At 38.9% G+C, this 72,089-nt stretch overlaps 4 pseudogenes; 1 reads left to right on the top strand and 3 right to left on the bottom strand.

The window, feature by feature from the left end:
- Positions 1-13,648: 13,648 nt before the first annotated feature.
- On the bottom strand, positions 13,649-25,286 carry LOC116116999 (annotated as a pseudogene).
- Positions 25,287-33,690: 8,404 nt separating this feature from the next.
- Positions 33,691-35,186, top strand: LOC116116998 (annotated as a pseudogene).
- A 238-nt stretch (positions 35,187-35,424) lies between these two features.
- LOC116116997 lies at positions 35,425-67,985 on the bottom strand (annotated as a pseudogene).
- A 2,732-nt stretch (positions 67,986-70,717) lies between these two features.
- LOC116117004 overlaps positions 70,718-72,089 on the bottom strand; it is a 3,592-nt pseudogene continuing 2,220 nt past the window's right edge.

Below are 72,089 nucleotides of genomic sequence, written 5' to 3'. Positions count from 1 at the left end.
TCATATTATCTATCTCATGACATTTAAATTAATTGTTTTTCTTTTCATAAAATCTAATAATCTTTTATCTTATTCTGATAATCTAATAATCTTTCATGAAAGAACACTGTGTACATCTGCATCTTTTCTTTTGGGCTTTGGCCCAAGCTTCACACATATATTGGACTTTGCTTTCTTTTCATAGGTTGGCTCATTTGGTTGTGAGGCCCATTAAGAAATGGGCTTAGTTCTTTTAGTTTATAAAATGCCTCTCACTTGGCCATCCATCCAATCAACTAATCTATGATTACATACATATTCTATTATCATTTAAAATTAGGGATGGATGCGGGCCGGGGACCCCATTCCCCGTCTCCGTTGGCCACTCCCATGATCGTCCTCGACCCGTCCATGGGTGGGGATTTTTTTCATGACCATCCCCGACCCGATGAACGAGGCTTCACGGGGATTTATCCTCCGAACAGATAAGTTAAAATGTTGGATTGCTAGAGTACTTGACAACACCAACAAGAATTAATACAGTAATTATATTCAATCTTAACATAATTTATTAGGTAAATTGTTGAACTATTCAATTTTATGGAGGCTTAGGTTTAGTTAGCCATGTTAATTAATTAATTTTTCATAAAATTAATATAACTAAATTCAATCTTAACATAATGTACTAGGTAAATTGATGAATTAATTCATAAAACACTATCTCCACTACAACTAATAAAATTAGTCCATTTGTGAAAGGGACAAATTCCATTATTTGATTAAGTTTAACATCATATTTAATTGATCAATTAATTAATTACAAGGATAATTGAATTTGTGTAATTTGTAAGTCGTTAAGTAATTGTATATATTCTTATATTGATTTGTAAATTGTAATAATCTAATCAAATGTATTTTTGGGTCATGTATTATTATTTTGTGAAATTCACAAAATAATAATACATATATTTAATTATTAGACTCTCTCGTTTAAATTATTTTTCTATAAATTTAATACAAATATTAGAAAGTATTATAAAAGTAAATATCATAAATTTAGATATATTACTTAAAACCATGATTTAAACGCTAACTTTATATATAATCTCGTAAAGAGAACAAAAAAAAAAAACAAAAAATTCTCAAAAAGCGGGGCGGGGCTGGGCTCCATGGGGTCGGGGCAGGGATTGTACTATCCCCTCCCCTGGCCCATCCCCGGATGCGAGGATTTTTCTAAGGACCATCCCCGGCCCTATCCCCGATTTTTTTCTGGGATTCCCCGCCCCATTCAGGCCGAGTCGGGGCGGATCCCCGCAGGGCCGGGGCAAACGCCCATCTCTATTTAAAATCAACCAATGTACCAACAAATACCGTGATGTAGCATCAACTTAATAAATACAAAAATGAGGTTGAATGACAAAGTAATATAAGATCGAATTACTTGTTAAGAGATCGTGTAACGGAAAACATACATTCGAGATGAATAACATAAGATTAAAATCACACAACATGAAGAGACATGATATTTATGTGGTTCAGTATAATTGATATACAAGAATACACAATATTAGAAACTCGATACATAAAACTGAGCATAAATAATCCTAGTTTCTAACCACGCTACCTAGAGTGAAAATGATCCAGTTTCTAAGATACTCTCCCCATAGTTTTTAATAATCTTTTACACCAAATACCTTGTGTTCTCACGTTCTTTCATAATTTTGAATTAGTTCTCACCCCTAATACGAGACATTATAGTTCTAATAGGATTAATATTTAATAAGACTCCTATAATTCTATTCATATTTATAATTGTATTTTTATTAAAGATATACAATATTACATAGGAGCAAATAGGAAAATGAACCACAATATCCTAACATTATTTTGTATTAATGTTCATAGATTTAACTGCATTAATCTACTTTTTCTCCTATTTTATATTATATTATATTATTTTGGACTTGCCTCGTGAGGCTACCACTTCATGTAGTAAAGCAATAGTATGGCTAAATCTGAAAAATTCAATAATATATCCTCTAGACAAAAATTGAGTTGACATTGTTCCCAACAAAAATAACTCATTCAAAACAAAAAAGAAAATTGGTGGGAGGGACTATTTTGGTTGTGAAACAGGAGTCATAAATGGCATAAAGTTAGTGCTTTTCGGTTACGCTTACTTGTAAAACACTATTTTCTACAAAGAAAAGAATAAGAAGAATAGAAGCAACAAGTCACATCACATGATGAGGTGATCCCAATTATCTCTGTCCCCACCTCTATATATCTCCTTCAATCCACTCACCACCACTACGCAAGCCTTCAACCTTTCATTCTTCTTTCTCACTACTCATGTCTCTTTCATTATCTTGAATCCTATTAATCTGATTTCTTCATCAAACTTTATTAGTTTTTTTTTTTTTTTATCTAAACACCAAGAACTGGTTAAACTCCTCCCTATCTTTCTCACAAATCCCCAAACAAAACCCAAACAACAAATATTCTGTTTTTTTAGATCATGTTTTATTCCTACCTCTATTCTTTGCCCCTTTCTCTCTCTTTCTATTCTTTTTCTTCTCGCCCCTCAAAATTCTCCCTCCCAAACACTCCCAATCCATCCCCCCCCTCTCTGACGACCTCGACGACTCTCCCTCTTCCGCAACGCCGTCGCCGCCCAACAAAAAACCTCCGCACGCTCCGCCGTCTCCTCCAAATCTCCCATTTGCTTGTCAAATTCCAAGCCCAAAATCGCTCTCTTCCTCACCAACTCCGATCTCGTCTTCGCTCCCCTCTGGGCCGCTTTCTTCTCCGGCAACAAAAACAAAAACCTTCAACATCTACGTCCATGCCGACCCCTCCGTCAAAACTCAGCCACCCTCCAGCCTCTTAACCACCGCTTCATTCGGCCAAAAAAACCAACAGCGCATCGCCGACACTGATCTCCGCCGCCCGGAGACTCCTGCCAACGCGCTCATCGACGATCCGTTGAATCTCTACTTCGCGCTTTGTCTCAAAGCTGCATCCCTCTCCATTCTTTTCAATATATTTACCATTCCCTCTTCGGAAATTCTTTAAATCTCTTCGCGCTTTCGCCACTCAATATAAACACAAAAGCTTCATCGAAATTCTCGATGACGATCCCAACTTGCGGAGAGCGTTACATTGCCCGAGGAGAGAACGCGATGTTACCGGAAGTCGTACGAGCAGTTTCGCGTCGGATCTCAGTTCTTTTTTATCGAAACGCCACGCGTTTATTGTGTAAAAGAGAAGAGAGGTGGCGGAAGTTTAAACTTCGTGTTGAATTGAATTCTTGTTATCCGGAGGAGCATTATTTTCCGACATGTTGTCGATGGAAGATCCGGCGGGTTGCAGCGGACACGCTTACGAAGAGTGAATTGGACTGAGAGTGTCGACGGGCATCCGCATACGTACCAAGCGGCGGAGGTGTCACCGGAGCTTATTGACACGTTGAGGAGTCGAATTCGAATTCGTATTTTTTCGCGCGGAAATTCCCGGCGGAGTGTTGAAGCCGGTTGTGAAGATTGCAAATGATGTCATCTTCAAGGATTGATGGAGAAATAAACTAAGGTATGTTGATTGTCTAGATGGTGTTATAAGTTCTCACTTTCTCATTTTCTCTTTTACCCGTCCGTCTGGTAAGTGTACCGAAGCCTTAACGAAACCATTAGAGATTAGACCAGCACCGCATTGAGATTAGATTACGAATTGTTTTTTTTTTTGTTTTTTTTTTTTTTAAATTGGTAGATATATTAATGGTTTATTTAGATTCCAATTTCTTAAAAAAAAAAAAAAAAAAATAGTTTGGGCAATTAGTCTTTTCACTGCGAGAAAAACCCTGTAACATTATTATCGGATGATTTTAGGGTTTATTTTCATAGCTTATATGAGATAATCGGTTTGAAGATGGAGTTGGGGGTAATTTATTTTTCGATATTATAAAGATATCTATGTGAAAATGTTTGTTTTATTACTTCAATCTTATATTTTGTTTGGGACATATCACATGCTTATGATAAAAATTAGTTTGGTGTTACACTAGATATACTTTGTAATTAGGTTCATGGATTGTTTGCACACGTTGAATTAATTTTCAAATCTTTAAGTAAGATTTAGGTCAAATGAGTTTGACCACTGCTGTTTTTGCATGATTTCGTCAATTAATGTATGGCACGCGCGTCCCTCATATTTTACTAATATCCCCTTTGTCGGTGTTTGGGCCTTGTTTGTTCTCAGATATTAAAAACACTTTTGTATAAATATATTTAGAAGATTATTATTGAGTACAAGAGTTTGCATATATAATATACTTTAAATATATTATTATTTGGATTTTTTTTTTTTTCCTTTGAAGTTTGTATTTTAATGATTTCAAAAGTGTTTCATGGAACACACTAAAAAAATTGATTAAATAATAAGTTTTCTAATTTTTTGAAATATATAACTCTTTTTACTATTAGTAAACCATAGCATGCTATTAAAGTTTGATAAAGTTAGATGTATAAAAACTCTTTCAAAGAGTTATGAGTTGATAAACATTACTTGCTTGTCTTATTGACATTTATTTTATACACAAAAATATAACGATAAAAGAATTTTCATATCTATTTTATTTTTTGGCCTTTTTCAGGATGAAGAAAGAGATGAACTTGAGGTGTTGGAGGGTGATGTTTAGGGGAGAAGTCATCCCAAAAACACAAAATAATGTTGGTGTTGGGTAGATAGAAATAGTGTAATTTTGTTATATATGGAAGAGGGTGGGGGGTTAGCGTGGAGTGTGAAAAGCAATGCAAAGCAAAGGCCCATTGCTTTCTGTTTCTGTTTCTCTCTGTTTTTCTTGTTACTTCTCTCCCATTGCTCCTCCTTCCACTTCCAGTTCTACCAAAGGTGCTTGATATTGATTTGTAGCAAACAACAACATTATTAATTAAATGCTATGGGAATTGTAATTATTAGAAAACTCACTCTCTCTAAGTCTGCCTTCACGTCACGTGTGGAGTTTATATTATAATGCAAGACAGGGGAGTTGGATTCCAAATATAACAAGTTAGCATAATATAAATAATTTTAAACCGAATCTGAGTAGCTTGTCTTTGTCTCTGCTTATCAACAATTCATCACAAGAGTGTCAATCAATTTGAATAGAAAAATCATTAGGGATTAAATAAAAAAAAAAATAAAAAACAAGGTCAATTTGATAAGGTGAACTTGGCTTGTAAAAGTTGGCACGAATTTACCAACTTAGGTCCATGTTCGATGGCCACATGCCCAGCCAAGTGGGCCGAAGGATTATTTATCAAGTCAGTACGGAAACAATAAGTGGATGGCTCTGATACCAGCTTGATCTTTTCATCACGGATTACTGCGTGTGCGGAGGATTACCTCCCCTCGAATATGTTTCTTAAGTTACTTATTGGTTCCAATTTCTGCGTGGCGGAGGTTACTCCCCCGGATATTGGCTCCTCTAATTTGGTATGTTAACTTCTCTATTTCAAGTTATGTTTTGTTTCACTGTTATTACTTGTGTTTCTATGTAATTTTCGGGTCTTGTGTTATCTTTACCGTTTGAGGTGATATTACACATCCAAGAGGTTGAACTTACGTCATGGAATCCTCTTCAGCTTATCTACATTTACTGCTCCATAAATACTAGTTTATCTAGATCTTCTTCTAAAGTAGACAGTCTGTGTGAAATATCTATATCCCAGAAAATCAAAAAATCCAAGACACTATTCCTATTGTAATCCTTACACGCTTTTCCAAGTTCACGTCTTCTTTGTCTAAAACCTTTAAAACTCTTGTACGTCCTTCCAGAAAGCCAGTCAAAGAGTATGTCCAGACTAGTACATTTGACAAGTGTCAAATTCAGCCACATCCAAGAACAATATGTTACTTTAGAAATCCCTCAAGAATCCATTACTCAATGGATCCGTGAAGGATACTCTCATGTGCACTTTGGCGCCTATCCGGCTCGCTCTCTCTTATCATGGCAAAAAAGGACTTCGGTCCAGTTCGAATTGCTTTATTGGAACCAGATTTGTCCAATATCAACATGCTTGTACGGGCGAAAAGACAACTTTGAATGCTGGGACAGTCATCATGACAATGTTTCCCAATTTCAATATGTCTCTCTCTGATGTTCATTGCATAGGCTCTTAAAGTTCAATTACAGATTGTTGGTGCAGATTTAAATCAGGAAGTATTGCAGCTACTTTGCATTACAAATGGTTTGGCGAATCCAAGACCATGCTCTGATCTCGCTAATCCCTACGACTACTGATGCACTACTTCTCACTGTTGACTCTCAGAATACTCTACTGCATCAATATCCCAGGCAAATTTCCAGAGATGATTTTTTAGAGAACAACATCGCACTTGAAATATTCTTCTCTGACTTGGTTCTCATAAAGATGAGATAACACAGAACTCATCATACAGGAGATACAGGGCTTGGTTGATATCTGCATTTGGATGAACAAATTTTGTCTACTCCTGAAGACTATCACCCATCATGGAGAATGCCTCCAATCTAGCTGTAAACTGCATAAGTACAGTAGAGACTTGGGCATTAGGTTTTAGCATTTCAGCTTGTAAACAGGCCTGAAATATACATTCGAGCTCTCCTGTGTGGAGGAAATCATCGACAGTAAAAGTGTGGAGCTTTGCTGAAGTTGTATAAGAGTCACGTTCAGCCGGAGTATGACGAGATTGTCGATACATAGGCGGAGAGTCTGGAATGGAGTCATCACCTTCAGCATTCATCATCGATCTCAGAAACAACAGGTGGTTGGACGATTCAGGTTGATGGGTCATCAGTTGGGATAAACATGAGGATGTGATCAGAAGTATCACTGCAGAGTCAAATTCACTTTCAAATGATTCATCAGGTGAAGGTATAGTGGGCTTCTGATTCTGATTCTGTTTGGAAGGTTGATAGAGAATCTCAGAAAAGAACCGAAGCGGCAAGACGTTGCCTTTCTGCCATGTCTCGCAAAAAAGAGCTCATAAAATTGGAGGAGACGGGATTTTCGGAAGAGTCAGGATTTGCAGAAGGTTGGCGGTTTCCATCATCATTATGTGCATTGGAGCCTTATCCTTAGATAAGAACGCTGAGGGTTAGGAGATGGAGGATCTGAGAGTGACGGAAGAGAAAGAGTCAGGAATATCAGCGGATGGGATCCGCGGTTTAGCAGAATACTTTTTCTTTCTTTGTTCTCGTTCCAGCTTGATCTTTTCATCACGTTCTTTACGGAGCTTGGCATATAATTGTTCAGTGTTGCCAAAAGCTTGAACAGCACCAGAAGGGATATGAGGTGAGACTAACGGTTGGCTAATTTTTTGGGAAGGGGAAAAAGAGGGTGTGGTGGCATGTGTTGTGGAATCAAAGGGTTTGGTACCAATGACATTTCAGGGGAAGTCTGTGGTTGTCTGAGTTTTGCTTAAGATTTCGCTGAAGCGATGCCATTTGGGTTTTTAATGACTTCATTTAACAAGACTGGTCATCAATTATCAGCCCTTGAATTTCTTCCTTCGTGATGATAATTTCTCTGCCTTCCAGACAAGTTCTTTTTGCAAATCTCCATAATGCAAGATGTTTTCAAAATTTGACCTCAAGCTGGCTTTTGGCAACTTGAATTCATCCTGATGATCGTCATAAGACTGCTTTCTGTATACCCAATCACCACTACCAGTGGACAGTCATGCCTTTTGGACTAAAAGTCGCTCCTTCCCTGTTCCAGAAAGCCATGACGAAGATTTTTGCTCCCCTTTGCATACAGTTCTCATTTATATCGATGATATCCTTCTCTTTTCAAAAGACGAGGAATCTCATATACGTCTTCTTGTGACTTGCTGGATATCTCCAACCTATGGTTCATGCTCTCTGAGAAGAAAATGCAATGGGGCAAACAAAGATTGATTTTCTCGGTATGGGGATGATTGACGGCAAGTATGATCTTCAGCTCATATTGCTAATGAATTGCAAAAATTCCAGTGTTCTCCACAACCAAGAAAGAAATACAAACAATTCGGGAATTGCCAATTACATGCGCTGTTTCATCCAACATTTTCGTTTCACTACCTACTTTCCCAGAAGCTTAAGAAGAATCCTCCAGAATGGTCTGAAAAGCAGACAAATGCAGTCAGAGTCTCAAGCGCTCATCCTTCCATACACAGCCATTGAAGATTCCTTCTTCGGGGAAACGCATTCTTCAGACGGATGTCTGTGACATCATTGGGGTGCAGTACTTTTGGAACAAGATGACGACAAGGTACGACATCTGTGCGGATACCAGGTGGACAATTAACCACACCCCAGCAGCATTATCATTTACTTTCAAGGAAGATTAGCAGTCAAAAATGCCATTGAAAGGTTTGAATTCCACCTTGTTGGACATCATTTCTTCTGTTAAACGGATATGAAGTCTTTGATCAAATGCTACGTTTCCACAAGAAAAAAGTTCACATCAACAGTATTTCGCTGGGCAGAATGGTTCAGTAAATCCTTCACCGTCCAGCATATCAAAGGTCACACCAACACCATTGCTATTATTTATCCAGACCTAACTAAAAAAGTTGGTTTCCTAAACCTAGACCAAACCTCTTCCATGTTTTATGTTCCAACCATAACCAGTTAGTTCCTGTTCATATCCTCTTCACCAAACCGTCTCCGATGTACCTCCTGAATTTGATGACTTGTTAACTCGTACCATTGATGAAAATGCTACCACTCTCATGTTTTTCTTACCAACTTCAATGCATTGAAAAATGTGGTCAATCCATGTATGATATGTTGGGGTCCATCCAGATTACCTTTTTCAAAAATTTTGTTTACCTCCAGGTCTTGATATCTATTTCCAGCAGAATTATTATGGTTCTTTTGGTATATGTTACATCAATACCACATTGTATTCAATTCCCGATCCATCATAGTGTGAAAATAATTTCCCAATACCAGTCAACCTCAACCCCTAAATTGCACTCTTTGATCTTTTTTCCGATGGTTCAAAACCCTCGACAAAGGAAATCTGTGTTTGCTCACAACTTGCCGATACAAAGGTCCATGTCTACCAAAATGGCATGGTCTATAATGTTTTTTCACAGACATCACTCTATCCGATCTGATGGCATATATTTTTCTCACCATAAAGCCACTTTTCATCGGTCTTATCCATAGCTTTGTCCATATATGTTTGATCTCCTATTGAGACTAGATCAATTCAAAAAATCCTTTTTGAAAAAATCAGATCATTCCAGATGCACTATGGCCATCCTTTCACGATTATGCTCCGTGGGAATTCTTTCCTCTGGACTACACTGAGAAATTGCTCCAAGCAACAAACATGCATACGTCCATCAATGCTCAATCCGATGACAATTCATCTTATCCCGAATGGTGGTACCAGACTCACAGCCAGATACTGTGCAGAAGAAGAGCTTCAGCAGGCTCGTGATTACTATCTCCATAAATCCAGGCGACAACAAAAGTGAATGCACACGACACTGCAGCGCAACATCTCAGATTCCAGACATTCTTCGGATACTCATCCAGACAAATCTCCCGACAAATCCGCCTGACTGGATTCAATCAATGGGTTGTCTCGACTTCCAGGATGAAGAATCGTGGCACGTTACCAATTTGTCAGACGACTAAAGATCTGCGCGCCTTTAATTAAATTAAATGCTGGTGTCCTTTACGTAAAATAGAGGGGACTAAATGGCAATTTGTCTTTTCATTGTAATTTCTCCCGTAGCCTTTGTAAAAAAGTCAAGGTTTGTAAGCTTTAGCTTTGTCACAATTGTAGGCTACTTAATGTAAAAAAAAAAAAAAAAAAAAAAAAAAAAAAAAAAAAAAAAAAAAAAAAAACCAAAGTCAAAAAGGTTTGTCTTGTACTTAATGCCTCATTTATGAGAGCTTGTCTCCTTGTATCTATAAATAAAGGCTTTCCCTTCCGGAGGAGGGGGGAACTTGTTGTAAAACTTTGCAAAAACTTTTATTTCTCTCATCTTCTTTTCCATACATTCCATACTTTCTCTACACATCTTCACTTACATTCTTCCATGTTTCTTTCATATTTCTAAGTTTCCCTCAACCTCAAGGGTGTTGTAATACTCTGAAAATGTTATAGATAGCAAAAGATCCGATATATGTTTTAATTTATGTGTTAATTTATGTTCTTTAACATGTTTAATATTTATGTTTTCATTTATGTTCTTGTTCTTCATTTATGTACATGTTCTTCATTTATATTTATGTTCTCTATTTATGTGGTTGTTTAATATTCACTAGCCCTTTTAGATGGTGTTAGAATCTGTGTGGGTGTACGTGTGTGTGGGATAAAAGGAGGGCCTTGACCATTTTTAGACCGATCGTTGTGTTGATTGGTTCCGCTTAGGTCGGCTATCATAGTTTCCCACATGCATAAACTCCATGATTATAAAATAATGCAACACTTATCAACTTTATTTTTTTTTTTTTCACTTTTTTGTGATTCGGGTGTTCGAGCCAGTTTGTGTTCATCTTAACTAATCCTTGAGACCTTGAAGTTAATGGTCGAATAAACCTCCAGTGACTACCCCTATTAACAATCGAGGTGAATCGAACTCAGAACCTCTTAGGTAATACCCTAAGAGTTCTTATTCAACTACTCAACCACCCAATGATGGTTAACAGTTATCAACTTCATTAGATTTTTTTTGAATTTTCCTTCTCAATATATATATATATAGTAAAATCTCTCTATAGTGATACTCTATATAAGAATAAACTTTACATAGTCATAAAAAATTCTAGTCTCAATTTGGGATAGTTACAGTAAAACCTCTCTATAGTCATAATGGTGGGACTAACTAATTTTATTACTATAAGGAGGTTATAACTTAATAGAAGTGTAGTTACAAAAATTATAGTTTTGATTTCTTATTTTAAAATTTATGTTTTAGTAGTACAATATTAGGATTTCAATTCATATTTTAATAATATTAGGATTTCAATTCAGCGCTTTAATTGCCTACTTTTGAAACGGATAAAAGATCATTTCTTAGAACCAGCAAAAATAAGTGTCATTGATGGAATTGTAAATGCAGTTGATGTATGGTCAATTGATGTGAAGCCACAGACAATTGTCAATGGTTTTAAGCGCTGCAAAATTAGGACCACTAATGTCAATGAATTGTAAGTTACAAATGAAGTGGATGAGGAGAATAAAAGAGTCATTATAAAATTGAGTGATCAGATTCGACAACTTCATTACACTAATCAAATGAATATTAATGTCTTCTTCGATTATCCAATTGAGCAACAAATTGTGTATGCTTTAACTAAATAAGAAATCATTGTTGCAATTAGACAAGAAGAGAAAGGAAATAATCCTAAGGATAATAGTATGGAAATACAAAAAGTCTTGTGCCATGAAACTCTAAACATGCTTGAGAAACTAAAAATATTTTGGCTTCAACAAGAAGGTATCCATGCTAACGAGCTATTACGTACTCCTAAGGTAAAAAATATGATAACAACTATAAAGCATAAATCATTGTCCCAAACAATTTTAAATAAATATTTTATTTCATTTTAAACCTTTAATTTTACATAACATATATTTTTTTGTAATATACAGATAATTATTACTATATAGAGGCAACTTTCCTTAAGGCAGAAATTAGAAAAATTATAACTTATTATAATGTAGAGTTTATTCTTATTTAAAACTATCCTAAATTGGGACTATAATTTTTTATGACTATGTAGAGTTTATTCTTATATAGAGTATCACTATAGAGAGGTTTTACTGTATAACTAAGAATAAACTTTCTATTGTAATAAGTTATAACGTTTCTAATTCCCGTCTTAAGAAAAGTTACCTCTACATAGTAATAATTATTTGTATATTGCAAAAAAAAAAATGCTGTATTACATTAAAAGTTTCAAATGAAATAAAATATTGATCTAAAGTTATTTGGGAGAATGATTTATGCTTTAGAGTTGTTTGAGACATCTTTTATCTTGTGAGTACATAATAATTCGCTAGCATGGAAACTTTTTTGTTGCGCCAAAATATTGCTAACTTCTCAAACATATTTAGAGCTTTTTGGCGCAAAACTTCTTGTATTTTCATACTATCATCCTTGGGACTATTTCTTTTATCTTCTTGTCTAATTATAGCAATGATTTCTTCTTAAGTTAAAGCATACATGACTTGTTACTCATTTGAATGATTGAGGAAGACATTAATATTCATTCGATTAGTGTAGTGAAATTGTCAAATCTCATCACTCAATTCTGTAATGACTTTTTGATTCTCCTCATCCACTTCATTTATAACTTGCAATTCATCGACATCGGAGATCATAATTTTGCAGTGCTTAAAACATTGGCAATTGTATGGCTTCATATCAATTGATCATGCAACAACTGCATGTACAATTCCATCAAAGACACTTATTTTTGCTTGTTCCAAGAAATGATCTTCTATCTATTTGAAAAGTAGAAAATTGTAGCGTTGAATTAAAATCCTAATACTGTTATATTAAAACATGAATTATAAAATAAGAAATCAAAATAATAATTTTTGTAACTATACCTCTATTAAGTTATAACCTCCTCATAGTAATAAAATTATTTTATCTCACTATTATGACTATAGAAAGGTTTTACTGTATATATATATCGAGCATATGTTCAATAATAAAATCCCAAACCAAAAAAAAGAAAAAATTATTTGATAATTTCAGTAAATTAAATCAATATGAAAACAGAAAAATTTGTTGGAAAGTTAATGAAACTTAAAATTATTGATAATACTTTAATGATGTGTGTGTACATTATTAGATAGTATTATGATGTATTTTTTAATTATTCAATTAATTTTTCATGATCCCAGTATCGATGAAGAGATTATTTCCAAGTAATTAAAAAAAAAAAAAAAAAAAAGTTTATACATCTAAATTGATGTGACATTATCCTTTCTATTCATATTGTTGATCTTCATTTAACAAATTAATTTAATTTTTTGTTTACTTCGTTATCCATTTTTTACTATATTAATTATTTGTATATACAATATTTTGGAAGCAAAAACTTGTATTGGAAATTCTTGATAAATATTGCTGGTATGAATAGGAAAAGGATAAAAAAAGTGCAAGTGCAGTAGGAGAGAAACAAATTCAGAAAGTAAAAAGATAACGTCGTCCCTACCGTATCTACAGAGGGGCCAAAGGATCTGTGAATTACTGAATTATATTACTCCACTTGTCCTTAATCGTGGACATACCGATGTATACATGAGTGGGGGCTGGTGACCCCTCTCAAAAAACAAAAAATTCTTATACTTGTTTTAGTTTTTTTCTACATTTTTTTTTTTTTTTACATGTGAAATTTCGCATATCAAATTATTTGCATAAAACTATAAGAAATGATATAATAAATCTTCATATCAATTTGCTTCAAGAATTTGACAAAACACTTAATCTAGTTAATCAGAAAGTAAAATAAATACAGAGGACTAAGCCTCAATGGGGATACAAAATTAACTAAAACAAGAACAAGTACTTAAACATACATATGAATGCAGCCATGAAAGAGCAGCAATGGTGACTTTATTTTAACATTCAACGCCTACACGCACACAGAAGCAGTAGTAACTTAATTAACCTAATTTGTCTCAAATTTCAGGCCGGATACTTCTAGTTTGATTCCTGTGATTTCATCCAAACCCTCTTCCATTTCAGCTGTAAGAAAATTCTTCCAATCTCCAATGACGCCACGCCTGAAAAACAAACTTTTGGGTATCTTAGAATGAAACACAACTCCATTTTTGTTTACCTCCAAGCTCTTCATTAGCCTGTCCAAGCTTGATCTCCACAACACTTTATCAACCTCATCTTCATTAACAAATGGTCATCCAAGAAACGATGCTAGCCTTTTCACTTCCCCTTTCGGATCTCTTTTAAGATCTTCATACTTCAAGAACAATATCTTGTTAGGCATCTTCAAGCTATCGGACCAATACTGTAAAACATGATCAAGATTCGGTCCGAAGTAGTGAAATCCTTCGCGAAATTCATCATAAAATTTTTCTATAGGATATGGTTCAGAAATTGTTCCTAATACTTTGTTTATGTTGATGTAGTGATATTTTGCTGGAAATGCATCAAAGTTCCTGTTTGCAGTTTGAAAGGTTTTGGCGCCAATTGAGTTCAGTTGCTGCAGTTGGTTTGACGTGTGTAAGCTGCAGAATTTGGTGCTTTTTTGATGATTTGTTTAGGTGTGATTAAGACCTGTAAATGATGTGTTTTGTGTATGCTTTAGTTGGTTGTTAGAGTTTAAATTCAAAATATGAAAATATCCCTGCTGTAGTTGTTGTAATAGTGGATATTTTAGTTGCATTGTTGTATAAATTATCAGTCTTAGTGTAATGTTATAAGCTTCCATATATTCTTCCAGTTTTTCCTTTCTTTTCTTTGAATTCTCCGGCCATAACACCATCAAATGGTATCAAAGCCAGCTTAAGAAATCTGAAAAGCTCTTCCTCATATAATCAACCCTTCACTTTGTCTTCAAGAATTCCACTCTGCCTCCAAGAACTCCCTTGTTTCAGACCATCTGCTTGAACTAATGGTTGCTCAATCAGCCTTGATGTCACCTCCAGCTTTCAATGGAAAACACTATCATATATGGACTATAAAAATGAAGGCTTTCCTCCGGGGTCAAGGCTTGTGGTAGTATGTAGAGGAGAATAGGCAGCCATCACCCTTGGGACCAAACCCCACCTTGAACCAGATCAGAATGCATGAAGAAGAAGCTGCCAAGGCACCGAGAGCCCTATCTCACATCCATGCAGCTATAACCAACCTTGTGTTCACAAGGATTATGGCATATGAAACTCCAAAGGAGGCGTGGGACAAGTTGAGAGAAGAATGCATGGGAAGCAACACAACAAGGAATATGCAAGTATTGAACCTGAGAAGGGAGTTTGAGTTGTTGAGGATGAAAGAATCAGAGAAAGTGAAGGAGTATGTTGACAGGCTGATGAGTGCGGTCAACAAAATCAGGTTGTTAGGAGTGGAGTTAACAGATAGAAGAGTTGTAGAGAAGGTCTTAGTGAGCTTACCCGAAAGGTTTGAGTCCAAAATTTCTTCCCTTGAGGACTCAAAGGATATGTCTCAGATCACCTTGACTAAGCTTGTTCATGCACTCCAAGCTCAAGAGCAAAGAAGACTCTTGAGGTAAGAAGACACAAGTGAGGGTGCAATGATAGCAAATAAAAAGGGCAAGCCTGTACAAGGACATAACAGGAGCTACTAGTGGGAAAAACCAGGTAGGGTGAAGGAGTATCCTGCCTACTCTCACTGCAAAAAGAAAGGGCATTCCGAGAGGAAGAGCTGGTTCAGACCAGGGATACAATGCAAAGGTTGCAAGCAGTTTGGGCACATAGATAAGGTCTGCACGAACAAGGGAAATTAGCTACCACAGCAAGCTCAAGTTGGAGAAGATCAATCACAATGTCAAGAGGCTAAACAACTCTTTGTGGCCTCTTGCTACGCATCACAAATCAGCAATGAAGCTTGGCTGATTGACAGTGGCTGCAGACCTACACAAATTCATTAATCTGGACAAGTCATATAGCTCTAGAGTTAAGATAGGAAATGGTGACTCTGTGGAGGTCAAAGGCATAGGAGATGTTGTTGTCCAAATACAATCAGGTACTAAAATCATCCCTAATGTCTTGTATGTACCTGAAATTAGTCAAAATTTGTTAAGTGTTGGGCAAATGTTAGAGAAGGGTTATTCTCTACATTTTCAAAATCAGGCCTGTGTTATATTAGATGGTGATGGAAATGAATTAATGTGTGTGACAATGATGGGAAAAAACTTCTCGATTGAGGGGAAAAAACTTCTCGATTGAGTGGAAGAAACCTGGTAATTTAGGTTTAACATCTAGACTGGAAGAATCATAACTTTAGCACAAAAGGATTGGCCATTTTCACTATAATGGCCTCAAAAAGCTTAGGAGCAGAAACATGGTTTTGGACCTACCTGAGATTGAAGAGAAGAAGAGTCTTTACAGTGCTTGCCAACTTGGTAAGCTCAGTAGGCCACCTTTTCCCACGAATCAGGTTTGGAGAGCAACTGAAAAACTCCAGCTGATCCACACTGATGTTTGCGACCCTATGCAAGCTGAATCCATGAGTGGAAGCAAGAATTTTGTGCTATTTATTGATGACCTCACATGGATGACTTGGGTGTATTTTCTAAAGCAAAAGAATGAGGTTGCTACAGTATTTAAAAGTTTTAAGCTGCTAGTGGAGAATCAAACAGGGCTGAGTATCAAGACTATAAGAAGTGACAATGGGATAGAATACACATCAAAGGAGTTTGATTCCATTTGCAAAGAAGCAGGGATCAAGCATCAATTCACTACTCCATATACTCCACAACAAAATAGAGTTATGAAAGGAAGAATAGGACACTCATGGATGGCTAGGTGTATGATTGTAGAGAAAAAGTTGCCAAGAATGTTTTGGGCTGAAGCTGTCAACATAGGGGTCTATATTCTCAATAGACTCCCAACCAAGGCTGTCAAGAATCAGACTCCATTTGAAGCTTGGAGTAGAGTCAAAGCGATAGTAAGCAGTCTTAAAGTATTTAGGAGCATTTGCTAGTAATGGTTCCAACAAATAAGAGGAGCAAGTTAGATGAAAAATCAAAAGTGGGAATCTTTATAGGGTACAATAGTCAGTCCAAAGGCTATAGGTTCTACATTCCTAAATCTAAAAGAATTGTGATTACAAGGGATGTAAGGGTTGATAAGAGAGCAATCTAGAATTAGGAGGAGAAAAAAATTGATGAAGAAGGCAAACTATAGTAGCCAACCGAAAGTCTGATTGATGAGGCTGAAATTGAAGAGGATGAAGAGCTTTCGGTTAGAGGGACCAAAACCTTGGCTGATGTTTATGCAAGAAGTAATATGGTTGTGCTTGAAGCAAGGAACTATGATGAAGCTACTAAGTCAGAAGCCTAGAGAAATGCAATGTAGGAGGAGATGTCAATGATAGAGAAGAACAACACCTGGGAACTTGTTGACATACTTGGAAATAGGAAAGTGATCCAAGTGAAGTGGATTTATAAGAAGAAACTCAATCCTGATGGATCAGTCCACAAACACAAGGCAAGGTTGGTGGTTAAGGGGTCTGCACAGTAGCATAGGGTGGATTTTTCAGACACTTTTGCTCCGGTGGCCAAGCATGACACTATCAGGTTACTTCTTGCTTTAGCAGCTCAATTTGGCTGGAAAATTTTCCAGCTTGATGTTAAATCAACATTTCTAAATGGTTGGTTGAGTGAGGAAATTTTGTGGAGCAACCTAAAGGTTATCAAGTCAAGGGTGAAGAAGATAAAGTGTATCTACTGAAGAAGGCCTTATATGGCTTGAAGCAAGCACCTAGAGCCTGGTACAACCAGATAAATAACTATCTAAGAAACCAAGGATATGCTAGAAGTCCTAATGAGCATACACTTTATGTTAGGGAGACTAAATGTGACTTGATTGTAGTCTCTTTGTATGTAGATGATCTGCTGATTATAGGGAGTAATGTTGAACAATTGAACCATTTAAGAAGTCCATGCAAAGTGAATTTGAGATGATTGATTTAGGGGAAATGACATACTTCCTTGGTATGGAAATAAATCAGTCTAATGATAGGATTTTTGTGTGCCAAGAAAGGTATACAAATGAAGTTCTTAGGAAGTTTGGCATAGAGAATTGCAAACCAATGGACACTCCATTGGTTCCCAATTTGAAGTTAAGCAAGGATGATGGTGCAATGAGAGTGGATGAGGGGCTATTTAGAAGCTTAATTGGATACTTGCTATACTTGACAGCTACACGACCTGATCTCATGTTTGCCTCCAACTATCTTTCCAGGTTCATGAGTAATCCGAGTGAGTTGCATTTCAGGGCAGCCAAGAAAGTATTAAGGTATGTGAAAGGAAGCACTGGGCTTGGCATTTGGTTCAAAAAGTCTGAAAATCGGAAGTTGCTGGGCTATACTGACAGTGACTGGGGAGGATCTTTTGATGAAATGAAGAGCACCTTAGGTTATGTGTTTTACATAAACTCTGGTGCAATTTGTTGGCTGTCAAAGAAACAGCAGACTGTGGCTCAGCAATAGTAGAAGCAGATTATATATCTGCTACAACAGCTGTGAACCAAGCCATTTGGCTTAGGAAAATTTTGGCAGACTTGAAGCAAAACCAGGGAAGTCCAATCTAATTCTGTGTGACAAACAGTCTGCAGTTGCCATGGCAAAAAATCCAGTACTTCACGACAGAACCAAGCATATCAAGATAAAATTTCACGTTGTGAGGGAAGCTGAGTATAATGGCGAAGTTAGTTTAATTCATTGCAGGGGTGAAAATCAAACTGTTGATATTATGACCAAAGCATTGTCCAAAGCCAAGTTTGAAGATCTTAGGCTCAAACCTGTTGTTTCCAACAAAAATATCAAGGAGGAGTGTTGATGCAGTGATATTTTGCTGGAACTGCATCAAAGTTCCTATTTGCAGTTTGAAAGGTTTTGGCACCAATTGAGTTCAGTTACTGCAGTTGGTCTGACATGTGTGAGCTGCAGAATTTGGTGCTTTTTTGATGATTTGTTTAGGTGTGATTAAGACCTGTAAATGATGTGTTTTGTGTATGCTTTAGTTGGTTGTTGGAGTTTAAATTCAAAATATAAAAATTTCCCTACTGTAGTTGTAGTAACAGTGGGTATTTTAGTTGCATTGTTGTATAAATTATCAGTCTTAATGTAATGTTATAAGCCTTCCATATATTCTTCCAGTTTTTCTTTTCTTTTCTTTGAATTATCCGGCCATAACAGCATCAGTTTAAATAGTGCCAAAGTGACAAAAAAATGTCTTTCGGGTTTTGGGGAGAGATTAAGATTTGAAATATCGAAGAATAAATCATATATTCTACTGTTCTTACGTGTTCATGAGGATTTTTCAGTTGAAGCTCATCCTTAATGCCGCCATTTGGATCTTTATTTTTTATTCCCATGATGGAAACACAAAGGGCCTTAAGCCATGTAGTTCCTGTTTTCATAGAGGAAGTCAAGAAAATATCATCAGAACGAGGTTCAAAATGAGAATGAAAGTTTCGAAAACCTTGAATGACTTCGACACTGTACCAAAAGCCTTGCCATTGGTAAAGGATACAGGAGTTCCATATCAATTTCTTGGGAAGTTGATCAAGGAATTCTTGCTTCAACTATGAATCTTTTCGATTTCCATGTGGCGTGCTGTCGTAGGCACCCAGAGTTAAAACCTAAAAATACACGTAGTAGTGTAAGTCAGGGGCGATCCCACGAAGAGTGTCTAGCCGAATTTGATGTTATGTGAACAAAGCTGGGGGGTTTTGTGTAAAACAGAAAACAATCTCAGCAAAAAACAAAAACATTTAATTCGAATTCAATTAATATAACGAAACTTGGTCTCCGTCAACATCCACCATCGGAATCTTACAACTGATCATTGACGCGAAGATAATCAATTCACCCATTGAATATTCACCGTTGGGGAACTAATTTCCTATCTCTCCTTAATTGTAATTAATCAGGAAACAAGCGATCCTAATAATCTTACCCTAAACAACCTAGACAAGCGCTCAAGATTTAATCTAGTGGCAGCCTTAAGAATTAGAGAGATCGATGAAGCTAAACAACACAAACACAAGCGGTTGTATTTAATTTAGTTGAATGTTCTTCGTAAGGTTATTAATTCCTGACGCAGCAAATTACTAACCCTAATTGCTTCGCAAGTTGGAGGGATCAAACAATTACGGATTTGTATCTAACTTAGCAGTAGATTGCGACAATTAATAAACTAGTAGGCCTCCCTAGTAATTAAATGAACAATCATAAAATTAGGCATAGAAAAACATCCAATACTCAAACAAAATTGAACACAAAGAAATTATATTAAATCTCACAGTTTATCGATTCGAGGCTTCCGTTTACTTCGACCAAGTTATCAAAATCAGCCTCTCATGGCCATCACCGAATTACAGAGGAAAAGTTCAGAGAAAACCAGAGAGAGGCATGTGTCCACCAAAAAAAAAAAACTAATCTGATCTCTCTCCCAAAAATCTAATTCAAGTGTTGAATCCAACTCAATCTCTAAAATCAATTATCCTATATGATTCTAATTATTGAAAATACAATAAAGTCTTAAAAATAAAAATAGGAAAGTGATGTGTCCAGCTGTAACTCGTGTGTGCCATGTCTTCAAATCTTCCAATAATAAACTGCCTCTTGACTTGCATTACAAGGCAGAATGTTCCAGAACATCGGCAGTGCAGATGCGTCAACTTCAAGCCCAATTAAAACATTGATGCAGCAATTATCCTCCAAACTCAAAACATAAGGTAGATATATTTCTTAGCGTTCTACAGAATTTGAATCATCTCAATCGGAGCTCAGATGAGAGAGTTATGCCCAAAATACGAAACAACGTCAAAAATGTCCGAATTCACTTAATAGTTCCGTTTTGCAATTAACGCTCCCATTTGCTTCCTAAGTCAAAATAAGAATAAAAATCAGTACATTTTAGGCAGCAAATAGGTATAAAAGACTAGGCATTAAGGGGGGTAAATATGACATTTTGCATTCTCATCAAATTCCCCCACACTTAGCTTTTGCACGTCCTGGGCAAACTAATTCAAACAAACACTACACTCCAGTCAAATCCAGAACACCATCATCTCAAGTCATATCCAGAACATTAACATGATGCATAAGAAACAGTATTTAATCCATGCATATTCATACCTAACTTAGGAAGCAGCAAAATAAAATAAAGTAGAGTTAATGACATTCATCTCTCTTCATTTTCCACAATTACTCTCAATAGTCAATGCAAACAAGGAAACTAATCACAAACAATTCGTGTACAACTCACCTCTCAATTTTCTTTTTACTGTTTCTCTTTACTACTACAAACTGGGTAGCAAACTAAGGATACAAATTTTTTTTTTTTTTTTTTTTTTTTTTGAAAAAGAATGAGTGCATTTTATGCTCCATCTCATTTCATGGTTGTGTTTAGAGTGAGTGCGTTTTACGCTCCATCTCGACTCACCCAATACCTTTTTTTCTTTTTTCCTATTTGCTTAAACCCAAATTTAGGACTAGCTTAAGAGAAACAATTTTTTTTTCTTTTCTTTTAAGGGTTGTTGTACACTCCTCAATCATGCTTCGTCACCAAGTCTACACAACTTCTCAAGACATATTATTTCAAACTACAAAGATTTAAATATGATTGACTCTATTTTATGAAAGATTGCTAACATCCTAAGTCAAGGAATTCTCAACAACAAGTCAAGTTACTATTATGCATCACTAGACGTTCAAAGACATGACTTAAAGCATAAACCTCCTAAAAACAAATGCGGAATTCGTTTAAGGTGTACGTGGCGTTGTTATACCCGAGGTTGCCAAGTACGCTAGGCAGTTTTTAAGGCGGGTTCTGGTTTCCAGCCAATATACCCTTAAACTAGGCAGATTTTTGTTTTTTTTTTTTTTTTTTTTTTACACTAAAGACAGACCTAAACAAAACCTAAATCCCCCCCCCCACACTTAAAACTGACATTGTCCCCAATGTAAGATGAAATGTAAAGAAAAGGAAACCATAACACAAATTTAAAATGCTAGAAAAGAAAACAAACTCCCCTTGGGTTGCCTCCCAAGCAGCGCTTTGTTTGTTGTCGTTGGCCGACTCAAACTGTCGTCTTCAATCTGAATAAGTCGGGTCCTCAAGGTCCAATCCTGCCACATTTTCTTCTTGGAGACCTTCATAGACAGTCTTAAGTCTATGGCCATTCACCTTGAACACTTTCGAAGTTCCTAAACTTTGAATTTCAACTGCACCATGAGGAAAAATATTAGTAACAACAAAAGGTCCAATCCAACGAGAACGCAACTTACCTGGAAACAAACGAAGTCGTGAATGTATAGAAGGACTCTTTTGACCAACTTAAACTCTTTCCTAGAGACTATCCTGTCATGAAAAGCCTTCATCTTTTCCTTGTAAATCCTTGCATTCTCATAGGCCTCATTGCGAATTTCCTCTAACTCTGCACTTGCAATTCCTATGTTCTCCACTTTCATCCATCTTCATGTTAAAACTCTGAAGCCCAATAAGCCTTGTGTTCTAACTCAACTGGAAGATGGCATGTTTCCCAAACACCAAACGAAAAGGTGACATACCAATGGGCGTCTTATATGCAGTCCTATATGCCCACAAGGCATCATCCAAACGCAAACTCCAGTCTTTTCTACTTGGATTGACCGTTTTCTCAATGTGGACTTGATCTCTCGATTTGACACTTCGTTGTCCACTAGTTTGCGGATGATAGGCAGTAGACACTTGTGGGTTACATGATACTTTCGCAGCAAAGCTCCACAGTTCGATTGCAAAAGTGAGTGCCTCGATCACTTATAGAGCTCTTGGAATTCCAAACCTGCAGAAAATGTTAGACTTGAAAAATCTGCAACAACTTTAGAATCATCAGTTCTAGTGGCTTTAGCTTCCACCATTTCGAGACATAATCAACAGCAAGCAAAATAAAACATAACCAAAAGATACAGGAAACGGTCCCATGAAGTCGATGCCCCAAACATCAAAAATTTCGCAAAATAGTGGGGGTTTGTGGATCTCATTTTTTTGGGATAATTATGTCCGTTGACAATTATCGCATGACTTACAAAAAAAGTATGAATCTCGAAATAAGATGGCCAAAAGAAACCACATTCTAGCACTTTTCTCGCTGTCCTCTTAGCTCCAAAGTGACCTCCACATGCATAAAATGACAAAAGGTGAGAATGGAAAAAATTTCAGTTTTCTGAACGCACCTTCTTATTACTTGATCTGCACAAGCTTCCATAAGTAGGGGTCATCCCACACGTAGTATTTGGATCACTCTTGAGCTTATCTCTGAGCCCTAGACAAACAAGAGGCAAGATTTTAGTAACCAAATATTACAAGATTCGCATACCAAGGTAATGTCACACTCGTGGAGAACAATTGCTCATCAGGGAACATTTCTTGCAAATGAAGTTCATCCTCCACGTGAACTAGACGACTCAAATGATCCGCGACACAATTTTCGTCTCCTTTTTGTCTTTGATCTCCAAATTGAATTCACTCAAGAGAAGTATACACCTTATTATCTCGGTTTTGCCTTTTTTCTCGTATCAAATAACGCAAGATGCCTGATAGAAAAAAAACAACTATTTAGTACCAAGCAAATAAGATCGAAACTTTTCTAAAGCAAAAAAAACAGCTAAAAGTTCTTTCTCAGTGGTGGAATAATTTTCTGGGCATCATTCAAAATCCTGGAAGCATAATAAAATGGCATGAGATGCTTTTCCAATCCTTTGACCCAAAACAGCGCCTACTGCATAATCACTTGCGTCGCACATATCTCAAAAGGAACATTCCAGTCAGGGGCGGATAACTGGGGTAGAAGTCAGCAGTTCCCTCAGCTTGTCAAACGCCACTTTACATGACTCACGAGCTCAAAAAAAAACACATCCTTTTGCAGCAATTACATGGGGTAATGCTATTTGGAGAAGTCCTTGATGAATCTTCGATAAAAACCTGCATGTCCAAGAAAAGAACGAACTTCCCGCACACTAGTGGGTAAGGTTAAGATTGAATAATGTCAACTTTGGCTTTATCTACCTCAATGCCCCTAGATGAAACAACATGACCCAAAACTAGACCTTGATCTACCATAAAATGACATTTTTCAGAATTTAAAACAAGGCTAGTTTCTATGCATCTTTGAAGAACAAGTGTAAGGTTATGTAAACAATTATCAAAAGAGTTTCATAAACTGTGAAATCATCCATAAAAACTTCTATGATATGCTCAACATAATCTGAAAATATGCAACCATACACCTTTGGAAAGTGGCAGGGGCGTTGCAAAGGCCAAAGGGCATACGGCGATATGCAAAAGTTCCAATGGGCATGTAAAAGTCGTCTTCTCTTGATCTCCGGGGCAATGCAATCTGAAAATAACCTGAAACCATCAAGGAACAGTAGTAAGAATGACCAGCTAACCTTTCAAGCATTTGATCAATAAAAGGTAAAGGAAAGTGGTCCTTGCGGGTTACAGCATTTAATTTCCTGTAATCTATACAAACCCGCCACCCATTTTGAACACGGGTAGGAACTAACTCCCATTCTGATTTTCAACAGTTATTCCGTCTTTTTAGGAACCACTTGAACAGGGCTAACCCAATGCTATCTGAAATGGGATAAATCACTCCAACTTCAAGAAGTTTCAGGATCTCCTCTTCACAACATCCATCAAGGCGGATTCAATTCTTTGCGGTTGACGGAAAGGTTTGCTCCTTCTTCAAGCAGGAACGATGCATGCATGTAGAAGGACTAATTCTTTAATATCCGCAATTTTCCAACAATAGCGTCTTATGCTCTAAGGACCTGCACAAGTTTCTCTTCTTGCGATGCACTAAGTTTGCTAGAGAGATCACCGGTAACGTTTCTTGTCTCCAAGGAAACACGTACTTGAGGTAGCTGGGAGGGGCTTCAATTCTGGAATGGGGGCCTGCAAAACAGAGGGTAAAGGCCTCTCATCAGAAATTGGTAATGCCATAAAGAAAACGTTACCTGACTGCTGTAACTTTGGAGAATCGTTCAAAGTGCAACAGTTTCCGCAAATCAGAACTCCAAGCTAATTCCTCATCCTCTTTCTCAAGATGCTCACTAATGGCAACTTCCAATCCATCTTCTCTGTCAAGTTCAAAAACTTCCTGTGCTAAAGAATCAATCACATCAATAGAATAACATGATATATCACATCATCAGGATATTTCATGGCATCATAAATATTAAACTTGACAATTTCACCATCAAATTCATGGTAAGTATACCACTATGAACATCTATCTTAGTCTTGGAAGTTTTTAAGAATGGTCTTCCTAACAAAAATAGGAGCAGTTTGATCACCATTTTCCATATCAAGCACATAGAAATCAGTAGGGAAGACTAAGCCATAACTTGAACAAATATCTTCAACTACTCCCTTAGGAGGCATAGATCTATCACAGTAATGAATCACCACACCAGTTTTATTCAAAGGCTCAAGTTTCAAAGAAGCATAAAAGAGTATGGCATGACATTTATAGAAGCTCCTAAGTCTATCATGGCCTTCTCAAACCTAGTGTACTATCGTACAAGGGATAGTAAACATACCTGGATCCTTGCATTTCGCTGGAAGTTTTCTTTGAATTACGCAGAAACTTTTCTCCCACTCTCACCTTTTCACACCCTTTAGTTTTGTTTCCTCTTAAGTGTACACAATTCCTTCAAGAATTTAGCATCAGACGGGTACTTGTTTAATAGCATCTAAAAGTGGAATATTTACCTGCATCACGAAAAATCTCATACATATTCTGTTTTGCTCATCTTTTCTGGATTCTGCTAAAGCTTGAGGAAAAGGTGGTACTGGTTTTTACTCAGACAAAGGCGGAAACTTTGCTTAGGAAAACTTCGTCGGTAGGAATATTGCGTCTACAATACATCTTTCTCCTTTTTTCCTTCGACGATGCAGGGGCCGTCTTTGTTGGAATCTCAACCTCTTTACCACTTCTCAAGACAATCGCACTTGCATTTTCTTTTGGGTTGACCACTGTTTGAGAGGGTAATTTCCTGAATTTGTGCCTCCAGCTACTAATTGCAGTTGCCATTGCCCCATTGATTCTCTAAAATTTGGACACTAGCTCTCGTCTCCTGTTGAAATTGCAAAGTGTTAGTAGCAAGAGACTTAACAATATCTTCTAAAGACATACCAGAATTAGCAGTTTGGTCTGGTTGTTGTCTAGGGGGGTATTGCTGCTTGTACTGTGGTAATTTGGGCGGTTTTGAGGGTAGGGCTGACTCATTTGTTGATTTCCATAGCCGAGATTAGGGTGATCCCTCCATCCAGGGTTATAGTGCTCGAATAAGGATCATACTTCCTTTGCGGTTGTCCAGGGAAACCACCTGCTGCATTCACTTGCTCAACAGGCTCCTCTGAAGAGTTGGGACATGTCAGTTGGATGCCCTACTACCGAACAAATCCCGCAAGCCTTCACTGGTGCATGTTACCTACAGCCATTGACGAAAAGAGAAGTTAGACTAGAATTTGTTGTTCTAGGGAAGAAATATTTACTCATTATCACGCCTAGATGGAAGGTCAAGCCTACTGCCAAACTGTTGAGAATTGGCTGCCATATTTGCAATCAAAGTTCTCGCGGCTCGGGAGTCTTATCCACCAACGCTCCTCCATTGCAGCATCAATCATGCTCCTATCAGTATATGTAAGGCCCTCATAGAAATATTGGATAAGTAACTGCTCACATCTGATGATGGGGGCAGCTTGCACACAATTTTTAAAACGCTCCCAGTATTCATGTAAGGACTCTCGTTGTGCTGCCTTATACCACAAATTTCTTTCCGATGTTTGCTGCCCTCGAAGCTGGGAAGTTTCTCCAAAAATAATCTCTCATCTTTCCATGTGGTTATAGTTCCGGAGGGTAGATAATAGAGCCAACCTTAGCGCATCTTCAAAGAAAACGGGAGCTCTTAATTTGATTGCTCCTCGGTCACCTCCGTAGGTTTCATACTCGTGCAAACCACATGAAGCTCTTTAGATGCTGTGAGGATCTTCACCTGCAAGACCATGAAAAGTGGGCAAGAGATGTATTAGTCCAGATTTCAATTCAAAAGTAGTAGCAGCATCTAAAACAGGAAAAGTTATGCATAAAGGTGCTTGATTCAAATCAGGGGCAGCAAGCTCTTTCAAAGTCGATTTCCAGCCATGACGTCTTCTTCTAATCAGAATGCTTCCTCAAAATCTCTCCGAACTTCCTTTCTTAACTTGCGCAAAGTGGTCTCTATTTCCGGATCGAATATTAAATCACCAAGATGAGAGGACCTGGCATAAAACAAAAAATCCATAAAAGAAAAAAGGAAAATAATGAAAACCGACTAAAAAAAAATAAAATAAAAAAAAAAAATTGACCAGAAACACAAAAACAGCCAAAAACCCTATCAAACAACGTTTTTGGCCTCGAGAGGGTGGGGCTAGTGAATCCTTAATGGATTAACTACTCTGTGCAGAATTTCGTTTTCTTCGAAACGGGTACTACGCACCACTCCTAATTCAACCAAAATTCCTGCCGTGAACAGTACTGCCAAAAAAATATTTTTTTTCTGGAAAATAAAAATAAAATAACAAAAACAAGATAAAAATCACAACAAACACAAAACAAAAAAATCAACTAGAATCACTCCCCGGCAACGGCGCCAAAATCTGGCGTGCTGTCGTAGGCACCCAGAGTTAAAACCTAAAAATACACGTAGTAGTGTAGTCAGGGTCGATCCCACGAAGAGTGTCTAGCCGAATTGATGTTATGTGAACAAAGCTGGGGGGTTTTGTGTAAAACAGAAAAACATCTAGCCAAAAAAAAAACAATTTAATTCGAATTCAATTAATATAACGAAACTTGGTCTCCGTCAACATCACATCGGAATCTTACAACTGATCATTGACGCGAAGATAATCAATTCACCCATTGAATATCAACGTTGGAACTAATTTCCTATCTCTCCTTAATTGTAATTAATCAGGAAACAAGCGATCCTAATATCTTACCCCTAAACAACCTAGACAAGCGCTCAGATTTAATCTAGTGGCAGCCTTGATTAGAGAGATCGATGAAGCTAAACAACACAAACACAAGCGGTTGTATTTAATTTAGTTGAATGTTCTTCGTAAGGTTATTAATTCTGACGCAGCAAATTACTAACCCTAATTGCTCGCAAGTTGGAGGGATCAAACAATTACGGATTTGATATCTAACTTAGCAGTAGATTGCGACAATTAATAAACTAGTAGGCCTCCCTAGTAATTAAATGAAACAATCATAAAATAGGCATAGAAAAACATCCAATACTCAAACACGAAAATTAACACAAAGAAAATTATATTAAATCTCACAGTTTATCGATTCCGAGGTCCGTTTACTCGACCAAGTTATCAAAATCAGCCTCTCATGGCCATCACCGAATACAGAGGAAAAGTTCAGAGAAAACCAGAGAAAGGCGTGTGTCCACCAAAAAAAAAAAAAAAACTAAATGATCTCTCCTCCCAAAAAACTAATTCAAGTGTTTGAATCCAACTCAATCTCCTAAATCAATTATCCTAATCTGATTCTAATTAATTGAAAATACAATAAAGTCTTAAAATAAAAATAGGAAAGTGATGTGTCCAGCTGTAACTCGTGTGACATGTCTTCAAATCTCCAATAATAAACTGCCTCTTGGACTTGCATTACAAGGCAGAATGTTCCAGAACATCGGCAGTGCAGATGCGTCAACTTCAAGCCCAATTACAACATGATGCAGCCATTATCTCCCAAACTCAAAACATAAAAGTTGTAGATATATTTCTAGAGTTCTACAGCATTTGAATCATCTCAATCGGAGCTCAGATGAGAGAGTTATGCCCAAAATACGAAAAAACGTCAAAAATGTCCGAATTCACTTAATTAGTTCCGTTTTGCAATTACGCTCCCGTTTGCTTCCTAAGTCAAAATAGAATAAAAATCAGTACATTTTAGGCAGCAAATAGGGATAAAAGACTAGCATTAAGGGGGTAAATATGACATTTTGCATTCTCATCACCCATGCCTAACAAGCTCAAGCTACTTCCGCTTAATGTTTAAATTCATCGACCACATATATAGAGCTTGACTTACTCTACCATAGAAAGTGTGAGGTGGATAGACCAATCATATCCTAACTTTAAAATCAATTGATATAATTAGATGAAAGAAAAACGTGATATAATTTTATTAGATAGATAGACGATTCTATCTTAATTTTTCTTTCTGCAAAGTTTAGAGCTTGCAATACACACAGGAAACAGCATAGAAGCATGGTTTTAAAACTAAGGCTAGACCAACCGATCCCTAATGCGGTCCACTAAATGACTAAAACTCGTTTTAGCCATTGCACAGATTGACCTAGGGTTGAACCGATTGAACAATGTTGAATCGCCAGTTAAACCATTGGGTCAGAGAATTAGTGACATCAACATGACATAAAACCCTTAAAGTTAGCATAAAATTTATTAATTATTAGAGTTTTAAAATTTTATTACATCATACTGACATCAGTATAAAGTAACTAGTCTGACCGTCGGTCGGACTGTGGACTGGCCACTTGATGGGATCAAAGACGGGTATAAAAACTTTGCTTATAAGTGCTAGGAAATTTTTTGCACATGAGTTATTTGAAGGCAATTAATTTAGTGGGTGAGAGTCTGAGATAGACGAGACAAAATTGATATATATAACACTATCAAACTTTCAAAAAGTTTCAACTAACAAAGAAATGGTGATGAAGAAGTGTGGTATAATATAACAATGATCATGTGTTACAATTCACATTGTTGTTACTTTTTAAATTAAATATTAAATGTTTCTAAGATGGGGTGGTTAGGTTTTAATACTATTGTGCTGTCAATCCGGAGAGGATAATTCCCTATTAGGAGAGAAGATATTTAGATTGACTCAATTTAGAAGGAAGATACTTAGATTCCAACTAAGGTAGTCAAAGACCATGCAACTTCCGAATCCTATGTATTTGAATCTTATCTCAACTCTATCATGTAAATGGGTGCTATATAAACCCATCACAACTTGTTTTCAAGGGGGCTGGGCAATTGTTCTAAGCAAATTTTCCTAGGAATTATACTGTTCTTTGTAAGCTCTCAAAAACAATAAGATAACAGTGGACGTAGGCTCAAGTTCTAACTTACCGAACCACTTTAAAAATATCTCTGCCATTTACTTTATTGCATTTATTATTCATCTACTGCTGGTTATCTGTAATCACGCGCACATCCATTCCGGTTCTGACAGGGTCAATCAAAATTCTCTGGTTGGTGTAGATTTATGTATCAACATTTTGGTGCTGGAAGGAAGACTTGATTCACACCAACTCTCCTTGTTTTTCCAGCAAGTCTCAACTTCTTCAGCAAATCCCAGCTTCTTTTTCTAGAATCACGTTATCAAATGTGAAAATCTAAGTAGGATAAAGTCTGAATATGGCTAAGTGGTAAACATAAGATTTGTATCCCTTTAAGTTAGATTTCCGACAGTCTAAGAATCATCCAAATATGAGGTCTGCAGCTCAAGTTATTGTCAAAATACTGAAGCCTATTCCAAATCAGAGTTCTTAGATTGCACGGCCAGACTGCTCAGATTGCGCGCTTAGATCACTCTGATCTTCAACTTCAGATCATGTGGCCAGATCGCTCAAATCGCATGCTCAAACCTCTTAGATTAGAAAGCGCTCTCAAGCTCCCAAGCTCTCCAAGGTTTCTAATCGAGCAATGCTCTCAGATCAAGCTCTCTATGCTTTCTGATCAAGCAACGCTCTCAGATTAAGCTCTCCATGCTTTCTGATCAAGCTATGCTCTCAGATCAAGCTCTCCATACTTTTTGATCAAGCCATGCTCTTAGGTCAAGCTTTTCATGCTTTCTGATCGAGCTATGCTCTCAGATCAAGCTCTCCATGCTTTCTGATTGAGCTATGCTTTCATATCAAGCTCTTCATGCTTTCTGATCGAGCTATGCTCTCAGATCAATCTCTTTATGCTTTTTGATCGAGCCATGCTCTCAGATCAAGCTCTTCATGCTTTCTGATCGAGCTATGCTCTCAGATCAATCTCTTTATGCTTTTTGATCGAGCCATGCTCTCAGATCAAGCTCCCCATGCTTTCTAATCGAGCTATGCTCTCAGATCAAGCTCTCCATACTTTCTGATCGAGCTATGCTCTCAGATCAAGCTCCCCATGCTTTTTGACTGAGTAATGCTCTCAGATCAAGCTCTTTATGCTTTTTGATCAAGCAATGCTCTCAGATCAAGTTCTCCATACTTTTTGATCAAGTAATGCTCTCAGATCAAGCTCCCTATGCTTTTTGATCAAGCAATGCTCTCAGATCAAGCTTTCTATAATTTCTGATCGAGTCATGCTCTCAGATCAAGCTTTCCATATTTTCTAATCGAGCAATGCTCTCAGATCAAGCTCTCCATACTTTCTAATCGAGCTATGCTCTGAGATCAAACTCTCTATGCTTTCTGATCGAGCTATGCTCTCAGATCAAGCTCTCCATGCTTTATAATCGAGCAATGCTCTCAAATCAAGCTCCCTATGCTTTCTGATTGAGCAATGCTCTAGATCAAGCTCCCCATGCTTTCTGATCGAGCAATGCTCTTACATCAAACTCTCCATGCTTTTTGATTAAGCACTGCTCTCAGATCAAGTTCTACATGCTTTCTAATCGAGCAATGCTCTTAGATCAAGCTCCTCATGCTTTCTGATCAAGCAATGCTCTCAAATCAAGCTCTTCATGCTTTCTGATCGAGTCATGCTCTCAAATCAAGCTCTTCATGCTTTCTGATCGAGCAATGCTCTCATATCAAAACTTTCCATGCCTTATAATTGAGTTATGCTCTCAGATATCAAGCTCTCCGAGCTTTCTGATCGAGCAATGCTCTCAGATCAAGCTCTCCATGCTTTCTGATTGAGCAATGCTCACAGATCAAGCTCTCCATGCTTTTTGATCTAGCAATGATCTCAGATCAAACTCTCCATGCTTTCTGATCGAGTTATGCTCTCAAATCAAGCTTTCTGTACTTTTTATCGAGCCATGCTCTCAAATCAAGCTCTCCATGCTTTTTTATCGAGCCATGCTCTCAAATCAAGCACTCCATGCTTTCTAATCGAGCAATGCTCTCATACCAAGCTCTCCATGCTTTCTGATCGAGCTATACTCTCAGATCAAGCCTTCCATGCTTTCTAATTGAGCAATGCTCTCAGATCAAGCGCTCCATGCTTTCTGATCGAGCTATGTTCTCAGATCAAGCTCTCCATACTTTTTGATTGAGCTATGCTCTCTGATCAAGCTCTCCGCATTTTCTAATTGAACTCCTCACACTCTCAGATCGAGCTCCTTATGCTCTTTGATCAAGCTCCTTATGCTCTCTGATCGAGCTCCCTATGCTTTTAGATCAAATTCTTTATGCTCTCTGATTAATCTCATAAGCTCGCTTATTTGCTTGAGATCACATGTTCAAGATCTCTCAGATCTCTTAGATCGCGGCAAGCATAATTCAAGTTCTTCAGTTCGAGATTGCAACCTATAGTGCGACAACCATCCAAATCAAAGACATGAGTTTTTGAAGCGCGATTACGCACTCCAAAAACTAGGGGGCTATTGTTGTGCAGTTAATCCGGAGAGCATAATTTCCTATTAAGAGAGAAGATATTTAGATTGACTCAATTTGGAAGGAAGATTTTTAGATTGACTTAGATTCCAACTAAGGTAGCCGAAGATCATGCAACTTCCTAATCATACGCATTTGAATCTTATCTCAACTCTATCATGTAAATGGGTGCTATATAAACCCATCATAACTTGTTTTCAAAGGGGCTGGACAATTGTTCTAAGCAAATTTTCCTAGGAATTATACTATTCTTTGTAAGCTCTCAAAAACAATAATATAACAGTGGATGTAGGCTCAAGTTCTAACTTGCCAAACCACTTTAAAAATCTCTCTACCATTTATTTTATTACATTTATTATTCATCCACTACCGGTTATCTGTAATCACACGCACATCCATTTCGGTTCCGACAGGGTCAATCGAAATTCTCTGGTTGGTGTAGATTTCTATATCAATAAATACTATATGGATATCATTTGACAATCTATTATTTCGAAGAGATTTTAGTCTTAAGCATTGTTGATTGGCTTGAGGATATCATTATGTACTGCCTTATTTGCCATTTGAAGATATTCATTCAAATCTATTTTTGTCTAACTCAAGATACTTGTTCGTACAATTTCAATGCCATTTGAAGACATTCATTCATATCTATTTTATCAATCTCAAGATACTTGTTCGTACAACTTCAGGAGATCGAATTAGTTTCCTAATTGTTTCTTGAGTGGGGGTGAAGCTTTGTTTGTGGAAATTATAGTGTGATTCTTAGCAGCTACTTAATGTATGTATGATCACAATCCAACTTGGATTCAAGTTGGTTTATGTAACACCCCTAAAAAATTACACATCAGTCCCTAGAGGTTTGAAATCTAGCAAAAACACCCCAAATGCAAATCGTTGTCGACTGATCGGCCGTAACGACATACCAAATGCAAATCTCACTCATCCCTTGAGCCATTCCCCAGCAAATCTCGCTAAGATTTGGCTAAAATCGAACCATTTTAAGGCAAATAAACCACCGTCGGTGTTGACAACCCATGCCAAATAGGGCATGTTTTCGACATCGAAAACACCCCCCATCATCACGAAAACACTCCTTTCATCCTTCTGACCAAAACCCATCTCACCCTCCCTTTGTAGGCCTTACCAATTGCCCACAATAGCTTGCTATTGTGGCCGCACGACTTTTTCATTTTTCAGTCGTTTTACTCATTGAAAATCACCTTCGTTGCCACCTTTCAACTCATTGACACTTCCTCTTTAAAACCTCAAGTAGCTTTACCACCGTTTGCTCACCAATCACCGTCCATAAATCTAGGGTTTGCTTTTTCCATGGGTGAATAGTTGAAATTGGGAACCCGGCCTGGCTAAGGCCTTGGGTTCCGGTCAGACCAATTAAATCGACTGGCCAGCCAAGTTTTAAAACCTTGCTCAAAATACAATATGTTGAAACTTCTTTTTCCTTCTTTTTTTTTTTTACAACACATCTTTAAATTCTCATTAAAAATAATATTTATTAAGTGGGCTACTATCATAAGCATTATTTGTAGTTCAAACAAAATGTATTTCAAACAATTGTAATTTTTTAAATTCAAAATTAAAAAATTATATAATTAAATAAATATATTTCCTAATTGTTGAAATAGGTATTTCATATGAAAATGTATTTAAGAATACTAGAATCTCAAAAAAAAAAATAAAAAAAAAAAAAAATTAAGAAGTTGGGCCACCCAAGCTCCAACGGTGGTCTGCCAATGGGGTGCAGATGTCTACCAATGGGAAGGGTTTTGGTACAGCGTCTATGTTCTACAAACGATGTTAGCCCTCAAATGACACTTCAATGCTCGTTCTGACGATGTCGTCGTGGCTTCATCAATGAAAACAGGAACCACATGGCTTAAGGCCCTTTGTGTTTACATCATGAGCGACCAAAGTAAAGATGTGTTCATGATGAACTTCTAGTGAGAAATGTTGTTAAGCCTTTAGAATATACATACGCCGAAGATTTCAATTTTTCAGGATTAAAATCTCCCAGAATCATTGGCACTCGTTTGCCTTATAGTGATTTCCCAGATTCTATTAAGAATTCTGTTTGCAAAATTGTTTACATAACTCGAAACCCTATGGACACTTTGGTTTCAGTGTGGCACTTTCTCAACAATATCATTCTAGCAAATCAAGATCTGTATCCATTTGAAAAAGCTTTTGATGAATTTTGTAAAGGTGTTCGTTTCTTTGGACATTTCTTGATCATGTTTTACAATATTGGTTGGAGAGCTTGAAGATGCTGAACAAGATATTGTTCTTGAAGTGCGAAGATCTAAAGAGAGATCCCAAAGGAGAGGTGAAAAGGCTAGCTTCATTTCTTGGATGACCGTTTGATAATGAAGATGAAGTGGATAAGGTGATATGGAAATCGAGCTTGGAGAGACTAAAAAATTTGGAGGTGAATAAAAATGGTGTGCTTTACAATTCGAAGATAAAAATACCAAACAGTTCATTTTTCATAGTGTTTGATTTATATATATGTGTGTGTGTGTGTGTACATACATATGTTGTAATATTATTTATTTATTTTTTAAATAAGTTTTTAATCTATTGAATAATGTATTTTAATAGTTAATATTGCATTTAAAGTATGTTATTAGGAAAAAAAATCTTGTGACTTACCTTTATCGGATTAGGCCTATCACTTCAAGTAAGATTTAGGAATCAGGATCCTGATTGAAGTGGAAAGTAAATAGGATTTTAATTCCTATTTTAGATTGTTGTAGGCTAATGGGATGGAACCCGATTTACCTTCACTTACAGGATACTCAAACTCATAGGTTGGTCAATTCACAACATGGATTTAAGTGTATGCCTAATCGAAATTGGGCTAAAACATTGAACTATAATATGCTTATTTCATTATTATACCTCGTAAGACTCAATACGATTTTTTGCCCATACAATCTACACAACTTAATTTATATCATAATTTTAAAGAGAATTACACTAGTTTTATTGTAACAGTTGAAAAAAAAAAAGTATCTTTAAAATATGATCATTTATATCATTGAAACTTTATGCCTTTAAACCAAGGCCAGACCCATCTAGCTTCTTGTTTACAATTTTGTCTAGATTACGCTTCATCTCTGGCGTTAAATAGTTCTTCCAATCCCCAACAACACCGACCCTAAAATAGGAATTGTTTTGTGCTGTTGATACGAAGGAGCTGGTAAAAATACCATTTTTGTTCACCTCCAAGTTCTTAAGCCTGTTCAAGCTTGATCTCCATAAAACCTTATCCAGCTCCTCTTTATTATGAAATAGCCGTCCAAGAAATGAAGCTAGCCTTTTCACCTCCCTTTTGGGATCTCTTTTCAGATCTTCATACTTTAAGAAAGTATCTTGTTCGGCATCTTCAAGCTCTCGGACCAATGTTGTAACGTATGATCGAGAAATGGTCTGAAGTGATGAACATCCTTTTTAAAGAAATCATAAGCTTTTTCTAAAGGATATGGTTCTTGATTTGGCCGAAGAGTTTTGTTAAAGAAATGCCTCGATGACACCAAAGTAGTGTCCTTAGGGTTTCGGACTACGTAAACAATTTTTCGGTCTGAAATTTTAATTTAGTCATTCAAAGCATTGTAAGGCAAATGAGTGTAAAGAGTCTAGTAGATTTAAAACCTGGAAGATAATGAAGTTGATTTTGTAAATCAAGATCCGAGAATACATATTCCAAACTCCATATATAAGCATGAGGGTTTTTGAGTTGAAGTTCATCTTCATCATCACCATCAGAATCTTTATTTTGACTTCCCATGATGCAAATTTAGACAAAGGGCATTAAGCCAAGTAGTTCCTGTTTTCATGGAGGAAGCCAAGATAATATCACCGGAACGAGGTTCAAAGTGAGATTGCAAGGTGTTATGATTGAAAAAGTAAGGCTGACGTAGAGCCCGGTCAGCGTAAATGGTCAGAGCCTAGGTAGATCCTACAGTCGTTTAGACGCTGCCACGTCGCATGCTAGCATGAGCAGCATGCTCTTGCCAGTGTAATGGGTGCGTGCCAGACTGAGGAAAGGTTGGAGGCCGTCCACGTGCCCAATCCCTCTACTAAACAAGGAAATCACTCGAGTGGGTGAGCAACGGGACGCAAAGAAGGATTTGCACGGTATCTGCCCCCTTTTTACGGATTCTGTAATCATTATTCCAATTCATCCCACTATAAATAGAGAGCTCCTCTCCCGTTTGTAGGATTGGCTCATTTTCACTTTGTAATAGCTAAATTCTCCCTGTAATAGCTTATTCTCTCTTTTGTTATCATTTGCAAGTCAGCTCGTTGAACATGACCTAACCCTCCATATTAATACAACATCAATGGACGTAGGAGTCGCTTGCTTAAGCATCCAAACCACTTTAAAACATTGTTTCTTCACCTATTATTCATTTCACTACCCCTATTCGCGTGTGTCTTCTAGGCCAGCTCAGCCTTTCACACGTGCATTTAGTTGGTGTCAAAATCATGCACCAACAGTTTGGCGCTAAAAGGAGGGTCTGATTTAGTATTCGTCCTTCATCAGGAGAATCTCTGACTAACTAGTCTTACAATAGCAAATGGCTCGCCGATTCGAACTTGAGCGAACCAATCATGGTGCTGAGGAGATCCCCCAGGTACAAGAGGACACTTCTCCCAAGGTGCCCTCAGTTCCACAAAATGTCGTGGGGGATATACCTTCAAGCTCACAACTTGACCCTGCCGTCATGAGCTACCTTGAGAGGTTCAACAATACTCTCCAAACGGTCAACCTTTGGACCGAGGTATGCCACCCAAATCAAATGGGGCGATGCAACTGCCAAAAATTCCTGCAAGTCGTGTGAAAGCACGAAAAAGGGCAATAGCCCATGCCGCGCGCACTATATCACATTGAAGGAAAGGTAAGCAAGTGGCGTACAGCAGGCCTAAGGGCTCTAAAGGGCCGGCAAACACAGACCACGTCCCGAGTAGAATACCTGTGGCGTTAAGGCTCGGTGATAGGTCGCATCCTGAGCCGTCCCCTGCCACGTTGCATGAGCACTCCCATAAAAGTGCTAGGCAGGGCGATTCTCATCACCGCCAGAATAACGATCCCAATCGTCATCGTGCAGGAGGTTCCCACACTCCGCGGGGCGGTTCGTACCACCGTGGAGGTCGTGAAAATTCCCCGCACCATTCATCACTATCACACGTCTCTAGTCAGCGTGCGTCAAGAGTGGTCGGAACTGCCGGCCGAGGCAAAGAGGAATCCGACCTCTGGATTTTCCTCAACCGCAATCGCGAGGGTCGAACTCGCATGGAGGAAAGCAATCCCCAGATAGCTTCGCTGTCTCAAATTGAGGAGCTACAGCAAGCCCTAGATCAGCTAAAAGCTTAGCAAAATGAGCAAGGGCAGGTCGCAACAGCGTCTCCCTTTTCTCCGGCGATATTAGCAGCCCTCTCCCATCAAAATTTAGAATGCCCGATATGCGGGCGTTCAATGGAAATTCTGATCCGCAAGATCATGTGTATGAATTCAACGACCTGATGGAGATTCACCAGGTTTCAGACTTGGCAAAGTGTCGTTGCATGGTAGTAACTCTAACCTCTCATGCCAAACGATGGTTCAGGTCGCTCCAAGCGGGATTGATTAGCTCATGGCCTCAAATGAGCACGACGTTCCTGAGACACTTCCAAGCAAACAGGAAGTTCTCAATCCTTTGAGCTACCTCAGCAACATAAGGCAAGAGAGGGATGAATCCCTCTAGTCTTACATTGACCGATTCTACAAAGAGCTTCATAAGGTAGCTCACACTCTCGAAGAGTCTGTTCGGACTCTCATCATAGCGAGAGTTCACCCATAGACCGATTTGTGGAAAGAACTATAGGCTGAGGATGATGTTTCCCTCACTTGCTTCTACAACCTAGTGGAGAAATACCTCCGTATTGAAAACTCTGTGGCAGCGCTCCACTGCCACGACCCCAGTACTTCAAGTAGTGCATTTGGTCGGGGGGAAAATATGAGGGTTGATCGCAAATAGGCTAATGACGATCAACGAAAAGGAAAGAAACTGCGGTTCGAGCCCAAGAAGTCTTATGCTCCGGTTCCTCGTCGCAATCATGACAGGAGTCAATATACTCCTTTAAATGCATCTGTCTCGCCATTCTTGACAAGTCGGAAGAGGCCAGTCTGCTCGGAGAGCCTGAGCCCATGAAAGGTCCCTCTTCATCCAGAAACAACAAAAAATATTGTCGTTATCATCGGGACAATAGGCATCACACCGATGAGTGTCGAGCTCTCAAATAGGCAATCGAATACCTTATCAAGCAAGGGCATTTCAAAGAGTACGTTGATGACTCTACTCCCACGATGGAGAAAAATCAAGAGGAACCAGGAAAGAAGCGTCATGATCGCAAGGGTATCTGCAACGTCGGAGTAATCTTCGGAGGGCCTCACTTCGCGGGAAATTTGCGAGGTGCCCAGGAAAGATATGCTCGCGCAACCCATCAGTGTAATGAACACGACGTGGCGACCACCGAAGGTTCGCAAGGAGGAGGAAATTACCTTCTCCCAAAAGGACGCAGTCCTATTGCATCATCCCCATGATGACGCCCTCGTGATCATGCCCCAAGTAGGGCGCTTCGACGTCCACAGAATGTTGTTGGACAACGGAAGTGCTGTGAACATCCTATTCCAAACAGCTTTCAAGAGAATGAATTTGGATGAGGCCGACTTGAAGCCTGCCTCGATCCCCCTATATGATTTTACCGGGGACCACCTGATCCCCAAAGGAACGATCTCGCTTCCAGTCATGTTGGGTGACTCTGACGAGGTGACCAAAATAACGGAATTCTTAGTAGTGGATTGCCCATCCGCTTTTAATGGAATCCTGGGGTGACCTCTGTTGAGAAACTTTAAGGCGATAACTTCGATATACCATCTCAAGATGAAGTTTCCCACCCCGACGGGGATAGGGGAAGTAAGCGGATCCCAACGTGCATCTCGCGACTGTTATGTAAGGACAGTGCAGATGGCATGCAAAGGGAAGGGCATCTCGCGCGACATTCCCTGACAGGTAATGGCGATCAGCTGGATCAAACTGCAGTCTGGCCCAGCCAAGGATAATATGGATCCTTGTATTCAAGAATGCACTTCCAGTGGGCCAGTTGAGGATCTATCTGAGATGTCGGTCGACCAGAGCGAGCTGAGCAGAGTGTTGAGGATTGGAAGCAATCTCAACCCCCAGCTCGCCACCGAACTATCGGCTTCCTCAGAGAGAATATCGATGTGTTGGTATTTTCGCATGCAGATATGGTCAGGATCAGCCCGAATGTTATTTGTCATGCCTTGAACATCGACAGTGAAGCCAAGTCGATTCACCAGAAGAGAATAATGATGGATCCGGAGCAATATGTTACCTTGAAACTCGAGGTAGACAATCTCCTTCGGAATGGATCCATCCGAGAAGCGCTCTATCTGAGCTGGGTTGCCAACCCGGTTCTAGTAAAGAAGTCTAACGGAAAATGGCGGACCTGTGTTGACTTCACTAACCTCAACAAAGCATGCCCGAAAGATAGTTTTCCCCTGCCTAGGATCGACCAGCTTGTGGATGCCACCTCCAGTCACGAGCTACTGAGTTTTATGGACGCATACTCGGGATACAATCAAATTCTGATGTATGCATCGGAAGAAGAGCATACCTCTTTTGTGACAGATCGGGGGCTGTATTGCTATAAGGTTATGCCCTTTGACCTCAAGAACGCTGGCGCAACTTACCAGCGGCTGGTTAACCGAATGTTCTCTGAGCAGATCGGGAAGTCGATGGAGGTCTATGTGGATGACATGCTGGTCAAGTCGCACGTCACTTCAGATCACATAGCACATCTCGCTGAGATGTTTGATATCCTCCAGAAATACAGAATGAAGCTAAACCCTATCAAGTGTTCATTCGGAGTATCCTCGGGAAAATTCCTGGGATACATGGTTAACCAGAGGAGAATAGAGATCAACCCCAAGAAAATCCAACCTCTCCTATATATGGAAAGCTTGACCTCCAAGAAGCAGGTTATGAGCCTCAATGGGCAAATTGCGGCACTAAGTCACTTCATGTCGAGAGCAACAGACCGTTGCTTGCCATTGTTTAATGCACTAAGGGCCAACAAGAAGTTTGAGTGGACTCCCGAATGCGAACAGGCATTCTAGAGCATTAAAGAGCACCTTGAAAAGCCACCTCTTCTATCCAAACCTCTCCCGCAAGAGATCCTCGTCTTGTACCTGTCCGTCTCTCAGTTCGCAGTCAGTGCAGCTTTAGTTCAGGAAGAGAACAGGGTCTAATGACCAGTGTATTACGCGAGCAAGCATCTGTTGGATGCCAAGACATGGTATCCGAAAATGGAGTGATTAGCTTATGCCCTGCTGATCGTTTCCCAAAAGTTGCGACCTTACTTCCACGCCTATACGATCCATGTAATGACCAATTACCTGCTCATGCAGGTCCTCTAGAAACTAGAGGCATCGGGTAAATTGCTTAAATGGGCCATGGAATTAAGTCAGTTTGATCTGAAGTACAGACCAAAAGCAACCATCAAAGGGCAGGCCGTTGCCGACTTCATATCAGAATTCTCATATCATCCGACAAATGAGTCAGAGCAACAGCCCAGCGAAGCCATTCAGGAAACTACCTAAAATCTATCAACCTGGAGCTTTTACATCGATGGATCATCGAACAGAAAGAGGGTCGGGGCAAATCTTCTCCTCTTGAGTCTCGAAGGGGCTCGTATCCATGGCATCCTCCGGTTTGGGTTCAAAGCGACAAAAAATAAGGCCGAATATAAAGCTCTACTCTCTGGATTGTGGTTGGCCAGAGAAATGGGCTCGACCACGATCAGCATCCACAACGACTCCATGCTGGTTGTCAACCAGAATTCAGGGGAGTGCCAGGGCAAGGAATAAAATATGATCAGCTATTTGAAGAAGGCCAAGGTCACACTCGAGCCGTTCAAGCACTTCACGATCACACAGATTCCCAGAGATAGCAATTCTATGGCAGATGTCTTGGCAAAGATAGCCTCGTCGTTAGACTCAGACGCACTGGAAAGCATTCCTGTTCGGTTCATAGAGGCCCCCAATGTTAGCTCAACCGAATAGGCCGTGAATACTGCAGAATCAGTTTGTTGGATGACCCCCATCATTCAGTATCTCTGAGATGGGACCTTGCCCAACGACAAGGTCGAGGCAAAGACCTTACAAACAAGATCTGCTCGTTACACCCTCATCAGAGACCAGCTGTACAAGCGAGGGTTTAGCGCCCCTCTCCTCCGATGTGTAACTAGCAAATAAGCAGACTACATCATGAGGGAGATACATGAAGGGATCTACAGTAATCACACAGCCACACGATCTCTCGCCAACAAAGTTGTTCGTCAAGGGTATTTTTGGCCCATGATCCAAAAAGACACAACTTTGTCAAAAAGTGTGACAAGTGCTAGCGGTTCGCGAACATACCGCGAGCTCCTTCCCACCAGTTGATAACCATGACTAGCCCCTAGCCATTCTCCATGTGGGGAATTGATCTCATTAGTCCCATGCTAGTTGGTAAAAGGGGAGTCAAATACGTGGTGATCGTGGTAGACTACTTCACCAAGTGGGTCGAAGCAGAACTGTTAGCCGCAATCACCACTAAAAAGCTCAAGGACTTCGTCTTCAAGAACATTGTGTGCCGCTGCGAGATTCCTCATACCCTTATCTCAGATAATGGTAAGCAATTCGACAACGAGGAGTTCAAACAATTTTGCGACGAGCTGGGTATCCATAAAAAGTTTGCCTCTGTCGCAAGATCGCAAGCAAATGATCAAGTTGAAGCTATCAACAAAACCATCAAGCACACTCTGAAGGCCAAACTTGGTGTGGCCAAAGGTAATTAGGCCGACGACCTCCTCGAAGCCCTATGGGCATACAGGACAACTCCGAGAACCTCTACCTCAGAAACCCCTTTTTTGCTAGCATATGGCTGCGAAGCGATGATCCTTGTGGAGGTAAGGACCGGTTCACTTCGGAGGGACCTGTTCAACGAAACTGACAATGAAGCTCTTATGCGCACAAGTCTGGACCTAGTTGAAGAACATCGCAGCAAGGCTCAGCTAAGAATAGCAGCTTATCAGCAACGCGCTAAAAGGTTCTTCGACTCTAAGGTCAGAAGAAGAGACTTCCAGGTCGGCGACCTTGTCTTGAAAGAAGTTCTTCTCGGTACTAAGGAACCAGTGCGAGAGTTTTGGGACCAAACTGGGAAGGCCCATACCGCATCGCCAAAGTGATAAGACCAGGGACTTACCATCTCAAAAGAATGAATGGTTCTGTTGAATGGTTCTTTAGTGCCACGAGCTTGGAATGCTAAACATCTGTGACCATATTATCAATAATTCCAAACTCAATTTTTCCTTGTAAAGATTTTACCTTTCTTAAGTCTTTGTGAATAGCAAATGTACAATTCTGTAATTCTGTTTGTTTGTAATTATTATCTTCCCATGTGTATGATTTTGTTCGCACAAACTTGTTCCATTGTAATGGTAAGACAGTTAGAGTGCGACCTCATGTGTAACAGTACAAAAATTGTAAATATTCATAATGGATTAAGAAAGCCTTGTCTTTATTCATAAAAGGAATACAAAAAGCAAGCATAGGAAAGGCAATACAAAAGTAAAGGCAATTAGTGGCCTTCGTCCCCAATTCCCGGAGGCGCGACCTCGTCATCCCCAGGCTGATCACCAATCACTTAGCCAGCTGCGGTCTCTTCGGGGACATACCCTGAATGCTCCCCTTGGTCAGGTCCTTGGGCGGCCTCCGCTGCCTCCTCATCGTCAAGTCGCGCCATAGATCTAAGGATTTCCTGGTACTCTTCTAGGAGTTCGGACATATCCAGTATGGGATTTCTCGGCCGAAGGGCATAGATGGACTGAATTGCCCATTCAACGGCCTTTGACTCAATCTCTGCCCCTTGACGCTGCATCTTTTCAGTCAACGAAGTGACTCTTCCCTGACTAGCTTGTAGCTCGGCCTCAAGCACCTGCCTTTACTTTTCGATGGCCTCCCACAGCTCGCCCCTCTCCCGTTCTGCCTGCTAGGCCTGCTCAAAGGTCATTTTCAACTCTTGGTCTTTCTCGCTAGCCTTCCTAGTGAGTTTGGCCACTGTCCTTTGAAGCTCTTTCATCTCCTCTCTATGCTTTTCTAGCTCGGCTTTTGGAAGTCCACCGTGCGAAGAGCAGCGTTCCTCTCATTCAAGTACTGGTTTGCTGAAGTAGTGGATAAATCTTTCTCTACTTCAGTGGCTTCCAAGTCTCGTTTAAGTCGAGTGTTCTCTTCTCTTAGCGTGACCATTCCCTCAGCGGCTCCCAGTTGGACCTTTTTAGGGACAGTTGCATGGAGAGCAAGGCCTACGAACAACAGAAATAACAAGTTAGTTTCTTTGCTACTGAAAAGAAGCAAAGTCCTCGCTGAGGATAGCTTTTCCTACCTTTCTTAGGTACTGAATGGATGTGGACATCAAGTCCACATAACCGGAAGCCATGAACTCCTTAAAAGCCTCTGCGAGCCCGCACTCTAGCAGGGTAAAAACCACCAGCTACAGATGGTCTGGAAGTTGTCCCATTGAGTCAAGCATAGGAGTGTCCATGCCCGCGCCTCCAATAGGAGTCGTGCCACCCACTGGTTCCTTGCCCGATCTCCTCCCAAGGTTCGCGACCTCGCTCTGCCTTGTTCACAGTACCCCCAGGGCAATAGAGATGTCGGTCGCACCCCTGGCAGGCCCTCCCGAGCAAAGTGCTTGGTAGGCTTGCGACCTCTCAGGCTGAACGCCCAGGTCTTCCGATTTGGACTCTGATTCTTTGGCCTGAATTTGTCACCTCTTCTTAGGCCGTTAGGCCGTCATCTTCTGCCTCGGACGAACATCCAGGGGCTAGGGAGCGTCCACAGGTCAGACTGAAGCACCAACCAACGCCCTTCCGGTGGGGGGACCAGTGGGAGCACCTCCAGTCGGTCCGGTGGCCATCACTCTAGGGAAGGTAAACTGCCTCGCTCGTGGCGATCTAGACACCTTTGGAGGCATGGTCGCTGTATATGAACATCGTTAGCAAAACAGTTCACTGCACGCACAACAAAAATAAACCAAGGTTGCGAAGCTTACTCAATGGGGGCTCTAAGGTCGCTTCCGAGTTGAAAAAGCCATATTTCCGCAAGTTTGCGGTTGTCAGGAGCAATCTAGCGTCGCGACTTTCTTCGGGCAAAAAACCGAAGGTAGTAATCTTGTCTAGATCCGTAAGGAGCTCTAAACTGGTCATTTTGTTAACTGCAAAAAAAATAAGAACTTGTTAGCGAAGACCAAAAAAAGTTCGTAAAGTGATAAGGAAGGAAAACCTACTCGGATCCTGGAAATAGCAAAGGCCGTCATAACGAAAGAAAAAGAACTTTGTCTCATATGCCCCCGCATTGCTCGGGTAACTATGTATTCCCGCTCCAATGGTGGTTCGCTTGGAAAGGTAGTAGGAATCTTTGTCCTTACTCTTTTTCAGGATATACGAACAACCGAGCTCTAGCGCGGCTAGCTCGCCCTGCCCGTTTTCACGGCACGCAATGTACATGGCCACGGTTATCATGTACGCGTTCAATGTGAGCTGCAAAGGTGCGATCCCGAAATGGTTGAAGACCGGCCTGACAAAGGGGTGGAAAGGGATCAACCCCCCACCTTTGAAAATGTCCTCGGAGATCGCGGCCAGCGCTCGTGGCAGATTCTGAGCTGTGCGTGTCCTGTCTCAAAGGACCTCTATGCTGATAGCGTATTGGTCTATCACCCTTTGGAGCTCTTCATCGGTAAGCACCGACAGGATCTCTTGAGGGGGACCTGCAGAAGCATCTTGTGCAGTCGAATTGGTCCCTTCCTCGGCTCTGGTCATTGAGGGGTCCATTCTACTGCAGTCTACAAAAGCGACAAGCAGGGAATCATTCAGTCCTTGTACACTATTCCGTACGATGACGTGGAAGAAACAGTAAATATTTCCTCTCTTAAACCCTAGAAAAACCCTAACAGAGTACTTTTAGAGCCACCATTAATGGCTCAATCCTGAAGAGAGTATTTCATCTCTGGTCAACTACCGACGAACTATCATCACATGACGACTACCAAAAACAACAATAAAAGTAGTAGAAGGACAATCCTTACCTCCTAAAATGAGAAGATCGATCCTTCTGCTTCGAATATCAAGTGCGCACCAGTCTGAAAGGCAAAGAAACAGAGTTCACGAAAATTTCTTTCTCTCTCTAAGAAGATGAATATTGTGGCATTGCCTGAAGTAAATCTAGGTTTTATAGTAAAGGAAAAGGTGCTTTGGTTTCCTAGATTCAAACGACGTTTGGGCGAAAAATGCATTTGACCGTTGATCATGACGATGTGTCGCGAATCAGCAAAGAAGAGTGACCATCACGCCTCAAGAAACCAAATCGTCATTCTTTTCCATTAAAAAACTCAAGCGACGGCACGTTTTCCCTCCTCCACATTAAATGCGCTCACATCCGCATTTAATGTTCTGATAGGAAATGTCGTTTCAACATGGCTCGCATTTAATGCGCATGGCTGGCACTTATTACATATAAGGCACGTCTATCAGAATAGAAGACATTTCATTAAATGCAGCTGCAAGCAAAAGCGCAACGAAAAAACACCTGAAGAGGTCGTTATGAAAAACACTCTTCGTCTTGTAAGTTGTGAAGCGACGTAACTCTTCAATCTCATCTCGTCAATTGCGAAGCAACATGATCCTTTGTTCTTAACAAAACCTGCTAAGGGTAATCAGGTCGCAGAATTTAGTCCAGGTCGGCATAATCATTATGGCACTGAATACGATCTAAAGTCAGGTCACTGACTTTATAGCGAAGATCGTTTCAGGTCGCCTGTGTTGAAATATGATCTCGACATCTTTGCAAGCAGGTGGAGTCAACCATTATCTCTTCAAACGCATCAAGTCAAGGCATAATTATGTAGTTTTCAAGGTTCGATCCTCAAACCTTAAAAACTAGGGGACTTCTGTAATGCTTGAAAAAGTAGGGCTGACACAAAGCCCGGTCAGCGTAAATGGTCAGAGCCTAGGCAGATCCTACAGCTGTTCAGACATTACCACGTCGCATGCTAGCGTGAGCAGCATGCTCCTGCCACTGTAGTGGGTGCGCGCCAGACTGACGAAAGGCTGGAGGCCGTCCACGTGCCCAACCCCTGTACTAAATGAGGAAATCACTCGAGTGGGTGAGCAACGGGACGCAAAGAAGGATTTGCACGGTACCTGCCCCTTTTTTACGGATTCTATAATCATTATTCCAATTCATCCCACTATAAATAGAGAGTTCCTCTCCCATTTGTGGGATTGGCTCATTTTCACTCTGTAATAGCTAAATTCTCTCTGTAATAGCTTATTCTCTCTTCTGTAATCATTTGCAAGTCAGCTCGTTAAACGCGACCTGACCCTCCATATTAATACAACATCAGTGGACGTAGGAGTCGCTTGCTTAAGCATCCGAACCACTTTAAAACATTGTTTCTTCACCTATTATTCATTTCACTACCCCCATTTGCGTGTGTCTTCTGGGCCAGCTCAGCATTTCACACGTGCATTTAGTTGGTGTCAAAATCACGCATCAACATAAGGCTAACGTATCTTTTAAAATTTCACTGCGTTTCCAAAAACCTTCCCATTCGTAGAGAACTCGGCACTCCCAGAATAATTGTTTGGGAAGTTGATCAAGTTCTTCTTGGTTTAACAATGAACTTGTCATCATTATCACAAACTAAGAAAAATTAACAGTTTAATTTCCTGGAAAAAATCCATGATACCCCAATATATAATTGTGGAGTCTATGTAAACGTTTATTGATTATTGTAGATTCTGGAACAAAAATATATTTCTTACTATGAATGAGTTACAAGCTTCATCCAACATTGGTTTGGTTGAGATTGAGATTGATTTTGATTTGAGTACATTATACATACAATATAACTTCTATAAATTAATATTTGATAAACTAATAACCTCTATTGTATAATAACAAGTTGAAAGGTCCGCACTAGGCCTGCAATCGAACCGAACATGAACGAACACTCCCGTTTGAAACTCGTTCGATAAGCATGAAGGAATTTGTGTTCAAACTCGAACGAACACAAGATGACTGTTCGAGTTCGTTTGATTAACAAAACGATCAGTTCGTGATCGTTCGACTTAACTCGTTTGACTAACTCGTTCGAGTAACTCATAATATCTGTTCGAATAACTCGTTCGATAACTTTTAAATACATGTTCGAATAAAAAATATACACCAACTTTCCAATTCATGCTCTAAAAAAAATATACAACAGTTTATAATTCATACCCATTTAATTCAGCATTTGAAAATAAACCAACTCTCTATCTATATTTATATTTTAAATAAATCAATAAAAACTCAGTAAATTAAAATAACTAGCCATCATAAATAATAAAACTTCAAAATAAATTTAACAGAACAATAAATCGTTCAAAACAAATTTGGTTCAATATCAAACATGACACAAACAAAAGGAATTTACATTTTGCATAGACATTACAACACAACCAAAAGGATTCCAACAAGAGTGAACATGCCACTATATAGTACATAGTGTGAACCTACAAAAGAAAAAAAAAATTGAAAATCATTAGTAATAATAGACTGATTTTAAATATGGCTATACTTAAAAAAGTAATCATATATCAATATACTTAATTCAATCGATGGGAAGACCAGTCTCCAATTGCTCCTCTGTCTAAAATACACAAAGGAAAAAAAAATTAAGTTAGAATAAACATCAAACCATTAAAATAATTAAATCATTAGTGGTATGAAGGTTTATTGTATTATATGATCAATACAAATGTGTAATTAATTTAGGTTTAATTAAGCTATTATGTTATTAAATTTGGCATGCTATATATCACTTGAGTATATAATTTGTTATGTTCATAAATTTGCCATATTATATTTAATTAAGCTATTATATTATTAAATTTGTCATGCTATATATCACTTAATTATAAAACATGTTATGTTCATCAATTTACCATACTATATTTAACTAAGCCATTATATTATTAAATTTATTATGCTATACATCATTTGATTATACAATACGTTATGTTCATCAATTTACCATACTATATTGATTATTTATTAATTGAAATGCTATCTTATAATATTTAATTATTGATTACATTTGGAAAAATATGAAGCTATTATGTTATTGGATTTGCTATATTATATATCACTTGATTATACAATCTATTATGTTATTAAATTTGTCATGCTATGTATCATAATAATTTATTACTTTTTAATTAAAATGCTATACACTTATATATTTAATTATTGATGACATTTGGAAAAAATAAAATCCAAATTATTGATGACATTTGGAAAAAATAAAATCCAAACATATTATATATATATAAGAAAAACAAAAGCATCATAATATTTTATTATTGATTACCATTAAAAAAAATTCATCTAAACTAAACCAAACATAATATAAAAATTAAAAAAAATATATAAATTATAATAATGTATACCATGTTTTTCGAACATAAATGAACGAATAATGAAACAGATTGTTCACGAACAGATGGATCAGTCGAACGTATAATGTTCGCAAACATAATTGAACTAACATCCCATGTTCGAACTCGAATCGAACATATTATCGAACAAACATCGAATTGTTCGCGAACAGTTTGTTATCAAGTTGAGTCAAACAGTTATCGAATGAACATCGAACAATTCGGTTCGTTTGCAGCCCTAGTCCGCGCAACTTATGAAAGTGGTTTTGAGTTTTGATACCATGTTTGTTTGAATAATTGGATGTTTCAATTGGTTGATATCTACTATAAAAGTGCAAACATTATATAGGTTGGAAATGATCTACTGAATCTTCTAATTATGTTAGTTATAAATTACAAAATATACTAATATAGTTAGGAAATTATACAATATAAATGGTATCCTAAAACTGACAAAAATAAGAGATTAAAAATAATATTAAATATTTATATATAGAGAGAGATATTTAAACAATCAATACATTAATTTAATAAAGAAGTGATAATTTTTATAAAGAGATGACAACGTCTATAATGTATTGTGTATATTATATTATTCATTTATCAAGTCAATATATATATAGTACCATATGCATACATTATTTCTCATTCATCAATCTAAATTATCAATGTATATAATTTTTAAATAATAGTGTGTATATATAATGAAATTTTATTGATTTTATTGACAAACTGTTAAGAGTTGAAAAAGATGAATCCCTTTACACCTATTCTCATATTGGCTTTTGAAGCTAAAACGTGTCAAACTTTTCATTGCCGTGAGCCCGTAACCAATAAATGCAGACATTATATATACACAATAAAATTTGTTAACTTATGGTCAAATTTGTAAACGGATATTATTCTAATTATTTAATGAAAAAACCCTCAAATCCGATCATCATTGTTTGTGTGATTTGCTGTAGTTTGGTTACAAATTATTCTTCTGATTTTTGGTTTTCGATTATTGGTTCAACATGTGGATTTATTTTACAAAAATGTTAGACAAAATACTTGTCCGGCAGGTTCGGCTAATGCCTTCTTACAATTCAACATCCACTATTATGGTTCGCCACATGGCTTCTCATAATTTGGCAATGAAATTGATGTTTTGGCAAAAGAATACAGAACATTAAATTACATTTAGCCAAAAAAAAAAAAAGAATACGAGACATTAAATTACATTTAACAGAAGCCATAGTACTACTCAATAGTCAAAAGAGTTATTACCTTCAGCGCAAAATGGATCAGCAGATGACTTAATACAATCCTACATCACAATTGTAAACAAAATAATGAGTCGGCATGGTTCAGCGTGTGGATTTTATTTACAGAAATATTAGACAGGATAATGGTTCAGCATTGTTCGGCTACTGAACAAATTATTATTCTGATTTTTGGTTTTCGATTATTGGTTCGACATGGTTCAACATGTGGATTTATTTTACAAAAATGTTAGACAAAATACTTGTTCGGCATGGGTCGGCTAATGCCTTCTTACAATTGAACAACCAATATTATGGTTCACCACATGGCTTCTCATAATTCGACAGTGGAATTGATGTTTTAGCAAAAGAATACAAAACATTAAATTACATTTAGCAAAAAATAAAAATAGAAAATATAGGACACTAAATTACATTTAACAGAAGCTATAGTACTACTCAATAGTCAAAAGAGTTATTACATTTAGCGCAAAATTGATCGGCAGATGACTTAACACAACCCTACAGCACAATTGTAAACAAAATAATGAGTGGCATGGTTCGACATGTACATTTTATTTACAGAAATATTAGACAGGATAATGGTTCGGCATTATTCGACTATTGAGTATTGACTGCTTACACTTCAACGGCCAATATTATGGTTCACCAAATGACTTCTCATAATAATTATGTAGTGAAATTGATGTTTTAGCAAAAGAACACAGGACATTACATTAAGTAGAACCTATATTACTACAAAAGAGTTATTACCTTTAGCAGGAACTATATTGTAACTATGAGGAGAAGTTTCTTCTTTCCACCAATCGTATATACCTACATCAAATGACAATAAAAAATATTGTCAGTAAAGTGACAGTAACTAAACATATCAAATATATACAAATTAAAGATTGAGCACCTCTCTTTATTTCTGTTAATGATGTACCAAAACATAAATATATTTCTACATTTATAGGAATCTCATTAATATGAAGAATACAAAATATCAATCCCTTCATGTTAGGGCCAAAAAATGTCTTCGGCCCAAATAGGCCCAAAGACGAAGACACCTTCAACAAAGCTCGGAATCATGGCCCAATTCCGATTGGGCCCACAACCGATTTCGCCCACCAGGCCCGTTCGATACACCTACCCAATTGCCCACTACTTAGACCCAATCACCACAAGCCCGGTTCATTTAGGCCTCACCGCCGGTTTATCTAGGCCCAAGCCCCGTGATCCTAGACCACCTTCTGGACCTAAGATCTACTTAGAGCCGAAGGTTGCCTACTTACCTTGGTACTACCCAAACTCTATCAAAGAGGTCCATCACTATCCTAATTCATCTAAGATCCGTGTCTTAGACCCGCTAGGACTCCCTTTCCTACTGAGGTAAGGAAGCCAAATGTTCTCCTTTTTCACAAAACCTCAACTCCAAGGACTCACAGTCCTACCAGGATTCGAAGATCCTACAATCGCTATTTAAACAGAGGTCAATCCTCTCACAAGGGACACAAACATTACAACTTTAGACCCTGCAGTTCTCACTCTCGAGAATTTCGCATCACAACCGTAGTTATAGTCTTTGACTAGACTTTTGGTACCTTCTTTCTCCCTAACTCTCACTAAATTAGCCTCACTCGGCCTTGCTAACTTGAGCGTCGAAGTGCCTACGAAAAAAACCACCCCGATGTTTCCCGTTCGCTTCACGTTTGTTTTCTTGCATGTGTAGGTACAACGGTGTTTTCTTCACGCTTCTCTCTCCCTAACCCTCACTAAATTAGCCTTACCTAACCTTGCTGACTTGAGCGTCAAAGTTCCTACGGTAAACACCACCCCGGTGTTTCCTATTCGCTTCACGCTTGTTTTCTTACGTGTGCAGATATAGCGGATTACTAGTGGTCTTAACCTCATGGGATTAGACCCTATTTTCATAAAGGTAGATTTTTTTGCATCTATAGTTTGGCGCCCACTGTGGGGTCTCTGGCAATCATTCATCTTTCAAACCCTACTTCGTAAGGAAACTCCCTATGACTGAAAATTCAGATAACACCAATCCTGGCCTCGAGGCCAGACTCGAAGCTCTAACTGCCCTTATGCAACAGCACTTAGACAAAGTGGCAGCATTGGAAGCTGAAAACACCGCTATCTAGACCGAAAACGCCTCCATCAGGGCCGAAAACTAGTCTGTAAAAGAGAAGGTAAGTCAAATTTATGACCTTGAGCTTCAGTCTTGTTAGGTACAACCCAATCATTTCCACGCATTAGTTCCGTCCATGCAGCCTCTCCAGACTCTAGATCATAGACCAACGATCTTGGATACAAGATCGCAACAACTCTATTCATCACTAGTGGACGATTCAACCCTGAATCCGGGGACTGCCAATGGAGCCAATCTCGGTCAACCTGCTTCAAGCACAAGATCAAGACATCCAAGTAATGGAAAGCCTACCACAACAAGAGCCACCCATCTTTGCCATCCCGTCTCATCTCCAATCAACCATTCCCACCCAAACCCCACTTGGCTCGATTCATCCTCATGGGTCGAGCGGGCTCCCTCACCTTTAATCCACCCCACTTGAGTTCATCCATCCCCACAGACCGAGCGACTCCCAAATAACCCCTCTAACCATCCATGCGGGCCGAAACACCCGATTAGTCACAATGGGAACCACCCAACCAGAGGGAATGAATGGAGATCCGAGTTACCAAGCAGCATATGATGGAATGGTTCGCCAAGCTACCCCACGTGACTTGACCCAACGAAACGTATCGAGTGCAAATCACATGACCAACCAAGCCAATCAGGCTGACCTGGTGGCCTCTGCCTCACCCATGGAGTAGATATTGGCCAAAAGATTGGCTGACATAGAGGCAATGATGAGACGTATACCTAGAGTACCAATCCCAACTAAAAAGAGCCAACCTCACTACTATGTCGATTCACCCTTTCACTGCTATATCGATTTACCCTTTGTGGATGCAATCGCACTAGCCGAGATGCCACACAAATTCACCATCACTAGCATGAAGCCTTACAATGGCACAACCGACCCGGATGACCACATAGTCTCATACAAGCAGCGGATGTTTGCCACCTCGATACCCCGAACACTGAGGGAAGCCTGCATGTGTAAGAGCTTCGGCTCAAGCCTCTCCGGACCAGCCCTTCAATGGTACACTAACCTTCCAAACAACTCAAACAACTCATTTTCCCAACTCACCGACACCTTCGTTGAACGATTCACCATCAGCAAGAAACTCGAGAAGCTATCAGCTGACCTGTACATAGTCTACCAGAAGAGAGGGGAGTCGCTGAGAGAGTATGTCAGCAGATTCAACAAAGAAAAAATCTTCATCCCATCCTGATGCACTCAGACGACCAGGAGAAAACAACCTTCATCACAGAGAGGTGAACCTACTGCTACAAAGTAATGTCTTTTGGCCTTAAGAACGCCAAGGCCACCTATTAGCGGTTGGTCAACAGAATATTTGTCAAACACCTCAAAGACACCATGAAAGTATACGTTGACGACATGCTCGTCAAGTCCTTTATGACCAAGCAGCGCCTCGACCACCTTAACCAAGCATTCGCCCTCCTAAGGAAATACAATATGAAGCTGAACCAAACCAAATGTTCGTTCAAGGTCTCATCAGGAAAATTCTTGGGATACATGGTAACTCAACGTGGGATAGAAGCCAACCCTAACCAAATCCAGGCGATCCTCAACATACCATTACCAACTTGCATCAAAGACATCTAATGCCTCGTAGGGCGAGTAGCTGCCTTACGCCAATTCATCTCCAGATCCACTGACAAGTGCCACCTTTTCTTCGCTACACTCAAGAAATTTGAGTGGACCCTCACCTGTGAGGAGGCCCTACAGCAACTAAAGAGGTACCTAACCTCTTCCCCACTTCTTTCCAAGCCCGTGGTTGGGGAAAAGCTTTACACCTACTTAACAGTCTCGAAGACAGCCATCTCAGCAGTTAGTCTGGGAAGATAATGCGAAACAGCTACCAGTTTACTATGTAAGTAAATCACTCCTTGATGCCGAGACACAATACAATCAATTGGAGAAATCAGTACTTGCCCTTATCCATGCATCCAGGAAGCTCAAACCATACTTTGAATGCCACTCCATAGTCGTCCTCACCTCCTTCCCACTCAAGAAGATACTTCATAAGCCAGAGTTATCAGGCCGACTCACACAATGGACAGTAAAGCTTAGTGAGTTCGATATATCTTTCCAACCATGCACTGCCGTCAAATCCCAAGCGTTGGTAGACTTCATTACTGATTTCACTCCGAACACTACCATCCAGGTGAAAAAAGAGTTATTGTGCATGAATAGCGGATCATCTTTGAAGTGGACCCTCTCAGTGGATGGCTTAAGCAATGTGAATGGAAGCGGGCTTGGCGTTGTACTTATTACACCAAAAGGGAATATCATCCAGCGGGCCATACGGTGTGGGTTCAAGTGCACAAACAATAAAATCGAATACGAAGCTCTTATCGATGGACTCTCTCTGGCCAAGGAGATTGGAGTAAGGAAACTAGAGGTAAAGTCTGATTCTTAACTCGTAGTCAACCAGTTACAAGGCACTTACCAAGCCCGAGACTCAAAGATGACAACCTACTGGAACTTGGTCAAAGAAATGCAGTCCGCCTTCGAAGAATTCTCCATCACCCATGTCCCAAGAGCGGCGAACACCTATGCTGATGCCCTTGCCAACCTCAGCTCAGCCCTTTAAGGCTCATCCCAATCATCCATCCTACTATTGTTCCTCCAATGGCCAGCCAACTGGAAGGAACACCCAACGAACAACTTGCCCAACCCAAAAAAGCCTAGAGAAGTAATGGACGTCAAATCGACCGAACCCAATAATCAAATACTTGGAACATGATGAGCTCCCAGCTGACAAGAATGAAGCACGCCGCCTAAGAATAAAAGCCACAAGATTCACCATATACGAGGGTCAACTCCTTAAGAAGTCATTCTCTGGCCCCTACCTTAAAGGCATAAGCCCAAAAGAAGCCAAGCGAGTTCTCGCGGAACTCCATGAAGGCAAATGCGGAAACCATGCAAGAGGACATAGCCTTGCCCATCGGGTGATTATTGTTGGCTATTATTGGCCAACTATATGCATTGACTCAGCAACCTATGTGAAGAAATGCGATAACTATCAAAGGTTCGCCCATGTCTCACACCTCCCACCTAGGCGACTCAACTTTACTCTCACACCTTGGCCATTCATGAAGTGGGGGATGGACATAGTTGGAAAACTCTCGACCGCACTTGGGCAACGGGTCTTCATATTGGCAGTCACCGACTATTTTACTAAGTGGATCGAAGCTGAAGCACTTGCCCAAGTCAAAGACCGAGAGATAAAAGCCTTTATTTGGAAACATGTCATCTGCAAATTTGGAATTTCGAAGGAAATAGTCACCGACAATGGATCTCAATTCATCAGCTCAGGCTTCAGAGACTTCTGCGACAAGTGGGGGATCAAGCTCAGCTTCTCTACCCCCCGCAACCCCCAATCAAACGACCAGACTGAATCATCAAATAAAACAATCATGCAGACTTTAAAGAAACGCCTCTAGAAAGCTAAGAGCGTATGGGCAGACGAACTACCCGGGATCCTCTGGTCCTACCGAACAACAGTCTGCTCGTCCATTGGCGAAACCCCTTTCTCCCTCACATATGGATCTGAAGCAATCATCCTAGCTGAAGTATCGGTCCCCTCAACCAGACTCCAATGGTCGGACGAAGAAGCCAACAGCCAAAACCTTTGTCACAACTTGAACACAGTTAATGAACTAAACGAGCAGGCGAACATCTGCAACGCAATCTACCAGCAGCAGGCCACCCGACACTACAACCGTAATGTCCGAGTAAGAATTTTCAAACAAGACGACTAGGTCTTCCACAGAGTCTTTCAAAACACTAGGGAGATCAACTTTGGCAAGCTCGGCCCTACCTGGGAGGGTCCCTACAAGATCTCCAAAAAAGTAGGGAAAGGGGCCTACAAACTTCAAATCCCCGAGGGCAAGGACATCAGCAATTGTTGGAATGCAATCCATCTCAAACGTTACTATTTTTAGTTAGACTTATCTGATCGACAGTTCCTTATTCTTGTTTTTGTTTTAAAAAGGATGAATGAGTCTGTCCACCTCCTTCACTTTCACCTTCACCTTCACCTTCACCTTCACCTTCAGTCGACCTCGTGGCCTGAATTCAATAAAAGAATTATTCAGCGATATAACGACGTACACCTTCAATCGGCTTAGACCGATTCATAAACTTACACCTTCAATTGGCTTAGACCGATTCATAAACTCACACGTTCAGTCGGCTCAGACCAATTCATCAACTCACACCTTCAATTGGCTTAGACCGATTCATCCACTCATACCTTCAATTAGCTCAGACTGATTCATCCACTCATACCTTCAATTGGCTCAGACTGATTCATCGACTTATACCGTTAGTCGGCCCAGACCGACCTAACAACTCAGGCAAATATACACCTTCATTCGGCCCAGCTAGGCAAAAAATAACTCAATGGGTTACATATCTAGTCGGTCATACCGACATGCCCCTACGACACTGGCAACTCAACCACTTGGCCTCGTCCACATCACAACACAAGTAGTCGGTTCAACCCCCATATATCTACGAGCAATCAAGCAATCGCTCCATCCATCCACGAAGGAAGCAATAAAATGGAAACACAAGCAGAAACACAAAGCCCCAAACGGTTAAATATAAGGTAAACAAAAAAGCCCCAGACAGCTAAGTATCAGGTACAAGAAAGGCACATACACCATGAAAGGGCATCGTAGGCCCCAAAAATACATGAGAAAAGAAAAAGTGAACCTAAGGGGCATCATGACCCACATCGTTAGTGCGAGTTGTCTCACTCATCTCCGACTCAGTTACCTTATCACTGGCCCCAGCAGTTGCCCCTGTAGCCTGGTCGCTGGCATCATCCGTAACCGATCATCCAGGCTAACTAGCAAGGTTGAATATCTGGCCATCGACCCACTCCTCCACATAATCCTCGCGACCAATAACCTCTTCCTCTTCCATCTCCTGCAAGAGTTGGATGTCCTCATCCGAGTTCCAATGGGAAGTGTTTCCAGCCTTGTACTCAAGCATCAGCTTTCCCGTAGCCCTCATGATGGCGTCGTTAGTGATACTGAGGCACTACTCTCTCAACGACTCAACCTCCACGTTCTTCTCCGCCAACTCCTTCTTCAATCATTCCAACTCAGCATCGACCTCCCTTAGTCGTTGTTGGCTTTCCCGTTCAGCTTTCTGAGTTATCGCCTCTCTATGTCGTAGATTGGCGTTGGATTTGGATACATCATATATCCTCTTCTCTTGCGACATGATGGATTTCCTAAGGTGCAGGCTGCTTGTGAAAGCCTGCATGACAAAACACCCGATCTAAATACAATCACTATAAGTACAGTAAGGTAAAAATCTGGCTCATACCTGGAAAGCGCGGGAAACCCCCCTGTCAGCAGCCGCAACAGCACCCATCTAGTTCAGACGGCTCTCATCCACTGGGAACAAGAATGAATCGGCCAACTTGCTCATGGAAGCTGCATCCGAATAGGTCAAGGAGGAAGCTGGGATACTGAAAGTAAGCATCTCAGTCTCCTCATCCAAGACCACCGTCTTGGATGACCCAGCCTTGGGCATAGGTGTCTGTCTTGGTGGGGTCACAACCACATCATCCACCTTCTTTTCCTCTTTGGTTGAAGAATCCCTCTTTCGCTTTTTGCGACGTCTCACGATAGACTCACTCGCGCTTGGGATGGTCAACTTCTTCATAAGCTTCTCTATAATCGTAAATTCCTCAATAGTTAGTAGGTTCAGCCTCGACTTACCGGACAAAATATGATTGCAGTAGCGAATGAGCAACACACTCCAAGTCTGCTTTAGCGAAGGAAAGGGGATACCTTGCTAAATTGCACCAACTCCAGCTTAAAGGTGACTCGTCCTTAGATTCGCATCCTCCAACATGACCCGCCAATCCCTCTACGCCTTTGGAATAGCAAGAATCTTTTTGGTTTGTGTAATATACTCTCTAGCTAGTAATTCTTTGAGAAATATATGATAGAATCCACTAAATAACTTTTGTAAACATATATACATAGAGGTATATAATGTAAAATCCAAAAATTCTAATTTTAATTCATATAAGTATATACACAAAATAACTGATATACTTTAATAAGTACAAGATAGTTCTGGACAATGCCGCCAAACTCCTCCGCTTGCTGACGTCCCACCCGACCATAAATCATCTAGTACCTGCAAAACAGTAAAATAACAGAGTGAACACTAATTGCTCAATAAGTAAACCAAACTACACTATTGTTTTTCCTCCATTACTCATGTTCTGATTTTCCTTTTCTCACTTTAATCTTTGCTAATATTCTTCATTCTTTTCTGTTGTTCTAATTTGCTACTTATTAACGTGCAAAGACAATGAATAAAACTGTACATTGTCGTGCACATAAGAAATGCTAAATCATGCAAGTACCATAACACATATGCTGAATAATAAACTTTTCTGAGAAAATAACTTTCTTTTCTTTTATGTTTTCTGTCTCTTATGCTATATCTCTTTCTTTTCTTTTCTGTTTCTCTTTCTTATTCTATTTCTCTTTCTTTTCTTTTCTTTTCTATTCTGGTTTGCCGATCGACTAGGTTGAGACATGGATTTAGAACCTTGACCATGTGAGTGTATACTGGGTATAGTCCTCATCTACATGCACTGTTGACGAACTGTACTAATTTTGTTCTGCTATGCTGAGGCCACTCATTGATGGCGGCATGCATGTAGGTATTTTCTGTCAGGTACAGTCTTCATCCACATACACTGCTGACGGACTATACAAATGTTATATCTCTCTACTAAGGTCGCTCATTAATGGCGACGTGCATGTGAGCATCTTTGTCACTCACGGGTACCCCATCGCAATAACCTTATAACATAACATGCTATAGAAGCAGAATAGAAAGAGATACTATACACATTTCTAAATAAATTTCCAAGCTATGAAAATTTTACACTTGCATTCTTTAGTAAATAAGAAAAATACATATTTGCATGTTAGCTTAAAAGAAAACTACAAGCCATTTTCTTTTTTTTCTTTTTCTCACTCTTCGCTAACATATTCTTTAATATTCTCATTTACCAAATTAAGGCTATATATAAATCATATGCACCATATATGCATGATCAAGCCCATTCTTTGATGTTCTTTCCAAGTTCACATACACAACCTTGAAAATTCATTATGGCATAATGGTATGTCATAACATATTCTACCATTTTTATCAACAATGCCATATCAAAGGAACACTTTAATGTACAATTCTTTTCTAATACTTTCATGTGCTATTCAAGAAGTAGTAAAGGTTCAAGTAACTAGAACCAAACACTAAGGGTCATTTCTCTCATGGAACTAACATGACCAAGTGATATTCTAAATTTTGACATAACAATATGCACTCTTGAATACTAACATTTACACTTGGTTAAGCCCAACATAATCTTTCTACTTCAATTCTTGCCTTTCTCTAGCCCTTTCTTTAATAGGGTTTAGCCAACTGATGCATGCATTTTCTCTTTGGATTTTCATCAAACACTTCATATGCACATGCAACTACCATGTTGGCTACATTTCCACATCTCTCTAAATCCACCAAAATTTGAGCCAAAAACTCACTAACTATAGCATCAAACCTGGCCGTTTTCAACAAATCTCAACACTTCAAAATTTCAACACTAATTCTTCCATAATTTCACCAATTCATCACATACTCATACACTTTCTCATGGCTGGAAATTATGCATCATTCAACATCAAAAACAGCCAACAATTCTCACATATAAACATATACAAACATGCAAGAATCATTCTACACAAGTCTTGCTCAAATCAAGGCTAAAATTGGGTTTACTTACCTTGAATGTGTGATATAATCTCCCTTTTACTAAAAGTTTCTCCCTCTTGGACCTAGATCATATAAAAACCATAAGAATTTAAAACTTTAAAGTTTAATCACATACCTTGTGCTAGAATTTTACCTTTGGATGCTTTAGGATTGAAAATCTATAAAAATCCCAGTCAAATCCTATGATTTTCCTTTGAAATTTAGTGAAGAAAATTGAGAGAAAATGGGGTGAGGGTGGCGTGTACAAGGGCTGAAATATGGCTGGGGTTTCTTCTAATGAAACCTTATATCTAATATTATATCCATGTATTCCCATTTTGCCCTTGCACTTTCTATGAAATCCCATCTATATCCTTTTATCAATTACCAAAATACCCTCGTTTTTATTATCTTCTTCACATTATTTTGTTTCCTTTCACTCCCCACTTTTTCAACTAATTATGAGTGAAAATATCATTTTACCCCTAATGAAGTTTTAAGGAATTTCCTTTACATTTGTCTAAGGTAACTTCAAAGAAATCCAACTAATGGTATTACGACATAAATAAACTTATGTACCTTGATGTGGGTCTTACAGTCTGCACGTCCAAGCCGTCCACACTCTGCCCGGCACGATTGAATTCAAGATCTGCAAAGAAGAAACACAATAAGACTTTATTAATCAAAGCGTGAATAAAGACTAAGTTTCTCACCAGTCGCTCGCCAGGTATACAGAATCTCGCTCTGGCCTCTCTCCCAAAGACCGTTTCACCCCTCATGAAAAAGAAGCGTTCCTTCCAATTTTTATCACTCCGATCGCTCACGAGGTGAGCCCGATCGTACCTGAGATTGATCAGATATCAGCCCCTATTCTTGTCATTTTTCTTAAGGAAATATGAGAATAACAGCTCGTGCAACCAAACATCACTTGATTTCGCACACAGAGGTCCTCCAGAGCCATCAACAATCTCCACCCATTCGGCATAATCTAGGTCGGCGCAATCATGAAATGATTCAAGACCTCCCAGACAAGATGGGGGATGGGAAGCCTTAGCCGTCTAGAACCATTTCTCATAGGCACTCACCCGACCTTTTGCCTCCTAGTTGACCCTTTAGTACAACTTCGACACCTTAATTTCGACAGACTCCGGGATATGGTACATTGTCCTGATCCGCCATACATCACTCTCCTTCAACAAAGGCATATAGTCTTTACTCAATATCCCGCTACCAAGCCGACTCGGTTCGTCCTCAGAGCCACTACTGGTGGAAGGCGAACTCCCAGAACCATCGACTTCATCGGAGTCTTCCCCACTTGTCCCTTGCCTATCCGACTCACCATCGCTTGGGGTGGCGCCACTCGGCCTAGGGGCAACCACGTTCACCCCTTTTGGTATACCGATCGGGACGCCTCCACCCTCTAGCATCACCACCATTGTTAGGGCATTCTCATATTCATTCCCAACTTCCATATCTGCCCCACTCAAGTCGCTCAACTCTGACTGCGACATTGAACCCTTTGTCCATTCGACCCGAGCGACCAATTGGTTTTTAATACCAAGTCGAACACTCAAGTTCCAGAAGCCCCACTCGCCTAGAGCTACCGACCGACTGGCTTTCAAATCAATCTAACTCCTTGACCTCCAAGTAACTTTCAGCTCGGTCTGGGCGACCAAATACCTGTTTCCTCAAGACCCTTCGTGCAAATCACCACTTTGTTTGGAAGACCGGGCGACCCAAGTGACTAGCCCTTACCAAAAACCACGCTTTTTCACTTGAAGCACCACACTTGACCCGGTTAAGTAGATTGAGACAAGCCAAGCCGAATGGGAAACCAACATAAACTGATTTCATCTTCTACCTTCCCCAAACCCAGAATTTTTGAACCCATATGAAAATGTTTGTGTTTTCTTCGTTCACCCCAAACTTCAAACCAAACAACCTAAGTCGCCATTGAACCTACCCCGCTCAAAATGAAGAAACACAACACCTCTTAGTTTTTGTCAAACCCTTCCAAAAACGTAAAAGGAAACCTACCAAATCCCACTCAAATCTCTCCAAAAATACTACACAAACAAAGAGAAGAAGAAAAGAAATAGAAAGTAGCACAAGAAACTAGTGTTTACCGTAAAAATGGTCAGAATCCACGAAAGTACGTCTACCACTGCTGAAAAAACTTGAAAATAAGAAGAAAACGCAAAGAAAGAGAAGTGAGAGACGAAATGAAGATTCACAGTCGCCTCCTCGATTTTATGGACAAAAGCCAGCAAAAGAGACACGTGGCGGCCTTGAATTGGTTATGGAACAGAGTAGCTTTTTGTTTTCCCACCCAAAATGAGGAGCGATCTCCACCGCACACGTGTTGTGAATCCGTGTGCACTCGAAAGACGTGACTCCATGCTTGCGCCCAGCACAATCGCTCGGCCAACCCGACCAAATAGGCATTTCTAACATACAAACTATTCATCTTCTACGGCCAAGCAAACACATTCTAACACTTCACACCCACTCAGTCAGCCCTCTTAACCAAACGAAATGATAAGAAGTACTACCCCGGCCTTGCAGCCTCGTGACAAACTTCGCCAAGAAGTTACAGAGCACCCAGTCACTCGGTCAGCCGGACTGAACGAGCCAATCACGAGTAGGAAAGTGTGCATCCACCTACTCGTTCGGATTCGACCAATCAGTCAATGGCACCACAACAAGAATCATCCTAACGAATCTCACTCGGTGCGGTACGTCGAGTGAGGACACCTTCATGGGACATCTCGCATATCTTCCCACCTAGGTCGACACATCGAGAAAGGATACCTCTCACAGACTCTCTCGTGCCTCCTCTCAATCTGATGCATCGAGCGAGGCCACAAGGTCAACTCAACTCCCTCACTCGATCAGATACACTGAGCGAAGGCATGATCATGTTTCACCTCCACCCGCTTGACCTAGTGTATCGAATGCGTCACCTACAATAAAAGCTATATTATTCGGTTCCGCGAACAGAGAAGCAACATGTTCACATGTTTAACCAGTCGGTCACGAAGGTCGACTAAGTACACCTCCACGCAACGCCTACTCTCTAGGCTAAGCACTCCTTAACTTAGAGAGTGGGAGGCAAATTGTTAGGGCCAAAAATGTCTTTGGCCCAAATAGGCCCAAAGACGAAGACACCTTCAACAAAGCTCAGAGTCATGGCCCAATTCCGATTAGGCCCACAACCGATTTCGCCCGCCAAGTTCATTCGATACACCTACCTAGTTGCCCACTACTTAGACCCAATCAGCAGAAGCCCAGTTCATTTAGGCCTCACTGTCGGTTTATCTGGGCCCAAGCCTTGTGATCCTAGACCACCTTCTGGACTTAGGATCTACTTGAAGCCCAGGGTCGCCTACTTACCTCGGTACTACCCGAACTCTATCGAAGAGGTCCATCACTACCCTAATTCGTCTAAGATCCGTGTCTTAGACCCGCTAGGACTCCCTTTCCTACTGAGGTAAGGGAGCCAAAGGTTTTCCTTTTTCACAAAACCTCAACTCCAAGGACTCACAGTCCTACCAAGATTCGAAGATCCAATAGCTGCTATTTAAACAGAGGTCAACCCTCTCACAAGGGACACGGACATTACACCTTTAGACCCCGCAGTTCTCACTCTCGAGAATTTGCATCACAGCCGTAGTTATAGTCTCCAACTATACTTCTGGTAACCTTCTCTCTCCCTAACCCTCACTAAATTAGCCTCATTTAGCCTTGCTGACTTGAGCGTCAAAGTGCCTACGGCAAACACCACCCCAGTGTTTTCCGTTCGTTTTACGCTTGTTTTCTTGCATGTGAAGGTACAGCGGATTGCTAATAGCCTCAACCTCATGGGATCAGACTCTATTTTCGTAAAGGTGGATTTTTTTGCATCTACACTTCACATTCTCATAAATATCTCTAACCCTTTATATAAATTCCACATACACAGCACTACATAACACATACGTTGTATCAATAATACAACTTATGAATCCCTTCAGATTCATATAAATAACTCCAACCCTTCACATTCATATCAAACAAATACAATGTATCAATTATCAACCCCCTTTACTTTCAAATAAATATCTCTCTCTTTAATGTTGATTAAATACATCCATAAATCATGAATTAATATTGTTATTAATATGGATTATTAATACAAAAAAAATATCAAACACCAATTAAATTAAGCCATATGTAACCAAAAATCCTACACATCCACATGTCCTACATCATCACCAATCACATCCAACCACATGTTGGTCAATCTTCTAACATGTAATTAAAATGAAGCAATTTTAGAGCTTAAAAAATCATATATGCCAATCAAACACGGTATCTCTTAGGATTATATAAATATATAGATATAGATTTCTTACGGTCTCGACTTGGGCTAGTACGTTAAATTAATAATTTCTATAAATTAATAAAATAATACTTTTCTGGAAAACCATACATAACTTTGTGGTCCCTATAATATCATAAATAAATAATTTACTAATTGACTATAATATTCTATTAAAATATGACTATATTGTTACTTGTTTTTTCTTGAAATTTAAATTTTGTTGGATCTCATCTCTAATTTTTCTCATTGTCTATAGAAGTTTTGGGTTGAATTCCCGAATTGCAATAAAAATTATAAAGTTTTGTTGATGCTTTGAGTGCTTCCTTGCACGTAAAGGCTCCAAAGGCCAAAGCTATTGTATCATCCTCAAATTTTTCAGCAGTAGGATTTTCCAATTGATTAGATTGGTAAAATACAATGAATTTTTAGTTGACTAAATGTATGTTCCTCGTAAATACACTCCATAAATTAATAAATTATTAATTAATTAATATCAATTTTAATTAATAGAATTTATATGATCTCAAGGTCATTAATTTATAGAGGTTACACCATATTTAGCTTTCAAAAAATTTATATTAGAAATGTTAATGAACTCACTTAAATTAAAACTCGGGTTACTATTGTTTCCTCTTGCCCTTGTATGGTATACTTTTTTCATCTAATCTTGCACTTTTCTCTTTCTTTTTTTCCTTTTTTTTGTTTAGTAAAATATTTTTTTTTTATAGTTAATTGTGTTTCAGTTTTGTGAAATGTAAATTTAAGAAATATAATTTATTCATAATTCAGCCTACGTACTTTGTCGTTAATATTTTCAATATCAGGTCGATAATCGAATGGTTTTTTAAGAGCGCATTCAGAGTGACTGGGTTTAAAAAATATGATCATAAATTGTTGGTTAATATTTAGAATAAAGAAGGAAATGACAAATCTACGCTCAACAGCTAAACATCATTCAATTTTCTTATCCCTAATGAAATCCAGTAAGACTTCAGACCCTGACTGGAATATTACAATGAGTGCAAAACCAAGATAGGTCTGATCCAATTTCAATTTGGAAATTTCCAAATTTTCTATTGGCTAGCTAGGAGTTTGCATACACTCAGTGGCGAACCCAAGATTTTTGCCAAGGGGCCTTCGCGACTACTCCGTCATTGTTTCTATTGTGGCTTACCTGTCCATTGAGTTTGTAGGAAACCCTGAGAATTAGTTGAATTGCACAAGCTAGCCGGACACCCTGATTACCCAAAAAAAAAAAAAAAATGTTCCATTTGGTTGGTTATTTAGAATAGCATTTATGTTATTTAGCATTTTTGAAAAGATGATAGGATACTAAGAAGTTTTTTCTACATTTCTGAATGATATTTTCTGAAAAGATTTAGATTATTTTAACTCCCTAGGTTTGTTAATTTACTAAACACCCCCAATAATAAAAGTTTATAAATTGACAAAAACACTCTCACCACCCACGTATTGCTAGTAGCCGACCACCTTCCGACGGTGGTGGCCGGCTACCGGCAATACATAAGTAAGTGGGGGTATTTTTGTTAATTTATGAACTTATTGTTGGGGTGTTTAGTTAAATTACAAACTTATGTGGTTAAAATAATCTAAATATTTTGAATTGAATAGAATAAGATTGAGTTTTGAGAATATAAAAGAAATGCATTTTTAGATTTTTGGATAGATAGGATAGTAAAAGGATGCCAAACGGACCCATATCTGCTCATTTGCTTACGTTTTTTATTAATGTTAATTATAAATCGAGGAGAAGTTGGAACCACAAAATTAAGGTTTCAAAATGTTAAAATAACAACATAAGTTATTAACATGAACCCTCAATTAACTATAGTCATGTTACGTACATCCTAGAACATCGATCAACAAAATTATATAAAACACGTCTTCCTTCAGAGCTTATATCAAATACTATTTACTTTATGAAGTTGATAATAATTTATTTATACTTTAGTCAACCATTATGTTTATTATCTTTCATGATCATTTTGATCGAGGAAATTGGTTGTATATTTGACCCTTAAGTTAACAATAACATTAATTAACTTGCACTAATTAATGTGCTATACTACTTGCAACTTCATATATTTCTACAAGTACGGGAAACACATATTCATCAACACATATTTATTAGAGAATTTTCGAGAATTCGTTTACAGTACTGGAAAAATTATCCTCGATAACATACAGATTCTGAAACTTCAACATGTGTTCAACAAGACTAGCAACAAGCAATGGATTTTATTTTGGAAATCGAAGGAAAACGGAGAAAAAATCTCCTAATTAGTATTAAAAATCAAATGAAGGCCAGAACCTTCTAGTTTTATGCGTGTAAGTTCATCCAAATCCCTTTCATCTCATCCGTAAAGTAGTTCTTCCAATCCCCAACAACTCCGGTCTGAAAAATGAACTGTTGGGAATCTCAAATGGAGAACACACCATTTTTGTTCACCTCTAAGTTTTAAGCCTCTCCAAGCTTGATCTCCACACACTTTCTCAACTCATCTTCATTAACAAATGGTCGTCCGGAAATGAAGCTAGCCTTTTCACCTGTCCTTTGGGGTCACTTTTCAGCTCTTCATACTTCAGAAACAGTATCCTGTCGGGATTCTTCAAACTCTCCTGACCAATACTCCAAAACATGGATCGAAAATGGCCGTGAGATGAACGCCTTTACGAAAAGCATCGTAATCTTTCGAGAGAATATGGCTCTTATTTGGTCGTGAGATTTTGTTGAAGAAGTGCCACAGCGACACCAATGTGTCCTTAGGGTTTCGGGCGATGTAAACAATCTTGCAGTCTGAGTTCTTAATTGAATCTGGCAATGCACTATAGGTAATGAGTTTGAAACAGTCTTGGAGATGGCATACCTGAGAAATCAGATGTAAATTATCTCTATATCATCATTTCTAAAGTTCTTATATGAGCATGAGGGACATTTTCTGTAAGAATATCGTCTTCCGCAACATCATCCGATTCCCTTCTGATCTGAACTTTTACCTGAACAATATAAGGATAAGATTAATAGTCATTATATCGGGTTTTAAATAAACACATACATAAAATTCTTAAAAATTTTAAAGAATTGAGATCGAGAGAGGCGTCTTAATTTGACCTTTACTTTGTCTTCCCAATCAGGATGTAAATTATCTCCGCATACATCATATTCTGAAGTCCTTGTATGAGCATGGGACATTTTCTACACCTTGCTTTTTCGTCCCATGATGGAAACACAGAGAGCCTTAAGCCAGGTTGTTCCTGTTTTCATGGAGGAAGCCAAGATAACATCATCAGAAAGTGCTTCATAGTCTGATTGAAAGGCTAACATACCTTGGATAATATCTTCATAGTACCAAAAACCTTCCCATTGATAGAGTCATGACATTCCCAGAATGATTCTTTGGGAAGTTCATCAAATTTTTGGTTCAACATTAATGAACCTGTGTTGCCATGATAAAGTAAAAATTGAAGAGTTGTTAATTTTGTGGCTTCAATGCATCAATATATATAAGCACCTAAGATATTACTAAGCTTAGTTTCAAACTCATAATGTAGATTATATAAATAATTTGAGCTTACCGTAGAACTTCGAACAATGAGCAATATATAAAAATTCTTATATGGTATGGGAACATTGGTTTATGGTCATGTTCAAGGTAGCACCAATTCCTAAGTATTGTATAATCCCATAATCTTTTTGAACCTATCAAATGAAACTTCAAAATTAAGGAATGTATACAACTTTTATATGAACCCTTTTTTTTTTTTTTTTTGGATCATCAGGAGTGTCCGACTCTGATCTAGCTTGCATGCATCTTAACTACTCTAAGGTCCTAAAAGTTCGATTGGGTAATCCTTCATGCACCTCTATTGCGCTTGGGAACTCGAACTCAGGAGCTTGGGCAACTTGAAATGGTGTTTTAATAGTCCAATAATGTTTTGCTTACAACTAAGTCATACAACCCAAAATTGCACAAAATTCATGTAAATGATTAGTCGTCACTTGTTTTTTGCCTTTGTGTATGACTCGGTTGAAACTTAATTAAAAACATAATTATCTCACTTGTTGTATGACTCATTGTAAGCATAACATTGCTCTTTAATAGTCTGCCCTGGTATTAATTAGCAACCGAAAAAGAAATTGCTACTACAAAGTAGGGTCATTAATTTAAGGGCTTTTTTTTTTCTTGGATTACTATATTAAAAAGTTACATCTGGTACAAGTTCTCCTTTTTTTTTTTTTTTCACAATGGAGACATTTATTTTAAACATGATTTAAAGGATAATAAAAGAAAATTATTCAAGAGAACAACAATCATCTTTACATGAAAAATTTGGAGATGCTCATTTGCTTGCTTAACAAGAAGATTGTCAGTAAAGAGTTCAATAAAACCACATTCATATTATGATGAAGATGTGGTTAAAAGATTTGAGGATTGTAGATATGGAGTATAGGTTAATTTAATTTTTCAGGTCAAAACACCATAATACAGATACAATAAATGAAAAGGATAAAGACTTTGATGTAAATTTGATGGCACCCCATGTAGCAGAAGGTTAACAATCTCAGATACAAAGCAAAACTCAATTGCAAGAGGCTCCTATTAGCATGAATTGAAGCAACGTGGTTATTACCTACTCATCAAACCCAAATGAGCTCATGCTTAAACATAAAACAACCCAAATCAAACAAACTTAAAACAGACAGTAAAAGACTGCATGCAAAACCAGTTAGCTAAGTATAGCATTTGTATGACACTTCCAAAGAATAATAATATAGAAAAAACTTTCACCATTTCTGTTCGCCTCAAAGCTTTTACGCCTCTCCAAGCTGATTCAAAAAACTTATCCAATGTCTTGAAAATCAGACTGGATCGGACGTTGGACCGGCCGGTCTGACCGTCGATCAACATCCTCTCCGGTCTGAATTTCCATTTACTATTCACTAAAATCCCTATCTTACCACTAGTGAACGGGGCACACAAGTGTTGAGGTTAGAGGGGTTTTGTAGAAGGGAAGCCGGGTTCAAGGGATGGTGTCGAATTGATTTTGGACATCAGAATTTGGCCAGAAAAATCAACCCATACGTGAGTCACAGACAGCGAACAGGGGACTACCAAATGTTGGGGTTAAATGTGTTTTGTAGAGTGGAGGTTGGTGGTTCAGGTGGTAGTGTTGGATTGAATTTGAAGCCAGAATCAACCAAAATTCGGCCAAAAAATCTACCCATCGTAGCGGCGTTCGCAAGTCATAGCTAGCGAACAAGGGGCTATCAAGTTTCGAGGTAAGGGGTTTTGTAGAGTGGAGGACAATGATTCAAGTAATGGTGTTGGATTAAATTTTGGCTGCCAAAATTTGGCCGGAAAAGTCAAAATTCAAACAGATTGTAAGGATGTTTTGCTATATTTCATACCAGCAGGAACGAAATAGTTTTCAATGGTGTTTTTGCAAAATTTCAAACTTTTTGGACCGGCAAGGCCCTTTACCGTGTCAAGGCCGTCTGATTTTAACTTATCCACCTCATCCTCGTATACTAAGACTCTTGGCGGTCCTCATATTTCAAGAAGAGTTCTTGTGGGCAATCTTCCGGCTTTCTGACCAATATTGCAAATCATAATCAAGATCCTGCTCCAAAGGGATTAACACCTTACAACAGCACCATATACTTTTTCCCGAGAAATATGGCTCTTGATTTGATCTTAAAACCAAAATGACCTAACCAACCCAGATATCTCCCTCACCACTCATAGTCAGTGTCTGGATTCCCACCTGACCCGGGTTTTGCCAGCCTATTTACAGGGCATGATCAATTTCACTGCAACGATTTCCTTTACATTTTTCAAATCCCATTAAAAGGCACGGTAGCATGACACCCCTTTACGCTAGCATGGAAACGACAGATAAAAAAAAATCAGGAATTATTTTCAATAAGCCAACGAAAGGGTATCAGAATTATCACAATTACGGTAAAGATATTTATTACAATATCACAAAAATTGCAATATTAAGTGGCATTGTTAACAGGTATAGGATTTCTGCTGGTAAAAATATCAATTTCAATGCTATCATTTCCTGTTTCTTGTATAGGATAAAAACTATGCCTGGTAATAGGGGTCCAATTGTATGCAAAATACTAACATCCTCGTGTATTTTTGGACTAAAGATCAGAGATCTGCTCTTCCTGGATATCGGGGAAGGGAATAACATCTCTAATATGTCGATGCCCGTTGCAAAAAGAATAATCCGTTCAAAACCTAAACCAAATCCACAATGTTTCACTGTCCCAAACGACAGCAAATCAAGGTACCACTCAGATGGCATCAGAGGCAGCCCCATCTCTTCTATTCTGTAAGCATCCCACAAAAAATGGCTCATTAGCAGTCAATTATAATCATGCAACAAGATCTTGACCTAAATACGCACACGTAATGCTCGTCATAGAAACTTGTATAGCAAGGACCAAAAGGAGAGAAAAGCAGTCTAGTGCAAATTTTAAGTACTATGACAAGTACCAACTATGGACCTCATTTTCCATACCTGCTCTTAATAACATCATAGCGCTCTTCCCTTTGGCTTCCCCCAATCAACTCTCCAACCTGTAATATAACAGAATCCGTATCATATATGCCCCTAACAAAATATTTGAACATCATTCTAGTAAAAATATTGTAACAAAGCACAAGGTAAGCATCGCTTAAAACATTTAGAAGAAAAAGCTCACCTTTGGTACAAGGACGTCCATAGCAGCCACAGTCTTTAAGTCATCATTGACCCTCATATAAAATGCTTTGATTCCTTTTGGGTAGTTATACACAATAACAGGCTTCTGGAATTTAACCTCTGTTAAGTATCTGCAACAGTAACCAAACCAAGGCGTCAATACCATCACTTAAAAGCTGACAGGACCATAAATTAAAACGATTTGCGAACCTTTCATGCTCAGATGCTAAATCAATCCCCCACTCCACATTGTTCTCAAATTTCTTTCCCTCTTTCACAGCCTCCAGTAGCAGATCCACTGCTTCTGTGTATGATATTCGCTCAAATGCAGTTGAAGCAACCATTCTCAGACGATCAATGCAGCTTTTGTCATAATTTTTAGCCATAAATTCCATATCATCAAGGCATTTGTCCAGTAACCACTGACATAAAAATTTTACATATGCCTCCGCACAGTTCATATCATCCTACAAATAAAAAGAAAACTATTCATAATCATGAATCCCCAATGTACTTCAAAAACTCATATATGGATGGGCACCAGTCCACATGATTACACATTAGCATTTCAAGAAACACAATCAAGCTAATTTCTAAAAAGATAACATAACCATAGTTACAATGAAGAAAAAAAGGGTAACTTATCCTTAAATCCCCAGATTCTCGGAAATAAGATACTCCCCATAACAACTATAGAAGCCCAGAAAGAGTCCTTGTAGATATATAAGCACATAAGATGTCAAGAATAGATAATCTGTATTCCAGGAGAGCATTTCACATGTTGACAAAATTTTTTCCTTATGCATCCACAAAATA

The sequence above is a fragment of the Pistacia vera genome, unplaced genomic scaffold, assembly GCF_008641045.1.
Source record: "Pistacia vera cultivar Batoury unplaced genomic scaffold, PisVer_v2 Contig795, whole genome shotgun sequence".
NCBI classification, from domain to species: domain Eukaryota; kingdom Viridiplantae; phylum Streptophyta; class Magnoliopsida; order Sapindales; family Anacardiaceae; genus Pistacia; species Pistacia vera.
This window is presented reverse-complemented; position numbering and strand designations above follow the sequence as displayed.